Here is a 71,653-nt window from a genome sequence, read left to right as displayed (position 1 = left end):
ATATATATATATATATATATATATTGAGGGCTTCACAAATTTGTTTAGAAAAAAATTCGATGATGGTTATCAGATTGCTTTCTAATTCATTTGTGTTAATGAAATCTTCATCCACTTTTGCAGGTTTGCTGGCGAATAAGATTTTCGTCGCTATCTTTTGAAATTTCATATATTTACAGAGTAGATCTTTCTTTTCAGGTCTTAAATATTTTATTTTTTTATTTCTATCGATGTATTCATTCTCAATTAAATTAAACTATTCGTTTTAACCAAAGAGAGAAAAAAAAAAGGCATGAGCTACATATTTTCAAGTCCTAGTATTGAACGATATCCATTCTATCCCAACTGGCTTATTTCGACACTTATGTCGCTGAGTCGGCTTCCAAGTCTTTGTTCTAGTTCCTTATTCTGATGAAATATTGGGTGGATCATGACCTTTCCATCAAAAGATATTCACTTGTCTACATAGAAGCTTTTGTCATGGTTCCTCCATTAACAGGAAGCTGGTTCATCCGGATCTTCCTGAGTTATGTTATAGATGCACTGATATCAGGATTAACATGTGATATTGATTGCTTAATTCCAAACCATAACCCCACTAGACTTTTGCAGTAGTGCGAGAAGAACTCTGACTTGCTATGATCCGTTGATCACCAACTGCCAGTTTGCAGCAAAATTCAAAATGTTTTTCATTGCCTTCAACATAAGACTTTTCAGCTTCGACCACACCCTGCAAAAGCTCCATCTCTCATACAAAGTTGAAATGTCCATCTAGTATAAAGACACTTATACATAAGTTCAACCAAGATAGAAATCCCATGCATCAAGAATTACAATCCCAGCCTCCTTGTCCAAAACTTCGTTGTATTCACTTCATGCTAGCATCTACAATGCGAGACCTTGATGAGCATTGTTGCTGCCAAAACTCGATCTTATGATCTAGAGACTAGGAGGGCATGGATCAATCTGCTACCGTGGAGGACGAATCATCGATCTGCATACCAAAAAAAGAAGAAGAAAAGGTCGATGGAGCTCATCTAATTGAGGGACCTCCGATGCTTAAATCAAACAGAGCTTTGAAGAGCAGGATATTTAATAGGATGAAGAGGAAAAAGAAATAGAGCGCTCGTAACATCGTGGTCATACCTGGGGCCTTAGCTCTTTTTATAGATGACGAATTCATGGTCCATTGGAGTTGAGCTCTAGAGTTGAGTCCAATGAGGAGCTGATTGGCTGGTCTGATTTTGGGCACCATATAATTATTTTATTTTATCTTATCTTATTGTTTTTTTTTTTTTTTGTAGAAGAGAAGGGGCTTGGATGAAGAGGATTGAGCCTTATTTGTGCACAATTTGGACAACAAGAAATACTCATGCAATTGCATGTTGACGCCAGTTCTAAGACTGCTGTTAGGAAAGGCTAGTCCAACCTGTTACAAAACTTCCATGGATGAGTTTGTGGGTATGCGAGCTACAAAAGGGGCTGAAGCTCATTGCAGATCAAATAACTTCGAAGCTGAACCAATTTGTGCCCATTTCCGTCGAACTATCCCCAAATAAGGCTTCGGCTGAGTCCACCCATATTAAACTGTCTTGGAATCTGACATGGGTCATGCGTCTTAGTCCTGGATCAAGTCTCTTGTACAATCTTAGTCACATCTACACAGTTTAAACATCTACCCGGTTCTAGTCAGCAAATTTGCTAGGATTAACTAATACAAATAGCTAGGAGAAGAAATACAAGTAGCGAGAACAATAAGAAGGAAGAAAAGTAGCAATCTTTTCTTAGCAAAGCAAATATGAGATTACAAAGGCCTCTTTCTAATCTCTGAAAAATCTATAAACAAACATAAAACTATATCTCCACATCTTTATCCTAAAGAAAGATCTCTCGGAGGGAACTATATGAGGTGCCATGTTGTGAGATCTCTCGCCTGTTTTTTGAGTGTTAACGGTGAAAGTGCCACCTATTAGAATTACTTAAATAATTTTTTTGGAAAATAATACTGGACAAAATCTTGCCAACTAGTTTAGCCCAACTTGCTGAGTCCCTCTCTAATAGGCTCTGAATCTTGATGAGTATGTGTGCGTGTGTGTGTGTGTGTGTGTGTGTGTGTGTGTGTGTGTGTGTGAGAGAGAGAGAGAGAGAGAGAGAGAGAGAGAGAGAGAGAGAGAAGAGGGATTAATTTAACAAATTCAAAGAAAATCATCCAAGAGAAGGATGCTATCAATGAGCTATGATCCCATCACAACCTAGGACCTTATCCAAAATGGCTAATCGAAATGTATTTTTTTGAGTTCCTTAGTCCTGTATAAGTACTCAAATCTCCTCGGCGAATAATCGATTTGGGACTAAACACACGCCCACATGGATCCTCACATGCTTTCCTGTTCAACTCCTGACGTCCTCGTGAGGCTAAAGGTTCAAATCCATTCAAATATAATCACAAGTATCATGATAGGCTCCTAGTCAGCCTCCATGAATCCATGCTGCAATGTCTCCACCACAATAGGCCCATGGTCAGCCTCCATGAACCTGTGCTGCAGTGTTCCGCAGTCCACATAAATTATGGAACGAGTTTATTTTAATACCATTTATCATAATTCAGGACTTCTAATACCATTTGTCCTCACAGATCCAATTCATAACCTCTTTCACTTGAATAGGATGGATTTGTTGATGGTCGTGGTGGATAGGAATTTGACGCATTGAAGAGAGATGAGTTAGATGGAAGGTTAAGGAGGGGATTTGTGATGAAAGGAAACAGAGATAAGGAAGTGGCTTGAATGGTCATGGTTGAACACTCTATGTGAGATATCTAAAAGGTTTTCAAATATATCTGTAGAGTTTAATTGATTTAGAAGGATCATTAAACTCGATGTAGACTACTTTGGTTACTATGGATAGGACTGAATATAATCCAAAAGCGAGTTCCGCCCTATTGGAAAGCCAAATGACGTGTCAAACATTTGGAGATAATAACTTGATTATACGGCATCCAATTGAGATGATTTTTTTTCCAAATCGAATAACTTTTTGAGATCTAGAATGTAGCATCCTCTATGAGAGGTCGCACCTCTAATGACCAGGCCTAAATTCTATCATTTGGGCTCTGAAACAAATCAATCAAACTTAAAATTTTATTTTTGAAAAAGATTATGATCGGATGTATCTTCCAATCTAGAAAAATTCGGTAGAGCGATAGAAGGCAAAATTGATGTTGGAGTCAAAATCTACGTTCTATATAATTTTAGTTTTTTCATATATTTATACTAGTTGTATGTATTTTAAAAAAATGGTCTTATTCAAACTGTTAGAGGAATCCAAATCGAATTATGCAAGGACAAACCTCACCAGCTATGTACCTTAGTTTTGTGATCATCAACAAAAACAAAGGTGGTGCAATTCTACTTTTACTAATTTTTTATATATTTCTAAATATTTTTTCAAAGTTTCGAGTTGAGTTGATTGAATAAATTTTTTCTTTTCTCCAATCTGATCATTAATTAATCTAATTGGATGGTTAAATAGAAAAGCTTGCTTGCGAGTGTCTATTATATATGTGTGTACACACACACACACAAGATATTTATGGATAAGGGAAAGGTATCATCTTGCAAAGCATCCTTTCGTATTAGGGGTTTTTCATCTAGTTCCTTACGATGATCATGATCGTGATCATGGTCCATTTCTTATGATCGAGAGAAAGAAGTTGAGATTCGTGAGGCGTCAAAAGGGGGAAGAGAGTGATAATACGGGCAGGGTCAAATAATACAGTGTAATGTGGAAAGACAAATAGTAAAAAAGTAGCTCTAATAAAGTGTAATATATATTTATATATTAGCTGTCTTTACTTTTGGAGCTGGGCACAAAGATTAAGTGGCTGAAGACCCCGGTGCATGTTCCGCTTCTCCAGCCACCTATCCTTGTCCCCAGCTTCAAGAGAAACGACAGCTAATATATATAAAATATATATACAGAGGCATCAACCTTCTCATTCTTTTAGATAAGCCCCGCAGCTAACGTCATACCATCTGTCTCTACTCTCTCTTTTTTTTTTTGGTGAAGTCTCTTCTCCTCAAACCCCTTGCAAACCGTATCCACGGGAAAGAGCGAGAGCGAGCGAGAGAGAGAGAGAGGGATCTGAGTAGTACAGCTTCCTCCTTCCCCTCATGGCCAGTGATCCATCTCAATCCAGTGGCTCCCTATCGTCACATTCTTCAGAAGAGAGGGCAAAGGATCCAACTCCAAAGCTTGTACAAGAGTATAATGACCTCATCTCTACCCTTCCACCAGAGCAAGGCTGGCAACCAGTCTCCCTTCGAAAATACAAAGGCTTTTGGATTCCTGATCAGGTCCATCTCCGGGGCCTCTTGGCCATCCAAGACCACTTCAAGCCTCGTCCCACCGATCTCCTCCTGGCCACCTTGCCCAAGTCCGGCACCACCTGGCTCAAAGCACTCATCTTCGCCACCATGACTCGAAGCCAATACTCCTTCGCTCACCACCCTCTCCTCAGCCTCAACCCCCACAACTGCGTCCACCTCTTGGAGGAGCTCTTCGCCATCGGCCAAGCTTCCAAGGTCGAAGCCCTCCCTTCCCCTCGGCTCCTTAACACCCACATGCCCTACTCTGTGCTACCGGACTCGATCGGAGCATCCGACTGCCGAATTATATATGTTTGCCGGGACCCCAAAGACAGGGTGGTCTCCGCGTGGCACTTCACCTCGTCGTGGCATCGCAGCAAGAAGACGACGTGGGAGATGATGCCGACGACTGAATCCCTGTCGTTCGCCACGGCCTGCGAAATGGTTTGCTGAGGGAACTCTCCCTGGGGGCCGAACTGGGACCATGCTCTGGAGTACTGGAGGGAGAGCCTGAGAAGGCCTGAGAAGGTGTTGTTCTTGAAGTATGAGGAGGTGATGGAGGAGCCGGTGGCGAACGCGAAAAGGTTGGCGGAGTTTATGGGATGTCCCTTCTCCTCAGAGGAGGAGAAAGAAGGGGTGGCGGAGGAGATTATAAGGCTGTGTAGCTTTGACAAGCTGAGCAAACTAGAGGTGAACAAGAGTGGTGACCAAGCCTCGTTCTTCAGGATACCGAACTCCTGTTACTTTAGGAAGGGGAAGGTGGGGGATTGGAGGAATCAGTTGAGCCCGGAGATGGCCCTGAGATTGGACAGGGTCATGGACGAAAAGCTTCAGGGATCCGGTCTGACCCTCAGTGGTGTCGCCATCCAAACCACCACCATCACATGAGAAAAGAGAGATCGCTGATGGTGCACCAGAAGTTCGATCCCGATGGAAACTGGTTTATAAATGTATTGCTGGAATCTCTGTTTGGATGGAGGTCAAGCTGATAGTAATTAATATGAATTTGGTTATGTTTCTGCTCAGGTTATCTACGTCCAGCTGTGTTCTCATTACATTTTCTTAATGAAATATGAGGTGGGTTTTTTATTGCTGTTTAGAGTTTGATGGCTTTTGATTTCCAGTTTGGAGGTGTTTGGAGGCCTCTAGTTTGGTGAAGCTACCTGAAGCTGTAGAGGAACCTATACTGCCTTATTCTTTGAAGTTTTCTTAGTTTTTATCTTGATTTCTGATGGCTGGATGGTAATCCCCTGCCTCAGATATTTATCTTCATCAAATAGGAGAACTGGGAGTGTTGGTGAGGGGCATAATATCGCGTGGAGTATAGATAAGAATTTTGTTCTATTACAAGCTGGTGGTTCTGTTGAAGTTTTGTATTGGGTTCCTCTGCTCTGTATTGGAAAGGAAACTTGTTTTGCTACGTTGCAACAAACGTCAAACGAGGAGATTAAATCGGCCAAACAAATTGGGTCCAACTTCCCCCCCTACTCCATGATCAGTTGCTGATCACAACACTCGGAACAGGGGAACCAACACTGCTGGCCCTTTTCTAAAATAGATTATATGCCCTCCTCGCTTCTTGGCAATGTGAGTACAAGAGGGAGCCTGTCAAAAAAATTCATAGCCATCTGAGTTAAGGCCTGTTTGGCTTTCTGTAGATATATATCTGAGCTTAGTTCGGTTCAGGAGAACCCACTTTAAAGATTTAGTTTGACCCGCAACTTAATTTTAGAATAAAAAGCCTAAAATGGCTTGATCCAGGTGAGTCGAAGCCACTTCAGCGAAGCGAGTTCTTTCTCAGCCAACTTGTACCAATTCAAACATTATCAATTGAATCAGTCAAGAATACAAAAAATCGATAGATCGCTCCTAGCTTGCCTTCGAGGCAAGCCTGCACTCTCGCTTGCTTCTTACTCGCCTATGAAAACAATACTACACTTGATGCCTAAGCTTCGTCCACTTTTGTCTAGATGATATAACCATCTCTAGAGAAGTGATTAGAGCTGCTAAATCACTTGAGAATTCCTTGCTTAATATATCTGCCACGACAATTCTCTAGTTAGATCATAATCTTTTAACAGCTCCAACTATTTTTCTGTTTTAAATTATACATTTGAGTGAAGACATATTTTAGATTCTTGTGATTTGTAAAAATCTCACACAATTTCTTATAGAGATAATGTCTCCGAATTTTTAGAGCAAAAACCACCATGATTGGTTCCAGATTATTATGGAATAGTTCTTCTCATATAACTTTAACCACCTATAAGCATAAGCTATACCTTCCCATTCTATATCAAAACATAACCTAAACCATTACAGGATATACTACATGGAAAATGCAAGAGGCTCCCATTATACCAGTATAGCATAACCTCAGGAAAACCTCTATTAACCATATAATGATTATAGCACAATACCAGTAATTTGTATCAAAGATAGCATTTCAAATTTTTAATATGAATATAACAGCTGCTGCAATGGTTGTTATAATTAATGGTGTTATACCAGACAATAAACAGTGGTGTTATTTTTCATTCACTTTTTATTGGATAAAAGTATTTTTTTTAACCATATATTGTTTTTAGGAGAGAGATTAATAAAATTGATTTTTAAGAAACAACTAGTACTTTATGCAGGAAAAGGTACTAAGTTAAAATAAAAGTCAACATTCCACTATAATACTAAAAAAATATATTATAACAGCCCTTGCAATGATTCAAATTTACCCTTCCCCGAGTCAGTCCAGTCAGAAAGGGGAGAGCCCGCAGTCTAGACTGCATCTCTAACTTTCGACGATTGAACAGCACTTTTATATCCAGATTGGAACTGGACGTCGAACCTTATAATATTATTATTTAAAATAATGGAAATATTTCTTGTGCCTTCTCTTACTATCTTTAAAATTATGCATGATCATCCATCATGGATTGGGGCGGTGGATTGCGCTTGCATGGCATAAACGCCATTTTATTATGGTCATGGATCAATGTGGATTACAAGAGAAGTTGTGATGGCCGGATTGAATCTCTTCCGTCAACGAAATGAAGAATTATTAATTAAATTAGATCCATTATTAATTATTAATAAAAGTACTATTATTATTATTATATATAAAAATTATTATTATATATGTTGTTTTCTGGTTGGATGGGCAGATTTTTAAGTAATAATTTCTCCAACCAGAAAGAGCTGGGCTCCTTTGAAACGGTTGTACGATTTGTTTGGAACTCTGAAGTCAAAGTCGGCAATTCGGTTCTAAAAATATGAGATATCCGGGCGCATCACGGTATGAGCTGGATTTACAACACTTCTCAGTGGCCGGTAACCTGTCAAATATTACACCTCGTAAAGGTCATGTTTCGTCACACCCAAAGCTAGATCTAAGATATATAGTTATAAAATCTAAACTCAAGCATAAATCCAATTGAAACCCTATCAAATGTTACACCTCGTAAAGGTCACGTTTCGTCGCACACAAAGCTAGATCTAAGATATATAGTTATAAATCTAAACTCAAACATAAATCCAATTGAAACCTTATCAAATATTACACCTTGTAAAGGTCAGATATCATATCTGCGTAGAAATTAGATATTTTGTGTGTGCGTGTTTTTGTGTGTTAGTGTTAGGTTGGATTTTAAATTTTCGGGTTTGGATCAGTCTAAATCCAAAACCAAACCAGTAAAACTTCTGGCCTAGTTTTGAAATTCAAATCTAATGAAATAATTTGTTTATTTATTTATTTTTTATATGGCGGATAGATCATATACTTTTGGTATTGACACATCCAATAACATCAGTAAGATGTGGCCTAAGAGTGGAGGAATGGTCCCATAGCTCTTCCAAAAAATGCTGCCAGAATGCTGCGCAACAAAGAATGCAACCCAATCGGCTGCCTTATTTACTCCCTGTACACATGGACTACTTGGAATGCTGAACGCTGTGCAATCCCTCATCAGCCTAAGGATGTCCTACAGTAGTGGATAACCATAGTCCTTCCTGCCTCGACTCTATATCCATCCAATAACAGTGGCAGAGTCTCCTTCCAAATAAACGCATTCCGCCCCCAAGGTGTGCCTAGCATAGGTGATATCTTTCCATTCAGCCCTCAGCTCCGCATCGGTCATGGATATATCAAAAAGCAGGAACCTTCGGTCGCCACTAATCTAGAGTCGGGTCCTCTGATCACAAAGTTGGCTCTGCCTCTACTTTCGCCACTCGATACAGTACCATCGAAGTTAACTTTAATAAAGCTCGGGAGTGGGTACTCTCAGTAGATGAAAATCATCTGGAATGTTGCAAGAGCTGAATGGGAGTCCCAGATGTTCCTCGCCTTCATGATATCTTCGGCGGCAATATATTGTAAGATCTCAGTAGCCTGAAGTAGAGCCCTCTCAATAATAACCCTCGACTGCTGCCTTCTATTCTCAAATACTCGAGCATTTCTCTCAAGCCAGATTTGGTATGCAAGATAGACAGTTCTGACTCCCAAGGATAGTAGAGCTCTCATCATGATTCCTTTCAAATAATTGAGGAAAGCCTCAATGGAACTTGTGTTCTACATGAAGCTCCAGGTAACTCCCAACATTCCCCAGACCTCCCTCGCACTTGGGCAGTCAAATAAAATATGTTCCACCATCTCCACCTCTCCGAACATGTATCATAGGCTAAAGGAATCCTCAAACCTCTGCCGCCCAAAACACCCTTGGTTGGGAGATACTTCCGTGCTACCTTCCAGAGGAATAAGGCCATTCGGGGATGAATGCGAAGCATCAAGATTCAATCATCTTCCATCCTCTGCGAGGACTCCACTCTGTATAAATTACAGAGATCACTGGCTCTGACCTTTGATCTACAAGTCAATCTCCAAATCCTCCCATCAGGGACTCCTCACCTGGGAATTGACACGCAAGGATTCTCTTCGCCAGCTGGCCCCCAAAGATTTGCTGGATAGTCCCAACATCCCATCTTCTCTCCCCAAGGAGAAGCAGATCACAGACCTTAAGCCCTTTGCATGCTGTGGATCAACCATAGTAGGTCAGACTAGCATCAGCCATTCTGACATCCAAACATCATCCATCACATCTATGGATCTCCCATCTCTAAGCGACCATCTGATGTTGGAGAGTACCCATGGTGCTTGAGCACACATCTCCCTCCAAATGGAAAAACAATGTCAACCGGCTTGGAACTCTACCATTGTAGTTTGCAAGCCATACTTGGCCCTCATCATGGAGCTCTGCAATCCCTTCGGTTCGAGTAAGTACCTCACCATATGTCTGGCTGCTAAGGCCTCCCTTCTCATCAAGAGCAATTGGATACCCAATCTCCCACTATATAGAGGCTGACAAACGATCTCCCATACCACCAAGTGCACACCTCCCCCGCCCCCATGCCTCCCCCAGAGAAAATTTTTGAAATCCAATCTCATCAATAGGGCCTGAGGAATGATAGCATTGGGCATCATGCAAATCAGTATGGAAATTAAGACAACTCTCACTAGGGTGACTCCATCCATCATCGATAGTACTTTCGACTGCCAACCCTCAAGCTTCTGCTGGATGTTCTACTCTATACTACTGCATCTGCCCTCTACAGTCGTCTCCTTGATATAGGTACCCCGAGATATCTCCAGCCATCCTCCTGCTCACCCACTCCCTAGGACTCCTTAATGTACAGTCTGAGTTGGGACTTCGTCCTAGGGCTAAAGCATACCACAAATTTGGTGAGGTTGAATTTCTACCCCGACGCTACATAATAGTCCTCCATAATCCTCCGAATAATGTGGGTGTTCCATTTAGTGGCATGGGCAAGTAGCATACAGTTGTCTGGACTAGGGGCAAGCCTATAGGCCTCAAGAACCAGCGCTAGGGAGGCAGCCCATAGGGCACTGGACATGGTGTCAATACAAATAATAAACATGTAGGGCAAAAGGGGACAACTTTGTCATATACCCACAGTGGATTCAAAAAAAGCCGTCGACTTACCATTCACCAGAATAGCAAAGGATGTAACTCGTGCACAACTCATGATCCACTTAATCCAAGTTCAGCTCCATGTCCAGCTTGATTGCCATTAAGCTGCGCCGACATAATGCCCATTGAAGATCATACATAAAATCTTAAGTAGTCAGAACATTGTCCGAGATACTCCGGCCTCCCACAAAGGCTCCTTGCTCTAGATAGTAAGGCAAGGTATAATATTCCTTAATCTGATCGCCAAAATCTTCTCAATAATCCTGTATAAAGTGGTGCATAAGCTAATTGGTCCATAATGGCCCAGCTCCGAAGCATCTTGTCTCTTCAGGATGAGGGTAACAAAAGTCCTCCTCTAGGATTTGGGCATCAAACAGGTATTGAAGAACTGATGGATGACTGCTACAATCTCGTACCATAGAATAGTCTAGTACCTCCTAGAAAAGAAGGGGAAAATCCATCCGGCCAGGTGTCTTGTCATCTACTAGTGACCATAAGGCCTCCTGGATCTCCTGGCTTCAACCAGACTGGTGAGGGTAGTGCTCTCCAAAGTAGAGACCCTCCTTGGAGGTGATGGCCCAAACGACTGCTCACTAGATCCATACTGTGTCGTCCACCTCGACTTGAAGAACTGCATAAGCTCTCGGCTAAAGGCATCATCATCCTCTAGCATCCGACCGTTACTTTTCCTCAACCTCCTGATTAGGTTCCTCTATCTCCGATGATAATAGATTGGTGAAAAAAATTCTGGTGTTTCGATCGCTGCCCATGATCCACTGTACTCTAGACTTCTGCTATCAGAGGGTCTCCTATTGGTGTAGGAGAGAATAGTGTATTGCCAACTTTGACCTAAGCTCATGCAACTCCACCTAGGAAAGACCTCCATTCTATTTCTCTACAAATTGAAGGTGTGCAATAGAGGTCTCTATCTCCTCCAATCTCCTAAAGATGTTCTCCACCTCCTCCCTATTCCACATTCGCAGGCAACGTTTAGTTAACTTTAGCTTTTGGGTAATGCGGTACATCATGTCACCTTGGACCGTCGTGCGTTAGATACCTCACACAATGTCCAAGACTGAGGATAAGAGAGCCATATATTCTCAAAGCGGAAGGGGGGCAATAAGAAGAGGAAGACTCAGTGCTAACCAAAACTAGTCAGTGATCCGAAGCAATGCAAGACAGATGACGCACCTGATAATCCAGAAACCACTGGATTCACCTAGCTATAGAGAAGGCCCGATCAATCCTCTCCCATACTCAAGTCTGGCCCTGGCGTTGTTGCACCAAGTTTATCTTGGACCAATGAATCCCAAATCAGTCAGACCGTTGGTGGCTATAAAATCTTGAAACTCCCTGACCTCGGTCTTAGTAGTGAAAATTCGCCTTTCCCTCCTCTTCCCCTGGGCCCCATCGACACAATTAAAGTCGCCCGCCACCATGGTAGGGATGCCCTGTTGGATCAGGCTGGTCACCTCACTCCACAATCCTTGGCGCTCTCTATATCAGTGCTAGCATAGACAATCGATAAAAGCCACGAATCTCCATTGCATTCAGAAATCATCATAATAATTTGTTGATTGCAATTATGAAATACATTTATAATTTGCAAATCCTATTCTCCACATTACAAGGATACCATCCAACAAACCTCTGAACTCAAATGCATAGAATCTCCAAGAAGGTGAAAAGCGACGCTTAGCCCTGAGGAGGCTCCTTTTGGACAGCTGCGTTTCAAGGAGCACATATACATCCAAACTATAAAGCAACACTAGCCTTCTAAGGAAGCATGAGAATGATGATTTTCTGGCCCCTATAATTTTAAAATAAAAGTTTCATGATGCCGCGGATAAGTTCGTGCTCGACAAGACTCTCAATCTCAGTCTTCCGTGGCATAGAATAATTTATCAGATATTTTGTTGTGCTCGAGACCACCCTGAACCTCAGCCTTCCGTGGCAGGGAATAATTTATTAGATATTTCGTTCTCAAAACCCAATATTTTGGATAGGTTTCGCATCAGCAAGATAAGAGAGTTTCTTTAGAATCACTCATACACGCGTGAAAATTTATTGAGCCACTTTCCTCCTCACAAACACAGAATTGATAACGTAGTCCTTTTTTTTTTTTACTATAATAACGTGGTCCTTTTCCAATCATTCACACACAAGAGACAATAAATCGAGCCACTTGGAATTGAAACGCTTGCAGCCGAACCCTGCACAGGGGCGTGCGTTGGCAGCTATCACAGTGACAAAGTAGTGTACACAGAAATCGAAAAATGCAATAAAAAGCTGGCAAACTAAACTAGACTTTTCCTCCCAGATAAACCCATCCAAATTAATTTGGTTATATAATATTCTTGCTCTCGCACATATGTATACCCATACATGTTGGGAATTCAAGTTGATCCACAAGCTTAAATCATTAAATTTTGTACCCAACTAATATATCAATCCCTGAACATTTTCTTACTATCTAATATGGGATTATCTGTCTGTACATGGATTTCCAACAACACACACACACACACACAATATCTCACCAGATTATAAGCCATTTGATTAATTTTTATCTATATTATAAATAAAAAAACTAGGAAGCGGAAAAAAAAGTAGGGCTTCATCTCATAGCGTTTACAATAAACACGATATCTGCAAGAGTTGCTCCTCGAAATGATTCAAGCTACAGTGGTGTTTATATTTGTGCTGCCTTCTCTGTGCGATGTACATACATATATCATTGGACTAAATTTTTATTACTTAAAAACAACTCATGGGACAATAAAAGTTTGTAAAGAGAGTTAAATCACACTTTTTTTTTTGTTTGACGCAAGCAGAGGAAACAATAGCTTCCCCCAAATTTATTTAGAAAAGGAAATAAGAAGGTAAATCACACTCTGAAAGCACATTTAATTCACGATATCATTCTCAGGAAAGAATGTTACACCTGATGAACCGGATTCTCGTCCATTAATGTAGCAGCTTCCAAGCAGGTTCTCCCAAGGGTCAGACCGGATCCCTTCAGCCTCTCTTGGGTGATCTCGTCCAGCCTCTGTGCCATCTTCGGACTCAGAAGGTTCCTCCAATCCCCTATCTTTCCTTTCCTGAAGAAAGACGCAAATGTTGGAGGGGCTGTCGGGGCTTTTGCGTTAATTACGCCAGTAGCATTTATCTCCAGGTTGCTGAGGTTCTCAAAGCTACACAGCCTTACGAGCTCCTCCACCACCCCTTGCTTCTCTTCCTCCGGGGAGAATGGGCACCCGATGAACTCCGCCATTCTTTTCACATTTGCCACCGGCTTTTCCATCAGCTCCTCATACTTCAAGAACAGCACCTTGTCGGGCCTTCCCAAGCTCTCCTTCCAGTACCCGAGAGCGTGCTCCCATATCAGCCCAAACGGGCAAACGCCCTCGCAGAACATCTCGAAGGCCCTTGCCAATGGAATCGGCTCCTTGTCCGTCTTTGAGCCTAACTTCGCATTGAAATGCCACCGGGAGACGAACACGTCCTTGGGGTCCCGGCAAACGTATATGATCCGGCAGCCGGAGCCCTTGATCGACTCCGACAGCAGAGAGTAAGGCGCGTGGGAGCTGAAAATCCGAGGAGAGGGCTGGGGTTCCACTGAGGAAAGTTTACCCAAAAAGAAGAGTCTGTCCAGTGACTCCACGCACTGATGGGGATTGAGGCTAAGGAGAGGGTGGCGAGCCAAAGAGTGCTGCGTCCGAGTCCGGATGGCGAAGGCCAGGGCTTTTAGCCAGGTGGTGCCGGACTTGGGGTAGCTCAGGAGGAGGAGGTCATCAGGGCGGGCCGTGAAGCGCTGCCGGACGGCGATGATGCCCCTGAGGAAGTGCTCAGGGATCCAGACGCCTTGGTATTGGCGGAGGCGCATGGGAACCAATCCTTCATCTAGTGGGAGGGTGGAGATGAGATCGTCGAATTCTTGGGAAGGTTTTGCAGTTTGCTCCTCTCCATCCTCTTTTCGTTTCGAGTCTAGTTGGACCGAGTTAATGGAGCTGGAGAGAGACGGAAGGGTGGCCATGGGAGCAGGGTTGGAATTGCTTGGCTCCTTTCAGACCAGCGAGTCCAGAGTCGAGGACCAGGGAAAGCCAGTAAATATCTACTTTCATTGACGGCCGCCAAAACCAAGCCTTTCTGAGCTCCCCTGCTGGAATCCACCGACGCTGGTACGATATCTACCTTCCAAATGAATTGGGACAAGGGTTGTATCTATTGTGCGATAGAAGGATTCATATTCCTTAGCACGAATCCACCGTTCGATCGCGCAAATCTTCGTCGTGGACGAAGGATTTGAGTGCTTTGCAATCTGTGCTGGGTGCGATCTAATGGTTCATGTCCCTCGAAAGTCAATCATACTTCGGCGAAAAGGATACAACCCGCGACCGGTACAAGACACGAATCCGAGTTTAGCTCAAGCTCAACCGTGCTTAAAAACGTGTTGCCCCACAAGCACATCGGGAAGGAGAAAAAAATCCAATGGGGCGGGGACCAGAAAAGAAAATATGAAGTGGATATATTTTACCATATTTCTTCTCATGCTCTTCTCATAGCGGTAGTTCGAGCTGTCTTTTTGTTCGTTTGTTCCTAAAGTTTTTTTCCTACTTTAAGTCCCTTTCTTCTCCTATAAATATATTTTTTACAAAATTATTATATCTAAAAATTTATTAAATTTATAAAATAATATATATGTAATTTATTAGACAGAGTTAGAAAGCTATGTACTGTGTACCGATACTAATGAATACCATATTTTAGAAACTACTTATTGATTTATCTTGAGATATGTATTGGACTTAATTTACTTTGTGTGTATCATCTAGTCATATAATTTATACTGATAAAATGTATGTTCTGAAAATTATGTATTGATTTGCTTAAAGGTGTGTATTAGATTACTTTTGTGTATATTATCTAATCATATAGTGTGTATTGGTGAACATGATGTTTTGAAAACTGCATATTAATTTGCTCGAAGGTTTGTATTGGGTTGCTAATTTGCTATATAACTAATTTTCTACGTATCTATCATCTAATTGTGTGTTGTGTATCGGTGAACGTTATGTTCTGAAAATTACGTATCGATTTACGTAAAAGTATGCATTGAGTTGCTAGATAACTAATTTACTTAATGTGTATCATCTGTCTATTTTAGATATATCATAAAAAATATATTTTAAAATTTTAAAAAAGAAATGTCGCTGCGATTAATTTTTTTTAATTATGGCACTCACAACTCTATTAGTAAGAAATTTTCAATTTCTGAACTTCTATTTTTAAGATTAATGTTAAAAAAAAGTATGATAAAATAGTAAACCTGCTAGAAACATTTACCATGCCGCTTCATAATTACCTTGTCCCTCTCACCTGCCGACAGGGATCGCGACTTTATTTGTCCCTTTCACCTGCCGGCAGGACCCTCTGCAATGCCATCCAAATTGTGGGCTCTCACATCCATTATAAATCCCATAACGTTGTCCCCACAACCCCGTCAACGTACCTTAGGGGCGCATTTGGTAACCCTAACAGGATCATCATGATGATCTAAGATCTCCGGTGATCCAAATGCTGGGATGATTTGATTCTCAGTGATCTAAGATCAATGTGTTTGGTAGACCATGGTCCAATGATTAAAAATTTTTGGATATCCATGAGTAACTTGTTTGGTATAGTATGGGGATCCAAGATCACCGACCACATAATACCATAAATACCCCAGAAATTGTTAGTCTTTATTATTGATAAATGCTTATTAAACTTATATTTGTTTAATTGAATCTTTCTTTTATGATCTTGTTTTTATTATTGGTTTCTATCATTGAATTTTGCTCAAATTTGATTAATATCTCAAAAAGTATCCGATTTATATCTATATTCGGATAAAAAAATATGGATATGTTTAATATCCGATTAGTATCCATATCCATTTTGAACAAATATAGATATGCTTAATATCCGATTCGTATCCATATCTGTTTAGAATAAATGTGGATATTAATTTGATATCCATTTAATATCTATATTTGTATCCATATTGGTTACAAAACATGAATACAAATATGGATATATCAATATCTAATTCATATCCGATCTGTTTTTAGCCTTAGACCCAACCCATATATATGTATATATACATATGTATTTTAATTTTTTTAATTTTTCAATATGTTTAGACGCAGTCTAGCCTATCGGACATCAACTCTATATAAAATAAACTTTTTATATTTAAATCTAGCCCCTGCTCATGTGGTCCAACTCATCGAACATCAACCCTATAAACCGAATTAAATAGAGCTGAATTTTTCTGGTCGGTTTGAATCAATTTTTTTAGCAGGCCGGTTTGGTCTCAATTTTGGTTTTAGAAAACTGATTTAATTTGCTTCAGTTCCAGGAATTACCTTAAACCCATCCGAATTGAAATGTGCGCACCCTTAGCCATTGCCGATCCTCTCCACTGTACCAGCTGCTTTCCAACGGTGCTGCAATGGGAGATACAAGCTTATATAAGAGTGATAGTGTTCGGCAAAAGATATCATATTTCCTACCAAGTTTTCAGATGAATCATTTTTCCCTCATAAAAGCAGCAACATCATCGAACCCAGAAAGCTAATTTAAACATTGACCCTACATTATTTGTTATCATACTTCAATTCATATAACCAATGGTAATCCTCCATGTTCCGAGTACTACTAAAAGGTCTAAACAAAGAGTAAAAACTGTGAGATTTGATATGAACAACATTCATCTTCAATGCACAAGAAATAGTCAGTCAGATAAAATAGAATACAATCTCCATTGTAGAAAGGTTCTGAATTTTATAATTTTTAAGCGAAAACTTTGCTGCTATTCATAATTGAAGAGGTGATCACTTACTTAAATTTTAATTTAGAACTCGTAGTTTTTATATCTGACATCATCAGCATGCATCTTATCACCCCAGCATTTTTTTGCTCTACAACCGCGTCCACCATGCATGAACGCCAGATGCATGGGCCAATAACCAAAAATAAATCCATTAACCAGCAATATAAACCAACAATACTCATCAGCTGATAATATAAAAAAAATGAAGCTCTTTGATGAAATAGTAACAAATAGTATATTTTTACCTCTTAAAGCTTAGACAAGGTTGTTCTTGACCCTTGGAGCTATAAAATCAGACCGCGTATGCTTGACCCTGACCCTACCCGACTACATTTTCTGGTTTTTGATTTTAGATCCGGATCCAACATATTGCCTAATCCAGTCAGGTCAGATCGATGTATTGCCTTCGTCTGGTGTTACAAGCTCAGTCCTCTTTTTAATCGTAATGGGCAAGAAGTTATGTCAATTAAGGGAGCCCTGTTAATGGCCCAAGGTAGGCTTATTATTATTATTTTTTTGGGTAGAAAACAACATTCATATAGCTCTTACATGGGTACAACCTGTCAAGCCAGAAACAATAATTAGCCTAGAACTGCACAACTTTCAACGTGCTAATAATTGCCTTCCTATAAAATTTTCACAAGATTTTAATTTAGTTTTTTAGACACCACATTTATAGTTCATGGCAGATTAATTAGCCCAGAAATGAACTTTTTAAAATTTCATCAACACTTAGCTTCAAGGACATGTACATCTGTCATAGATCAAATCTAAGGAGACTTTCTTCTTCCTTCTTGCTACTACCAGTAATTATGATCCAATGAAGAGATTATATTGCAATTTTCTTCTTCTTTTCCCTTTTACGAGCAATTGAGAAGGGAACTCCTGAGACAATTAGATTGCAATATTTCAATAGCATCATGACCTTTCTACTAATCGTTATTCCATTAGTTTATGGGTAGAATTTTTTCCTAAGAAGTTTATTGTAAGGGCCAACAGAACTTGGTCCTGATGATTGGGAACTCTCTCCCCTCAGCAATGTGCTGGGTTGTCTTCGTATCTCCCAGAGAAATTAAAAAAAAAATAGTTGGTGGAAACATGAAAATCGCAACAATAGAATCTGACATTAGATTGGAACCATATGAAAGGGACCATCATGTTGAAGAGGTATGCTTTGTTTTGACCTCAGGTTTTAGTCAATAGTTGAATGTGAGATTTTTGTGTATCGGTTAAATCTAGAGTTCTAGCCCAATTCTTTTAAGAGGTTGGAAAGAAAAGATTGGCCTTGGACTCTACGTTTGTTATGACCAAAAGTGGAGGAAAAAGAGTTAATTAGAAAAGACATGATGAGAACCGGATACGAGACCTACTGGCACCTCTTAAAGGCTTTCCTTTGGAGGAGTTTTAGGGTTCAAATCCTGGGTATTCCTCAAAAAAGAAGAAAAAGAAGTAGAATAAGAATCCATCATCCCTAAGAAGCATTAAATTTCCTGTACCAGAAAAAAAGCAAGCTTAAAACTTTATCTATATTGCAAGAAATGCATGCTTCATCTCTTTGGGTTCATTTCATTATCTTGTGATTAATGAGGTCCAACATGTGAGAAAAAAATGTGGAAGACACAATAAAATTGTGATGATAAGTAATTTAGAAAACTATTTCAACAATAAAGGCACCCTTTAGTGGATTACAAACAACATGCCTCATGATGCAGGAGAGATAAAAATAAACAAATATAAAATATTAAAAAAATATAGCTTACATTTTATATAAAATATAATATATCTTACCAAATATGTGACATATAGAATAATTTTTAATGCTTGTAAGGAAAAAATAATTCTTGGCTTAGTTTAGAAATAATAAAATCTTTGAAATAATAGAAGAAAATACAGAATTATGAAGACTTAAATAAAGTACATTAACTTTATTTTTAATAAATCCAAAAGTCTCTCCAATCAACAACTACCAAAAAAAAAAACTCTAGTAGCAATAAAATTTATACCTAGTTGTTAATCTTAAAAGATTGGGTGCACTTCCGATCGAGGATTGTCATCATGATGGCCTCCTCGATCTCCATGCATTGTACTTATTTCATCTTCCTGAAGTTCCCATCCTCAATCATCCTTCTGATCATGTGCTTCTTGAGACATAGAAAAAAGAAAAATACTTTGATCCTTTCCTTTCTTTTTGTTTTTTTTCTTGTCCTACACCAATTGTTAAATCCTAAAAATAAGAAATAGCAAATAAAATCTTCCCATATTATGAATGAACACTCCCCCTTGTAGGCTTCCTTGTTGAATAAGATGCCATACTTGATAATAAATCAATAATAATCAGAAATATATACATCTCTGAAATAAAAAACGAAAAAAAAAGAAAAAGTAAGAGTAGCAAGATAGCACTCCAAAATTAGAAAGTTTAAATAAAAATCCATCTAGTCATGCAGCTAGATCAATTTCAATTGGCTTATCAATTTGTTGGGTTTGTTCTTATACTACTAAACATTTTGTTTAGAAACTACTAAGTAATTGAGGTCGTGTGCATATGATCTTACATAGAATCAAATTATTTGTCATCTCAATGCAATAGGATTGGTACAACTTGGCAAGCATCGAGTCATTGCTTTGATTAAGTGTAGACCCAAGCAAGTGCAATACTTTGACCAAGTGATCTAAGTATGGGCTCAACAAAACCAACCAGGCCAAAATGCATAAAACGAAGCCCCTTAAGCCCAAAACAAACCAGCCCAAAATGGCCCGCTCAGAATCTATCTTTTAGTATATAATCCTAAAGAAAAAGCCCCTTACTGAGAAGAGAGGGGCGTGGTGACTTGTGCTTATTTGCTTACCAACCAACGTTATGATTTGAAGTTACAATGAAAAAAAGCTTTGCCAGAAAACAGAAAAAGAAAAAGAAAGTTGCAGTAAAAGTTTGCGCCTCAACATTCTTCAGGGTTTTCATTACAATTGTAAAAACATTCTTAGGAACCAGAATTTTAATTTCTTTAAGCCAGTCCATTTGCTATTCGAATAGCAAACTCACATTTACGTTATCACTTGTGCTCATCTAAAAAGCAAATGCCTGTACGTAGAAAACTCAACAGCTACATAACAACTTCAGCAGATGATATAGTGTCATTAACCCAGCACAACTTCGGATAAGGATACAGTCTCATTCATGGGGAGGTCTCCTTTGATGGCACAGCTGGTGGTGGAAGCGATGGTGGTGGCTGCGGCACAGCTGGTGGTGGAAGCGATAATGGTGGCTGTGGCACAAGTGGTGGTGGCTGCGGCACAGCTGGTGGTGGAAGCGATGGTGGTGGCTGCGGCACAGCTGGTGGTGGAAGCGATGGTGGTGGCTGTGGCACAGGTGGTGGCAGAAATGGGTTGGGTGGCAGCGGAAGTCCACCACCAAAAGGTGGCAATGGAAGAAATGGGTTGGGTGGCAGCGGAAAAGGTGGAAAGAAGATTAATGCTTCGTGACCGAGCTTCTGATCTCCAACAATTGTCTTCTGATCGCAGAGCTCCGGTTGCTTCGAAGGCCGGAAGGTGAAGAACCCAGCTGAGAAGACATGGACCCCGTTCCTTATAGACTTGAGACGGAGGCCGGCGGAAATGGCAGAGGAAGCTACCGAACAGAATGGCAGGTTGCTTCTAATTAGCTCCACCGAGCAAGACTCGATCAGTTTTACGTCCTCGCTGATCTCAAGCGGCAAACGAACTCTAAACACCCCGCGCCCGTTGGTCTTCACCTCCTTGCGGAAGCTGGGCTTGGTCGCCGCATTCCCGCATTCAACTGCCACCGAAGCACCTGTGGTGAAAGTAGAACAAAGAGTTTGTCGGATGTTTGAAAGATTGGATCTTGTTCAAGTGAGATAGATGTGAAAGGATTGACCTGCTATGAAGTGGCTTGGCTTCGAGAACTCCTTTTGAAAACAGGTGTCGCAGTAAACAGTTCCCACCACCACTGCAGATGGGAGACGGTTTTCTGCAAGGTTGGCAGCTAAAGAACAATGGAACAAGCAACAGAATGATAGGATTAACAAGCAGGAGACTCTAGAACACGTATCCATTGTCTCAAGGCAGTGAACTATCATCGCATGTCGGCTAAACGCAGGCTGTTTAAGAATTTATAATATTTTCCTTTTCCTTTTCTCTTCATCTTACCTTCCTCTCTCTCCTTAATTTCTTTCCTTCCTTCTTCTTCTCTTTTCCTTTCCCTTTTTTTTTCCTTTCTCTCTTCTTTCCTTTCTTCCTTCTTTTCTTTCGTTGCATGTGAGCCAAACGCAGGCTGTTTAAGAATTTATATATTTTCCTTTCCCTTTTCTCTTCATCTTACCTTCCTCTTTCTCCTTTATTTCCTTCCTTCCTTCTTCTCTCTTTCTCTTTCCTTTTTTTTTTTTCTTTTCTTTCCTTTCTTCCTTTTCTTTCTTGGTCTCCCTCTATTTTCTTTTTCTTTTCTTCATTTCTTTGTTCTTTCTTTTTTTTCTTCTTCTTTCTTTCCTCCAATGGATGGGAATGTTAAAAGTGCACTACAGTGCTTCAAGCATTCATAACCTTCCATAAACGAAATCATAACTTTGAAAAATAATTAAAAACAAAAAGATTAAAAAATTTAAAATAAAGCTAAAAATACTATACTAGTACCTAATTGGTATGCACTTAATTATCTTGCATTGGTATGGTATAACTCCATACCATACTACTCAAGTATGGATATTGTACATAGTACCGAGAGTATGGACCTTATATTAATTCCTCCAAGGAATCAAATGGTAAGAGCTACTTGGCATCCCCTTTTCATTTGAAATCTATTTCAGCTTAGAATCATGCATAATCTCGCCTATTATAGTATATACAATATTGAATATCATAGCTATGGAGCTACCACATATTACACACATAATCTTAGTATTATATCTCGGATCAATTTTTAAAATTATGGGATCTGATTGTCATATTCAAAATTAGTATTTCTATCAAATCATAAGATTTTGCTATTGTATTATACTATATTTGATCCCTAGTATCTTTTTTATAATCATGAAATTTTATTGTTGTATTCTATTATATTTGAGGGCTCAACTTGTATATAAAGCATAGCAATGCCATGAACAGAATAAGGCAATTCAAACCATACGTCCAATACAAATTGTTCATGGTATCAGAGCGGGTTTTTTCTTGATTAGTTAACCCCTTTTTTTTGTCCTCCTATAATCCTCTCGGTGTTTGTTTTTCTTGGCCCTCTATTCTCATTTGATAATCATGGCCTCTTCTACTGTTATTTTTAATCCTAGTATTAATATAACGTCACCATTCTTTCTCCATCATTCAGATAACCCAAGCATGGTTCTGGTCTCTCAAGTTCTCACTAGTGATAATTATCCTCTATGGAGGTGTGCCATGAAGATTGCTTTCTTAGCCAAAAATAAAATTGGCTTTACTTATGGCTCACTTGAGAAGTTTGACGAAAGTTCAGCAATACTTGATGCAAGGCAACGTTGCAACACAATGGTGTTTTTCTAAATTTGGAACACAATCCAAAAAGATCTTGTGAGTAGCATAGTCTATTTTGAAAATGCAAAAGAGGCACGAAAAGATCTGGAGGAGTGCTTTTCTCATAATAAGACTGCCCAAATTTATTGTATCAAGCGAGATATCTCGATGCATATTCAAGATCAATCTTTTGTTGCTTCTTATTTTACCATACTCAAAGCATATTGGGATGAAATCAATGATCTATGTTCACTTCCTACTTGTACTTACGGTGCAATGAAAAAGTTGAACCGAATCTCTCAAGATAAAAAAAAAATTTCTATTCCTTAAGGGGCTCAATGCCTCCTTTTCAACCATTCGGAGCCAAATACTTGTCATGGAGCCACTACCTACGGTAAGTTAGACATTTTTCCTGATTTTGCAAGAGGAGAAACAGAAGGCACTGCAAGTCAAATCGATGCAGTCTTTTGAAGGCGCTATTATGGCTACTTTAAGTTTTGACAAGCACGATTCTATCACTCCGATAACCAACGTGGAGAATATGGCTGTGGAGGTCGTGGCGATCGAGGACGACCACACTATGATTACTACAATAATCTTGGTCGCACATGTGACACTTGTTACAAATTACACAGCTATCTGAACCACCGTGGAGAAACTAAAACTTCTACTCCTACAAATCACATTGCCAATAGTGAAAATCTTCTTAGCCCATCTATTGTGCCCTAGCTCACGCCAAAGCAATATGTCCAATTGCTATCCATATTAAACATCGACAAAACCACCACTTCCATCAACATGACAGGTATTCCTTCCAACTCACCACCTGTGACATGGATAATTGACACAGGTGCTTCTGACCAAATGGTCTCCAACTCTAATCTTTTTTTTATCACATGAAGTTTTACCAACTCGTCAATTCATTAAACTACCTACTGAAGATGCAGTTTAAATAACCCAAAAAGGGACAATTAAAATATCCCCTTCTCTTGAGTTAAAGATTCTTTACGTACCCACTTTTAATTTAAATTTACTATCCATTAATAAGTTTACTAAAACACATAATTGTGTTTCCATCTTTTTTTTCTAACTTCTGTATTTTTTATGACATATCAACGAGAAAGCTAATTGGTCTGGGTAAGGAAAAGGATGATCTTTACTACTACAAGGATAAAGTTTCTCCTACTTTTACAACTTATTGCACCCATTTGAGTCTTTGGCATAATTGTTTGGGTCATCCGTTAACTCCAAGATTAAAAATTTTAGCCTAAGATATTTCTGTTTCTCTTTCTACTTTTTAAAATAAAATAGATTCTTCTACTATTTGTCCTCTAGTCAAACAAACTAGAATTTCTTTTTCTACAAGTACTTCTGTTACTTTCTCCATTTTTGAACTTATTCATATTGATATTTGGGGAGGTTATTCTATTCCATCTCATACTGAGGCACATTATTTTTTAACAATTGTGGATTACTTTTCATGTTGCATATAGATTTCTCTTGCGATTCAAACATTAAACATTTTATTTTCTTAAGAATTTATTGCTCTTATAGACAATCAATTTTCTCGTAAAATTAAAATGGTTAGAAGTGATAATGGGATGGAATTCATGGATCATCAATTGCAGTTTTATCTTGATTCTTTAGAAATTATTCATCAAACATCTTGTGTTGGCACCCCGCAGCAAAAGAGTGTAGTTGAGTGCAAACATAGACACCTCCTTAAAGTAGCCCGAGCATTACGTTTTCAAGCCATCCTACCAATCCAATTTTGAGGTGAGTGTGTTTTAACTTCCGTTTATCTTATTAAGAGATTTTTTTTCTCCTATTTTAGGTAGTAAATCTTCTCATGAAATATTTTTTGATAAAAAATTTTCTTACCACCATTTACGTACCTTTGGATCTCTTTGTTTTGCTCATATCCAAGCCAAAAATAAATTTGGACCTCGTGCACGTAAGTGCATTTTTATAAGATATCCCTATAGCCAAAAAGCCTACCATGTGTATAACCTACTTGACAAAAAAATATTCACTAGTGGGGATGTGGTTTTCCATGAATCAATTTTTTCATTTGCCAACACATCTATATTTTCTTTTCTTCCCAATCACCATTTCTTCCTCACATTACTAATAATGATGGGGAACCCATCCTCTCTACTTCTTCCACTTCTAATCAAGATTCCATCGAACTAGTTGATCTTTCTGAATCATTCGTCAATCCACCTCCAAGATGCTCCACAAGGATCCGACGTCCTCCCTAATGGCTTCAAGATTTTTAGTGCTCTCATGTTTCATTTTTTTCTTGCCTATACCAAAACAACCTCATGACAGATACTAAGTATCTAATCTAAAATTATATTTTCTTTGATAAATTCTCTAGCTTTCACCGTGCTTTTCTAGCTTCTATTTTTTCTTCTCAGAAACCCAATTCCTTTTTCTCATTAATGAAACATGCTCACTGGCGTGATGCTATGGCCGATGAAATTAAGCCCTTAGAGTTTAATCACATTTGGACTATGATGCCGCTTCCACCAAGCAAACATACCATCTGATGCAAATGGGTATATAAGATCAAATACAAGCCCGATGGTAGTATTGAACAGTATAAAGCAAGGCTTGTTGTTAAAGCTTATACTCAAGCTAAAGGCCTAGAATACCATAAAACATTTGCTCTTATTGCTAAATTGCTCCCAGATCATTGTCTTATTGCAATTGCAGCCGCCAAATAATGACATTTGTACTAGTTTGAGGCCAATAATGCCTTCCTCCATAGTGATTTACATAAAGAAGTTTACATGCAACTGCCACCAAATTTTTCTCGAAAGGGAGAGAAAGAAGAATAGTTAGTCTGTCGCCTCAACAAATCCTTATATAATCTTAAACAAGCCTTCCATAACTGGTTATCTAAATTTTCCACTTCACTACTTCAGGCTGGTTTCACTCAATCAGTTATCGATTATTTACTCTTTACCATCAAATCAAAGGGCAAGATCACCATTGTGCTTGTTTATATTGATGATATATTTATTACTGGCAGTGATCCTTCTTCCAAAATCAATTTCAAATTAAAGACCTTGACACACTTAAATACTTCCTCGGCATTGAAGTTGTACGCTCCAGTAAAGATATTTTTCTTTTCTTTTTTTTTTTTTTTTTTTTTTTGCTAAACCGGGCGATCTATACAACACGTGTACGGATACACCCAATAAAATCGGAAAACAAAACATCCCGGAGCTCCCGAGGCAGCTCCCCGTCCCCAGCCCATAAGGTGCTCCCGGCATGGTTAGCCACATACGTGGCCACCCAATCCGCGGCCCCGTTGGCTTCTCGAAACACATGCTTCGCCTGGACCTCCCCTCCGTCCCTCATCATCAACCCGATATCGCGGACCAAGGGATGGTCGGCAACACCGGCTCTCAGACCCCCCTGGATCCAACTAATGACCGTAGCCGAGTCACCCTCCAAGATGACTGATCTAGCTGAGAGCACGTAAAGATATTTTTCTTTCTCGACAGAAATATGACATAAATATTCTTGAAGATGCAACTGTTCTTGGTGCTAAACTAGCACACACCCCGATGGAGCAAAATTTAAAGCTATCACATGATGTTGGCGAACCTTTGCATGATCCTGGACCATACAGATGCTTGATAGGTCCTTTGATCTATCTCACAATCACTTGTCCAAATATTACCTTTGCTATCAATTTTCTTAATTAGTTTATGTAGGCACCACGCCAACCCCATATGGATGCTGCTATTTGAGTCTTAAGATATCTCAAATCATGCCTATCCTCATGCCTGCTTCGAACAGCTTTCATCTCAACTTATTATGATACTGATTGGGCAATTTGTTCCACTACTCGCCATTCTGTTACAGGTTATTGTTTTTTTCTTGGTGATAGTCCTATCTCATGGCGCACATAGAAACAAAGTACTGTCTCTCGCTCCACCGTTGAAGTTAAGTATTGATCAATGGCTTCTATCACTTGTGAATTAGTCTGGCTCAAAGTTCTACTCTCTGACTTGACTATTCACCACCCTCAACCTATGTCTTTCTATTGTGATAATCAAGCAGCACTTCATATTACTGCCAACTCTATATTTCATGAGCAGACAAAACATATCGAAATAGATTATCATGTCGTTCAAAAAAAACTACAAGTAGGCACAATCCAGACCAAGTTCCTTCGAAGTAACAATCAGCGTGCCGATATTTTTATCAAGGCTTTGGGCCGTGATTATTTTTTTATCTGCAACGTAGTTGGGTATTACGAATCTACTTATACCAACTTGAGAGAGAGTATTACAACTTAGAATCATGCACAATCTCGCCTATTCTTGTATATACGATATTGGATATCATAGCTGCCATATATTGTATGCACAATCTTGGTATGATACCTCAGATCAATTTCCAAAAATTATAGAATCTGATTATCATATTCAAAATTAGTATTTGTATCAAATCTTAGAATTTTGCTATTGTATTATACTATATCTAATCCCTAATATCTTTTCCATAATCATGAAATTTTATTATATTCTACTGTACTGGAGGCTCAACTTGTATATAGAGCACATCAGTGCTATGAATAGAATAAGGTAATTCAAATCATATGTCCGATATAAATTTTTCAGAATCCATAAAATCTTGAAGCATCATTTTGTCAATGGTACACAAACCAGCTAACTGTCAATAAACAATGAGCAGTGAGTGAAAGGCATACCGAGAATGTTTTTACGTACATCTAATGTTTGGGTCTCACGCGGGCTGTTGGCTCCCTTGTGGTTCATAAGGTGACCACAATATTTAAGGCCTTTGCAAAAAGATTGGTGGGGACAGGTTTTAGCACATTTGTCAAGTTTGAATTAGTTGCAGTCACAACGCACCGTATATCCTTGTCTTTTGATCAGCCACACTGAACTGGATGACTTGAAGCATTGAATTGACACAATTATCTAACATAGCCATGGCTTTATCGAAAGGGATCTAGTTAGAGGTGGCAAAATATGACCCGACCCGCCAACCCGACCCGTGTTCGACCCGTCATAAACAGGTTTGGGTTTGGCCTAAACAGGTTCGGGTCGTAAACAGGTCGACCCGTTTAACCTGTTTATTAATTGGGTCGGATACGGATTTTAGATGTCTGATCCGTCTAAACCGTTTAACCCGTTTAACTGTTGGGCAGGTTAAACAGGTCTAAACAGGTTAAACGGGTTAAACAGGTTAAACGGGTCTAAACAGGTCTAAATAGGTCGGGTTGGGCAGGTTAAACAGGTTGGGTTGGACAGATTAAACAGGCCTAAACAGGTTAAACGGGTCAAGTTGGGCAAACAGGTTAAACAGGTCGGGTCGGGTTAGGTAAACAGGTTACCTGTTTATTAAACAGGTTAAACGGGTCGGGTCGGGTTACCTGTTTAATAAACAGGTCAGGTTCAGGTTTGTAATTCCTGACCCGTTTAATAAACAGGTCGGGTTCAGATTTATAGTTTTCTGACCCGACCTGTTTATGCCTGACCCGACCCGATTGCCACCCCTAGATCTAGTGTGCTCCCCAAAGAATAGATCCAATGGGATGAAAACAAGATTTTTGCCATCAAGTCGTCTGAGTTTGGATTTAAGCACATCATCTTCTATAATTTTTCCTAGAAGTTTGATAGCGGCATGCTCGTCTTTTCCATTTTCTATGTCAACATGAAAAAAAAAAAAAAAGTTCATTGTTGAGGTCATCTTCAATAGATTTTTGTCTGAAGGTGTATGTTCACAGGTTCTTTGAAGCATCGTGCCGACTTCACAAGACAAGTCCGGCGACGGCGAGCCAATTGGATTATTTCTTCCATACACCTATGATGAAAGAAGCTTAACAATGGTTATGCCCCCAGCCCCTGGATCAAGAAAGGGAGGGGGCAGAAAAGAAAAACAAAAGAGTGCATAATTAGATGAATCCTATCTATATGCAGCATGAACTAGACCCTCTTCATCTCAAACATAGAGAGCATGCAACAACATGGAATGGCATGGTTCACAATGTGTAGATGGGCATTGCTGCAGCATTCTACTTTGGATGTGTACTGAAAGAAGAGGCTTCATTCCTCTCAGATCAAGCATCGATCCTGACTCATGCGGTGGTGGCAAGCCAGGAGATTCGAAGCAACTTTTGTAATCCAATGTATGGTTGGAAAAATTGGGGCTTTATGGACTGGTTCCATTTAGCCAAGTCCACATTGATGTCAAGGATCAAATCTATCATCACAGTGCAAGCATAGATGTCTTTGATCTAACAGAATGATGATTTTGAGGGCATGTTTTTACTATTTATTGCTTAAGAAAAGCATTTGTGATCTTAAAGCACCAAAAAAAAAAAAGATTAGTGTTTGCTAAGATCCTCTCAGAAGTGCTCCTACAAGAAGTCAAAAAAAAATCAAAAAAGCATTTTCAGAAGCAGCTAGAAAACCTAGATTCTAGCTTCTCCATCTCTCCTTACAAAATAGAAGCAACACCGAGCACGCCCAGGTGATAAAAAAAAACAAACAGATGGATAAGTTGGGTTATCTGCTGCTCAGTCTCACATGCTTCAAGTAATCAACATCAAAACTAATAAATTTTCCTGGGACTGCAAACCTTATTTTCCATATGGAGGCAAATCTGCAGGCATTCATCCATGCATGCCCACATTTTAATCATCACTACAACTCCCATAAGTGCAATCATTTTGACATTCAAACAATGTGCAACAGTCATCAATCCATCTTAACAGTATATAAAATCACAGACACTGAAATATATAAACATACATGCCCCATAAAGACAGAACAATGAACCGCTCTATTAATAAGCTCTCGAGAAATGATTTACAAGTCTAGTCCTGAGTAACTTTAACCTTCAGAAAAATAAAGCTACCATTTTGATAAGGCATGATATTGAGTTGGTGTTACCAAACACGCTAATAGAAACTGCACTCCTATATAAACAAAGCAGTCCTCAAATTAATATGAAGGACCTTGTTACACTTTCAATTTCAAAAGAGCTAAGAACTGATCCGAGTGAATCTCTGTTTTACAATTGGTGTCCAATTATCTGGTTGAATTACCAGAATTAGAGGTCCAAAGAAATGTAAGACCTCAGTGACAACCAACTTGAGTATGACCTTTTCTCTTCAAGAAGTAAATAAGACTTCAAAAATGACAACCATCAAACTGAAAGTTTTAACTTGACTATAATAAATTGAGAGAACGTCAAGGAAGAATAGAGTGAAACTGCAATGCTTCAATGGGTGTTACATTCTTTAATATATGGATGTGTGGAATTCACGTACCGATTCCATAAATGTTGATATCTGCTGATGGCCAACTTTAGCCATGGCTTCAAATTCCCACTATAGTGCACAACAGCTGCGCTCTCTATCAACCTATCATCAATGTCCAAGTCATACCCCAATCCCAGAACATGCCATCTCCTGTCAAGTGGCTCCATCAGCCCATAAAAAGCAAGAAGGCCAGGAGGAAGCGTGCCTGTCTTCCAGAGCATCCGGTCAGCATTCTGCTCCTGCCAGTAGTGATATAGTGCAGTCACATTTGCTTTCTTCCATGCGATCAGATCAAAGATATTCATTCCAAATGCCCACCCACATGCTTGAGGATCAAATTTTGAGCTCATCAGTGGATTGGAGAAATTGAGGTACTTGTAGAACCGATGGAACGCCTCAAGGCAAGTCTCAACAGCTCCAATTACATTCCCATGCAATTCGACTGAAAATAGAGGCGTTAGATCCTTCTGCACCACAACATCATCATCAAGAAGCACCACCTTCTCCAAAAGTGGGTATATTTGCGGGATATAGAATCGCAAGTGGTTCAACAATGAAGCAAATTTTGCGTTCCTGAAGTTTGTTTCCCCATTCTGATCTACTGAACCATCTGTGAAGTAATAAGCCTGGGCTCTTCCCTCCAACAACTGTTTCACCAATGGGGAGTATGAAGCATTCAACCAAGAGAACTCTTCTATTCTCCGAACTTCTATCGTACACCCTTTGAAGTCATTCCTGAGAAACCACGTCAACATGGACCGGTAGTTGACCTCATCAGTGACCACATGAAAGACAAGCTGTTGAGGGTGCTCAGCATTGGAGACAGTGGAATTCACAACCACTGAGGTTGCCAGCACATTGTCAGAGAATATACAGAAATGGTACAAGTTGTTGTCCACAAGCCGAGGTGAGTTCCTATGCTCATCTCCGAGTTTTCTGAGTATTGGATCTCCAAACCACTCTTCTGTCAGTTTTATGTTCAAACAGTGGAGACTTTTTGGCATGGCTTCAGCAGCCAATTGACCAAAAGCCGCACTCTGCGCTGTCGCTGCATTTGCACGATCTTCAAGGGCAACGGCATGGTTCTTCAATGTTGTTATCGCAGTGCTGATGTCATAATGGGAGTCTTGGGCATTGTATATCAGCTGTGCTAGGCGACTGACTATGGAATGCGCTTCTTCCTGGGTGACAGGTTTTCCTCTCACAGCTGCTTGAGAGAGCAACCGTTGGCAATTTCTGATCTGTGAGCTAAGCTCCCAAGCAAGCTGAAGGTTACTATGCTCTTTCGCAATCACTACATAAGCCTTCGCAAGTGTCATTTGATCAGCCAACTGTCTGGCAAAAGATGTACTGCTTAAAAGCTCTAGTGTGACATTTAAACTTCCATGAGGAGTATCTTCTGTCACTGGACCCTTGTCCTGAAAATTGTAGGAAAAGGCATGAGGTGAGGCAGACTGCAAAAGGAAGCAAATTATACAAATCACAATATAGCACATCATAAGGTCCTTTACAACTTATTGGATATATGCAAGACAAACCAAGGAGGAATATAACTTATACTACTAAGAAACCAGTATGCACTGTCAGTTTTGGCAAAGTCTAGCAGATCATTGTAGCAGAGCATTTCAAAAGATTCAATAGGAGATGACATACTGAATAATCACTGCAAACAGCCAAAAAAATGCTTAAGCGCTGCAAAGGTGAACTAAGCCACTCCACAGAATAGAAGGCCTGACAGATGGGAAATACTCATTTTATTTCCTCGATGCCGTGTTTTACAAAGAGGTCAAAAACCTGAGGTCTGCCACTGAAATTAATAGTAAGTAATCAAGGCAAGCAACAGGGTACCTTATGTCATCGTAATTGCATCACATCTGGAATTTAATGCAAGCAAAAGACTATTTAACTCTCAACAGCAACCAGATCAAAATTGAGCCTTCCAATTCAGGAGATGCCTCCACATTCACAAAGACAATCTAATCAATAGACTCGGACTGTTTCAGTGTCTCTGCCCAATTATAAAGTTTATAAAACTATTATAGTGACGCTTATGCTGACAGATAAAGCAGTGAGGTCTTTGCTCCTTTCTCCTTTTGTTTTACCTTTTCTTTTCCTGAATAAGTTGTCAAAATTTATAAAAGTCCAAAAACGAGTTGCAAACAGTGTTACAAAGTTAAACCAGGAACTGCAGTATTTTCGCATGTAAGTTATGCACCACTTCTTCGAAGGAGGAGAGCAAATAGTTGGCTGATCCAAGCACAAGATGAAAATGCTTCTGATAGTCCCACGGACGATTAACAATTACTCTCCAAAGAACCATAGGTTAAGTTATCCCAACACCTCCTATGCATCAGTTGGGTCTCCTATTTCTTCCCATTCTTGTCCTATTTTCTCCTGTCTTTTTCCTCCCGCTACCTGCTTTCCTTCTCTTATCTTTGCTCACTACTCTCATTCATTTCCCATATTTCTCCTTTCACGGTAGAACTTTCAAAATACCCTAGAGCATTGTCAACGCCCCACCCACCTAGAACAATGATTACGACTCTGTCTCTTTCTCTTTTGACAAAAGAACCCAATAAGTGTCTCTGAACCACACCATTAGTCCTCTTTGTGCAGAAACAAATATTAACAATGGTAAAAAATTATAAAATTACTAAACTATCACAATGCTTCATCCCAAGACTCAAATAATTATAAAATAAGTTAACTCACCTCTACTGCATGGTTTTCATCTCCAGATAGTGAAATAAAACCTATTTTCTCATAGGACCATTAATCTCCAACATTTAATTGTGGTGGCCCATGCAGAGCTTTCTTGCAATTAGGCCATTAGGCCAATGTTCTGCTGGCAAAGAGAGAACGAGCAAGAGAGACCTCAAAGGCTCTTGAACCATCAAAGTGATCAAACCAGGTGGCGGGGTTTTATAGAGGAACTGACCCGCGTTGCCGAATTGTCCCGACTTGGTGTTGGTTAGGTTTGGTATGGGCCGAACCGCCTGGTTCGGGTTAGTTCGGCGATCATTGATCTTGGTCTTATATATAGCAAAAGTTACAATTAGAACATCAGTTTGCTTTATTCATGAAATATCTTGCATTAAATAGACTCATCAATAAAACTGAATTCCCCATCTCCAGGCCCATAACGAAGATTTTGGTATTCAAGTACCCCAACTTATACAATAATCTGATATGTTGATACATCAAATATTTTGAGCTTCAATGGGACAAATTGAATATGACAGTCACAAACCAAAGGTTTCATATCTCTTCCATCTCAGTGCATAACAAATACAAGATAAATTCAGTTGCATCTGATTATAGAATATATTTGGAAGGTATAGATCTATTCCATGGAATAGGGGCTTTTTGGTGTCTGGTTAGAGGGATAAGGCAGGGGAAAAGTGAAGGCATCGGAATTTAAGATATTTTGGATTTCATCATGAAAAGAAAATTGCCTTCCTATTTTTTTATGCATTTATAGTGTATAAGGGGGAGAAGGTATTTGGAGGGGATTTTTTATTATGTGGGCCCACTTATAAACCCACATGGTATAAGCCTTTATGCTGCCCCCTTTTTTGGCAGTTGGCATTTGGCAGGATATCCCCCCATTTTGGAGTGATATGCGCCCCCCCCCCCCTCCGTTTCCCTCTTTCCCCCTTCCCCTTTTTCCTTCGGGGCATAACCAAATGGGCCTGGAACTGAGTTATGCCAAGAATGACCAAAATACTGAAATATCAACCAGTCGAGTAAACACTAACAATTGCTTTAATCCTTGATTCTGTTGGGTGGTGATTAAAACACCAATTTAGAGTAGTAACACACTAATGTCTCAGTTGATAACATTGATATATTGGAGGATATATAAATTTACAATAGCAAATATACCACAGACCGCTGTTTTATATATATTGAAACAGTGTATGCCTGAAAACAATACAAACAGATAGACTGGGAAGATCTCTGCCAGGATGAAAACCTTGGCCAGAATGGCTTATGCAAATAATAACCGAAAGGAAGCTTCATTTCAATCATAATGGAGCTTTCAAATTTAACCATTTAGGATGATGGAGATAATACTCCTAGTAAGAAAATGAATATTCGAAGTTCCAGATCTGTATTGCGGTGAAATCATGATCATGCATGCAATTAGGTATACATGTTTTTATGTATTATATGTGTTTAAAATAATAAATTACACCAAACTGACTTGGACAATTCACGTGTGCTTAACTTCTGAAGAAATTTGTTGCAAAAGTCAATTTGGAATAGGGGTCTGCTGATAACAGTGTTTTAATAAGGGACCAAGCAGTTGGTTGAACATAGTCAGGTATATCGGAGGTGGTAGAAAAGAAAATCCTCTGGCTAACATAAGGTCCCTGAATCATTTAGTCAAAATATTCTCATGGAAGTGAATCTTGCAAGATCTTAGCACTGCAAGAAAAAGATTCACTCGTTTTTAGCACTTAGAATCCTGGAGATGGTTCGTCAACTCATTGCATTAAGGCAAGCTGTTCAGCAATGCCAACTAAATTTATCAATACATGAGACTTTACACAAGTGGCATATGGTTATACTCTGTAATTTTCTTTGAATTCGAATCTATTTAACTGACAGTTATTAATATTTGATTAACAGATTAACCAATAGCATCCCACATCATCCAAAATTTGCCAAATCCTCTCTTCGCCTTTAAATTTGTGTGCATTTTTTGAGGAGCTTTTGATAGTAAGACATAGTTCATTGATAATGCAAAAAACATCACAGAAAACGAAACCAATGTGATACTGAGTCAAATTTCACATCAACTAAAGTAGCATGCTACCTAAATTTTATGATTAAACCCTCACTTTTAACTTCTAACTAGGATTCACCAACGAACTAATTTCAGAAAAATTCGGTTAGCTCCATTGGCAGCTGTTAACATAACAATTAATGGCCAATGAGTTTATGCCATCAAAATTATTTTTTTGGCAATGAGTAATCAGTCATAACATCCAGTTTCCAGATTCTCACACACAATCCATAACTACATAGCACAGTCCACTTCGAATCAAGTCCCCCTCCATTGAACAAATCAGCTAAGAAGCTTCCAACTTCAAGTGTCTCACGGTATAAACAAGACAAGACAAGAGAAATGAAATCAAAATCGAGCCTTTTTTTTCTCAAAACAGGTGATTAATGATCTAGTTGAAATCAAAACCGATACTTTTGTTTCTCAAAACATGTGACTTATGATCTTGTTGAATATAACCGATACTTTTGACTCAAAACATATGACTAATAGAATCAGATCAATCATTCAAACAAAGCACTCACAGAGCATCAAAATTCTCACCCGTATCGGCGGCCCAAACCGTTCCTGTTGGTGATGGTGGACGACAAAGAGCCCCAACCCCGCAACGACAAAGATCCCCAGAAGCCACCAGATCCAATCCGAAAGCCTCCTCCTTGCCGGACGCCGGAACTCGGGCGCCCTCCGCCGCATGTCTCAATCGATGCAAAACCCGCGTCCGCCCCACCAACACCCACCAACCCTTCAGATTCCTTCCACCAGCTCCAAACTCCACATCCCACACCTCCTCCGCATCCCCAAGCTCCCACCTTTCCCACCGATTCCGACTAGTTTCGCATCCAAATCAACAGCCCAAGCCTCGAATCCGACGAACAACACCGAAAGAGCTCCTTTTCTGCTGGTTTGCCACCTTCCTATGAGGCGACGAAGAGGGCAGGAGGCCAAGGAGGCTGCCGCGAATCCAGGGGGCATCAAAAGCTAGAGAAACGGCGATCCATCGAGGACCGAGATTGATTGAGGAAGACCACCGACGGCATCGAAGTTGGAGAGGATTTTGGTGACCACAAGGGGGCAATCCGAAACAGCGGAAGAAAGCCCCTTTACTTGGGCGCCCCGAAAAGCATATATATACAGAAAGCGAACAGAGTCAAGCTTCTGTTCTCCCACGGCACTGTCAGATCAATGATTGTCAGCCGTCTGATCTGTGGAATAATATGAAGAGTCATGCGAAATTGATGGAGAGGATTAGTTATAATTAGTAAACGAGGTTGGTGTGATGTCGGCGGTTTTGGTGGCAACTCAGCATCCACCCAACCCCCCCAGCTCGTGTGCTGGAAAACGTGGTAGAAAAAGAAGACAGCAGTTGAGGACACAGTTGATTTGCTACTAGCCTACACATTTGGATTTTGGAGGCAAAGGAGTTAGTTCTTGGGCTTAGGCTAGTACTTTTGAAAGGTTGTTAACATTAGTTGGTCCTACTTTGATTGACCTGAATTAAAGGGCCTTCTATTTTGTGTGCTCCAATGGATGGAACAGTGGATGCTTTCTTTCTTACTGGCACTTTGAAACATAAATTTAGGATGGCTCGAGCCTAGAACTTATTGATTGGTCTGCTAGTGCTAGCACACAGTGCGAGGCGAGCGATGCCGACCCAAGAACCCAAATTCTGTTGGTCGGATTTTTTGGGATTCAATAAAACTATGTTGATGTGGAGTAGCACATATTAGAGATGTTTGAGGTGCTATGTCCTAACTTCTCTTCTTTCTTTTCTTTTTTTGGTTAATCGGATGATTCATACAGACCTAGTATGAATGCATTCAACAAAATCAAAAAACAATAAATCGCGAAGTGCCATAGGCAACTTTCTTTCCTCGTTCTATAGGGTACTCTCAGAGCGGTCGGCTACATACGAGGTCATCCAGTCCGTGGCCCCATTCACCTCTCTGAAGACATGCCTAGCCTTCCAAAGTTGACATTTCTTAGGTTTTTTTTTCTATTGTTATTCATTGGTTATCTTAAAACAAATTAAACATTTTCTACTTTAAATATGAAAGAACTTGAAGATGGGAACATTCAAAAGACCACATGCAAATCTTCTGGATTCTTCGAGTCACTTTTGCATCTGCTGCAATTGCACATAAAATTTTGGTGAATTAAGATATTTAACAATATCATATCCATTTATTGCAGCAACAGCAAAAACCTAGGCGGAAGATTTAAATTTCCAACATTATGCTCTTCTTCTAACTCTCTAAACAATACCAAGTGTGGCTGACAACCAGACTCTTTATAGATCAGGGAAATCTAGGGTAATTATATATAGTATAAGTTTATGAAAATTATCTCTTAATTGATCCAGATCAGAAACCTCAGTTGAAATAACAATGGATCCGTCTACAGAGTGCTACTTTCATGCAAAGCCTGCAATCTACTTGTTATAGCAAACTTGCTTGATACTGATTCCAGAGAAGTTCACTGTCAACAGGTACTGACTGATTTTAGTTAAACTAATTATGTCATTTACTTGAATTGAAAACAAAAAACAAAAAAAAGTAACAAGATCTATGTGAATCCAAATCTTCCCATCTAAGAGGCACGTTTGGTTTGCAACCAAAAACGGAATCAAAATCATAAAGGGATTTGAATACTAAGAAATGGTAGGGATTGGATTATTCTCATTTCCTTCGAAATTGGAATGGCCAGAATAGGAGTCACTCATACCCATTCCTACTCCAGAGTCCAACTCTCCCTAGCCAAACATGACCTAAGTTCTTGAATCAGTTTGTAATCCATTTACCAAATTATGAAAGACAAATTGAAATCTATGCTGTGGGCAAATATTGTAAGATGTTGGACATACTAGTGGACCTTCTATAGGTGATAGAGTGAAGGAGAATTGCTGCAGGATCATCAATAGAGCTAACTCAGATTCAGTTGCTGCAAACCTTTGGCCCACACGTATCCAAGGACCCATGCCGGAAGGCAGAAAAGCCATTGTATTGTTCGTAGCTTTTGCCACTCCCTTGGTGAACCTCTCTGGCTTGAAGAGATAAGCATAATTCCCCAACATCTTGAGGTCATGGTGACGATCCAGTGGTGAAACAGCCACCTCTATTCCTGCTGGAAGAGAGAGCCTTCCAAGCCTCACCTTCTTTGCTACTTCGTAGTAATCAAGGCCACTGGGTGTAGTCTTTACAAATTATAGACTCACTGATGATTATGATCATCTGCAAGCAACTAGGACTGAAAGTTACAAAAAGAACAAATTTTGCAAGCAAAGGACAGTTCACATTCCATAATTGGATATTGTTTATCAATGAATCATCATTGGTTATCATTAGTTTGGACTAAGTATGATGAAGTATAATTGGAGAGATTAAAGGAATGAACCAAATTAAGTTCTTGTCAAGGGTAAAGCGTGAGGTTTGGCCCCACATGGAATAAATTGATATAGATAACTAATTCCGTGGCTTAATCTGTCAGATTGAATTGGGCTCCATCATGTATATCAAAGCCTTATCTTAGTTGCTCTGGAATAAAATCAACGAATTAATGATTCATAATGATAATGTCAATACTCTTAATACAAAATGCATGTATTAGTTGTTAGAATAAATGTTTAATTGTTGATAATGATAATGACCTCAATGCTCATGAATACAAAACCAACGTATTGATTGTATAATAATAACAACATCCATGCTCTTCGTACTTAAAAATTGCCATTGGCCATAAGAATTTAATTTTAAAAGGTTATGACATTAGGCTATAATTTATTGAAAATATTATATTTGCTTTCATCTTTAATTTGGTAATACGGGCTCGATAACCTACTTTGTTGCCTTCTCTTGCCCATCTGCATTGATAGCTAGGAGAAGGCCAATCAGTGATAACATACTAGCTCTTGTCCTGCGCCCTCCAATATTGAATGTCTTGCATTCATCTATGATGTCTTCCATTATCTGTTTGGTCTCCGATAGGGTGAGATGGATTTATTTATATATTTTATATTTTCGTACACTCCTTCTCATATGGTTCAGACTTTTCTTTTAATAGGTGAGCCCAATATGTGAAATTTTTAATAATTAGATTAAAAAGTGCGGAAAGACGATTCGAACTCAGAATCTTTTTTTTGATACAATATTAAAATCACCACTTATTCCACAGCTTAAGCTGATAGAATGAGGTAGATTTATTATATATTTTATATTTTCTTACACCAAATCTCATTATTCCTTTCCTCCCTAATCTTTATACACCTCATGATGGATTGCCTTATACCTTGCTCGACCTGTCTGACTTGATGCCAACTTGGTTTTGTATAAATGTTCTTCATGGATATATAGATAAATAGCAAGGATTAGAAAGAGATAATGTAGTTCAGGATGGAAAGAAACAAAAGCAAAATTAAATTATTGAGCAATGGATTAATAGTTTGCATTCATGCCATTTGCTCTTGAAAACAGCTTCAAATTTGCAGCTTACATGCCCGAACAAAAAAAAAAAAGCAAAACAAATTAATTAAAGAGCTAGGCAGCTCACCTGAAAAAGGAAATTCAAATGGTTTGTGAATTCTTTACAGCGATTACACCCAGCTCTACTAACTTGTTAGAAGATGATATGCCCTTCGATGTAACGACTTCCGAAGACCGTTCTAGAAATGACATCAAAAGCCGAAGCAGTGAATTCTCTAAACAAGCCCACCTCCTCGCCTTATAGCCTAGCTAGTAGTTTCACCTTTCTTTTGTGGAGAGGAGGTTCAATGCTTGAGAGGAGAAGTTTTCACCCAGAATTTTGTCTTGACTACGGATTGGTACCCTATCTATCATTCCTTTAGAGCTCATTTGGTTCGTGGAAAGCATTTTTTCTTCTAAAAATATAATTCCTAGAAAGATGATATCTAAAAAAAGTACTTTTTCGTTTCTCTCGTTTAAAAATTCCAACCAAATAAGAAACATTTCTTTGCTTTTTCGTTAACCACACTTTTTTTTTCTCGGGAACCAAACGAGCCTAAGAAAGGAAGGGAGTTTGTGGAGCAAGTGTTGCCACTTTGAATTCGTTAAAACGAAAATACGAGTAGCGAGTCACCAAGTCGTTGTAGTATAGTGGTGAGTATTCCCGCCTGTCACGCGGGCGACCCGGGTTCGATCCCCGGCAACGGCGATCCTTTTTCCTTTTTGTTTTATTACATTAATCTAACATGTTTTTGTTTTTTTGGTACAATCTAACATGTTTTTTTAACTCCGGTGAAATTGAACAGTGTGACATGGGATAAAAAGCAAAATCAAACCGGTGGATCGACCACATTTTATTTTTCTTTCAAAAAATTTTAGAAATGATCCAACAAACTTGTTTACTTGTACGTTATATTTGGTTGAAAAAAATTGAGTTTCCGAAGAGATAGTTGCTTTCCAACTATTTTCTTAAAGAAAGTTTCATTCGCATTTCGATTCAAAAAGAGAATAAAAATAACTTGATTCTACAAAATTCAATGCCGACTCTTTTTTAGTATTCAAATCAGATTTCGATTCTGATCCTAGTCATGAACTAATTGCATTGGAGAATATTGTCATTCCAATTCATGACGATTCCGATTCCAATTACGAATCAAACATATTTTTTTAATAATATTTTTTTTATTTTTAATAAAAATATATATTCTATACCATATGCACCATGTCAACCGTTATCACAAAGATAAATTGGGATAAGATGAATTGAGCAGGCAACAATCTAAAAACGAGATGAAATAATTGGTGGGGCGCACGACTTTATGGTGCACATGGTGTGTACAGTATAATTTCTCTCAATAAAGAAGGCTCAGTAAATGCCCGCATGGTCGTAGTAACATCTTTTTATTTGAAGAACTTGTTCCATTAATACGACAAACCACATTATTTTTCACTCAGCAAGCACCACTGAGTCAACGCATGCTCCTCTGACCAACGAAGTAAATCTATCACACAGTAACAATAAAGATTAACAAACCTACGGATTCCATCTTTCCTTCTATTATTTACAGTCATCACACTCAAACCACACATCTTCCATTGCAACAACCATTTACTTCCAGCCATTTTTAAGCTAAAAGCCAGAAGTCTTTATGTCGCTTGGTGGTGATCAAATATCCACCACCTCTTCTACTCTTTCTCCTCACTGCGAGAGCCATGCAGCTCGCATTCTGTACGCAGTACTCCACGATACTGCTTCCGATCTTATTCCCAGCCCACATCATTAGTAGCCGCCATGTGATCGATCGCTTCTTCTGCCCCATGATAAGGAGGGAGGCTCCCTGCTTTCTGGCCTCTTCGACGATGGCCGGACCTCGCTCTTTCCCTTCCACTAGAGAAAGTTCAACCTGGACCTGACAAAAATTGCCACAGGAGATTAACGAGTTTAAACCTCTTTTAACTAATTGATAGCCTTAAGGAAAAGAAGAAGAAGAAGAAAAAAAGTAATGGTGCATTACTGCATTATGTATAGAGTCCATAGGTGGTTACCATGGAGGAGAGGTCAGTTGGAGTAGGGCCTAAAGATTAGTTGGTGGACAAGGATATATACCCAACAAAAGGTTGAAATCATTGTCTTCACCTTTTGTTAGGTTGTTGCCTAGTCTTGGTCATCAGATGATGACTTCCGAAACCATGAAAAATTGCTCAGTTTTGATTAAGTTTGCTCTTACTATTTTACTTGTGAACTTTGCCTAGGTTATTGATCAGAATGATTTCATATATAAGAAATGTCCTAGAATTTCATTTCATTGCTTCTGTAAGATGACTGATTCTTTCACTGTTTTCTTAGAAAAACAAAAACTAAATGAAAGTAACAATTTTTATACTTCCCTGATTTCCTAGCATGCATCAAGTGTCATTATTACATGCAAATGGTTTGACCAGGCTCATGATTTGAATATATTCGGGCAAATTGATTTTGATCTGCCCTTCTTTTTTGAAAAAAAAAATAAAAGACTTTGATTTGTAATACATCTTAAACTTGATAAACATATACATCAAATTAGATTGGTGAGATAAAACTATGCATCGAATTATGATGATCAATGCTATGAATTTTTCCAAGTAGATGGCTCAACACGCATTTTGGCTTAAAATTTTGCCACTTTATCTCGTACTGTATCACTAGGTCACCGGCTGCAGATATGGAAATTTGTTAAGAGGCTGATTCAGTCTTCCACCTATGAGAATTGCTAACTTCCAAAGCTTTAGGGAACTCCTAAGTCCCAACTCATCAAATTACATACTGTAACATTAATACATTTCGGCAATTTCCTTCGTCGAAACAAGAATTCTATCAACTTATTTGGCCTAGCCGCTTAACTTGCTAAATTGAACAATATATAGAAGAACATAACATCTTTACCTCTGCTCTTTTTGCTTGGCAGATATTCTTCATAGCATAGAGGAGCTCAGAACCCTTGGGATCTCTCTCCCCTTGAGGTTGATCACCTGACAAGAATTCAGAACCTTCCACACTTAGCCAACTCCTAAACTACGTAACCATCCAAACAAAATCTAAATCTCACCATGCTTAGATGGCTTCACAATATCCAGAAGAACAATTGTGTCATTGCATTGGACCGAATGCGAGAGCGTCCATTGCAAGGCAGTCTTAGCTTCCGGGCTCGAGTCCACAACAACCATGATCCTCCTGCCAACCTCCACCTCCTTCTTTGTTGCACCACCGGGCTCCTCCACATTGGCAGAAGGCTCAGGGGGCTGATCAGCCTCAGAAGTAGCAGAATTGGGCTTCGAGTCGGTCGGCGGAGACCGAACCCGAACACGAGTTGCCACACGGTTTAAGCAGAAGCTTGGAAGCCTTGTGCTGGTTCTGCCCATGATCCAAGAATGAAGCTTTGATGAACTCCCAAGTCCCGGGCTGATAAGAAGAAGAAGAAGAAGAAGAAGAAGACGAATAGAAGAGGAAAGGGGAAAGGAGAAGCACAACTGGCTTGTGGCTCCACCTTGAGCTCATCCTGGTTGTGGTGGTCATTTCCGAAGGCCATGCTCCCTCCTTTTTGCTTAGGAGTCCTCCATTTCTTTTTAGCCGTGGGCTCCATCTGCAACGTGATGGGCATGAAGGTGTTGGCTATATTGATACAAACCACGCCTGTCCTGGAATCATGAGGACCATGGTTAAGAAATAAGAAGTCTTAAAGCCAAGCATTGTGGCATAGTGCATGATAGTTCGGGCACATGCCATGGAAAAAAAAATTCCATGCATGGTTGAGGTTGCCACAATGGCAACCTGGGCTTCAGCCAAGCGGTTGCATCTCTCCTCTACTTAGTTGGGTGGAGCTTTGAGGTTTGAATTGATGGATATTTCCAATGCTCTTTCAAAAGAAGAAAATATACTCTAAAATCAATGTAAAGCTTGTACTAATCATCTATACATGCATATATAGATGATTAATACAAGCGAACGTGGGATAAATTTGAGGTTGAGAAATAACATCAAATGCAGATCTCATGAATTCAAGCCCTCCACATACATAGATGTGGGAAATATCATGCATGAAGGGCAATGATCGATTAAGAGATTTTGTGTTACTTTCAACTATCATCTGATGTAGGCTTAGTGTGGTTGGTTTAGTTGGGCGAGGAGCAGATCGAAATCATAAACCTAGTTATAAATTATAATGAGGATTGTTACGTACGTGCAATGCGGTGGTAACTCCAAAAAGTCACTCAGCTGTCTTGCACTGTTCACTTTATAATGCTGTACATCTCGTGATACCAATTCAGAGGGAGCAATAAGAATACCAAACGCCAACTGCGGGACTTCTGAGTGATATTTTTCAGTTAACAAAACGTTTTTGGTAACACATATACGCAAATGATCCAAGTGTGAAGTTTTGGTCCAATGATCTACTGACAGGCGAGGCTTTCAAGAAGGCAAGATTTTCCTGGACCAACTTAGTGAAATCTAAGCAAAGTCTATGATTGGTTTGGACTTTTTTTTTTTTCCCAGCAGACACATGCAAGACCGCTTCCTAGTTGACAGAGTAGACTATTTAGTACATTGTGTGGTGGTCTAGCTTTAACATTTAATTTAGGGAGATGGAAGCCGCTTGAAAAAGCTACTCGGTCCAATTTACACAAAGGAACTTTGAAGAGGCAAATTAAGATGCAGTTCTCCCATCCTTCGAGGAACAATTAGGTGAGTTTTTTTTTCTTTCTTTTTTTTAACATACTATTCTTCTCATCTTCGAATTCACTGACATATAAACATAACCAACATCAATTTACTAGTTATTACTTTCGTTGTCATTTACTTATTCTTCCAAGCCTTGTCTATTTATAAATATTTTCTCATACTTATTATATTGAACTTTGCTACTTTTTTAATGATGCAAGTGGAGTTGATTTGGATTGGATCAAGTCGATTTAGATCAACTTTCACAAGACATCTAAACATGCCCGTGAAATTCAAGAACCAATCTTATATATATTTTGTCAAGCCATGTTAGTCGTTTCTCTGGCAGAATTGGATCCTAACCTGATTAATCTAGCTATACTTGAGGGAAACTAGCTCAAAGTATATAGCATTGGGAATTGACACATATCCAAATCCGTGGGTATACCAGTTTTAAATAACTCAAAACTAAATGTGAAAATGAATCACAAGTCTCCTGCATCTTTTTTTGTAACTCCAGTCTCTTTGCCAATGTAATCCAACTAATTTGATCCAAGAAGAATCTGATTTCCAACTGGACTGATATCTTAATTATTGCATAATCCATTTTAAATGTCATCATCCCATCCTCAATTACAAACAGATTAGGTTTTGGGGGACTTGGCTTGAGCACTGTTCAAGGGAAGGGAGGGTGTTCAAGCTACTCTCGATTTGAACTCGGTTCAGCTATACATGTTCTAGTATTATCTTTCAAGATGCCAGGAAAAGCCAATTTGAAAGCTAAGCATTAGACCATAATTGATCTCGGGAGATGATCATGTTGAAGCTAAAGCTATTTATATGCCTTATATCTAGTGGCTTGCTAAAAAAGCTTGAATAAACTGGCTATTAGTCATGGAAACTGTCACACTAAATATGTATATATGACAATAAACGTTGATATGTTAATGTTTGACAGGTCATCCATTTTCTGAATGGCCCAAATAGATCTTGTGTGCTGCCAATCACTTAGTATCACAACAACACATAAATCTATGCGTGCATAACATTATATTTTTAAGCTAAAAGCTTAAGTTGTTCACAAATCAATTAGGAAAGGGGTTGGAGCAACACAAAGTTGCTTTAATCTCTAATTTCTAATTTAGCTTATATTAGACAAGATGAAAGATTCAGAGATGCACAGTCCATGGTTCAAGGGTTTTGCATTGATGTATAAGTACCATTAGGTCATTTGATAGATACATACTAAATTGGAACCTCTGTTGTTTGCGCAGAGCTCTCCTCTTGCAACATGGACAACAGATTAATTACAGTAATAATGTGGAAACCAAATTAATACTAGGTTCTCCCATTCAAAGTGAATTATTAATAGCAAGAAGTATATCCGTCTCACCATTTTCAAAAATTAATACCAGGTTCTCGCATTCAAAGCAAAATATTAACAAAAGTACAATATATTTAATAAAATCTATTAGTAAAATATGATATGTATATGATAATTAATAGTATAATATATCATCTATTATATATTATATTATTTATCATATATCAATTATATTTATAATTAGTAAATTTTGATTTTATATAATATAAATATAATAAATATAAAAATTATTGTACTAATAGTATAATACATAATTACATTGATTGGATATAGTAAAATTTACAGCCATATTATGTTATTCAGTCATTTATTTATTATTGTTCATTTACACTATATAAAATCTTCTTTAAAAATATTCAAAATACTTGAATGTCTATATATTTATAATTATTCACCGTAGATCTCACCTTTGTATTGGATAATTCATCTAGTACAAATATAATACAATTAAACAATGGTTAAAGCATATATTACAATCCTGAAATCATAAAATATACTTTGATGAGGCAAAACAAATAGTAAGAAAAAAACTATGCACCAAATCAAACAATAGAATAATGTAATAGTTATAAACAAAGATTAAAATCAAAGGAATGACTTAAGGGAGAGGAGAAAAAAATCAAACATAAGATGTTGAACAAATAAATCAATGGGCATATTAATTTGGATTATACTTAATAAATTTAAAGATGAAACACTACACAAATTAAAAAAGGACCAAAAATAAGAAATAATAGAAACAAGAGACCAAAAAATAGAATAATTAAATTCATATAGTTTGATTTAGGAGAATTTTAATTCTAACTAAGCAAAATCAAGAGGAAGCAAATGTTTGTTCAGCAAAAGATTCGCTAGATAATATAAGTTACAACAAATACCAAAACAATACTTAAAGATACAAATCCAAAAGAGAAATATCCTATAAGTATTATTATATCTCTTAATCATATGTAATTTTTTCTCGGTTCTTCTCTTAATCTCAAAAATGTAAACTAATTTTGTGAAAACTAGTTAAATTATTTTTAAATATATAAAATATATCTAAAATATTTTTATTTTTTGATAGGTACACATCAAGTGTATTATATACTCTAAAACTATTTTTAAAAAAATCCTATAGAGATTCTAATCATATTTTTTAATTATGATTAAGGTTCAAATTTGAGCTCAAATTTGATTAATTTTTAAACCAAATTGATTCCATCTAGAGCATTATTTTATTTTTGGGTTAAATTCTAGCTCTAGCTCTAGAGTCCACAGCCCCATGCCTGTCCTTTTGTTCATCCTCAAAAGGCACTTTGGAGTACAAGAAAGGGGTGGCAATCGGGTCAGGTCGGACATAAACGGGTCGGATCGGACATAAACGGGTCAGCAAAGCATAAACCTGAACCGGCCATAAATAGGTCATAAATTATAATATAAACCCGACCTGTTTAATAAACAGGTAATCCGATCCGGCCTGTTTAACCTGTTTAATAAACAGGTCAGTCGGGTTTAGGTTTATGCTTTCTGCACCGTTAACCTAAATATTACTGTAAATAAGTACATACTAAATAACCGAAAGAAAAAGAGGCCGACTTTTTGTCGTTTTGCGGAAGGGGCGTTGTCGCTGTGAGCCTGTGCTTCCCTCGTCCTCCCCACCGGGGAGCTTATCGGCGCTCCTTGCCCCGCTATCGCCGACTTCTTTCTTGATCTTGTTCCCAACCAACCCTCCGACCTCGCCTCCATCCTCCAAAAACTTGATCTCCTCCCTCGACTCGGCGGACGAGGAAGAGAAGAAATCTGGAGAGACTCTCGACTTTGTTCCTCAGCGCCCTCCTCCTCCTGGCGGTGGTCGGCCTCTCGACTTGGACTATCGGGTTTGCCTACAGTCGCCCTTTCTGCACTCCGCTACGGAGCTCTGGCATCCTTCATCCATCCAACCATATGCTGGAAAAATCCTATATTTTTCAGATTCTCCAAACCTTATCTCGCCGATGAGAAAGAGAAGAAATCCGGAGAGACTCGAGCGACAGCGATGAGAGAGCCGCTCGGGCGCCGCGATGGGTTCTGATCGAAGATTCATCGCCTCTTGGGAAGGATCAGGGGGCTAGGATTCCCGTGCAGGGGAGAGACTAGTTTGCAGGTGACGATGAACAGAGGAAAGGCCAAAAGGGGGAAACTGTGGCCGTGATTCGTAAATCGTAGCTGGTAAGGGAATAAGGGATATCGGATATGGATTAGGAAATTATTTAATATTTATAGGTTGAACAAGTTAAACGGGTTAAACAGGTCCAACAACTAAAATTTGTATCCGATCCAATTAATAAATAGGTTAAATGGGTCAATCTGTTTACGAACTTGTTTAAGCCAAATTCAAATCTATTTATAGCGGGTCGAACACGGGTCGGATTGGCAAGTTGAATCATATTTTGCCACTCTAGTGCGTCCTAAATGGCAAATGGAGAAAAATATAGCTTCAGCTCGTTTTCGTTAAAAAGAGAAAATAGGTGGCATCTAAAGTAATACCCAGAACGTAATAATACCCAGCTCAAATACGAACAAACCTATCCATGGGTCCCACCTACCCATGGGTCCCACCGAAACTTGAGGTCAGTTTCCTTTCAAGTCAAAGTCAGCCGTGTTATTAAAAGAGAAGGAAAGGATAAAATCACTGTTGGATCTTTGCCCTTCAATGCGCGCACCAAATCCTCCTGATCACCGCGCTTTCTATTCCGTCTTTATTTATTTCTTTCTCCTCCCGGCTCTCGCCGGCTAAAAAATCCAGCGGAATCTAGAAATCAAGAGTCCGCATTTAGGGTGATTTAATTCGGTTTGTCCGCTGGCCGCTGCGATCGGTTTCCATTCTTCTCTCAGGTTGCATCTCCAGGTGCCAAACTGCTGATTTGTCGTTTCACTCGTTGAATCGTTTTAAAATGATCGTTTTTGGAATAAAAGAGTTCTCGGACGACCGTTAATCAATATTCGGTGGTAGTTTGAATAGATTCTATCTGTAATTTTGGTATATTTGATTCCACTTTTGGTCAGATTTTGTTGGGATTTTGGCAGCTAAGAATCTGTTCTAAAAATAGAAAATACAACGAAGAAAAAGGGGGAATTATGGCACGAGATTATCTTTCCCTTTGATTTCGATTCATCATCATCATCTTCTTCTTCTAAATATCTTTTCTTTGCTTTGGGGTTTTTGTTCTCCTAATTGGGTATGACTTTTTTAAACACTTTTTTTTTTGTAATATCTTATGTAAATTTGTTCCTTTTTTTGAACTTTATAACTGCATTGGTTCAGAAAAACGGTGATTAAGAAGAATATGTTTTCTTCCTTTGTTGACAGGTATCGGCGGAACGGGCAATTCTCGTTCAGCAAAAAAAATTTGAGCTTGGAGCTTTTGTTTGTGATTAATCTGTCTTCTTCCACAAATTGATGGACTTTGAAGGGGGAGAGAGGGTTCAGGCTCGCCGGAATCTGTGATTTCTGTGAGCAGAACATCCTTTCTTCTTATTCGAAGTTTTGCATTAACTTCTTACTTTATTGTGAAAAAGAAAGAAAACAGAAGATATTCATAACCAATTTGTAGAGTCGGGATTGGAGAATTGGTCCTGAAGAGCTTGATTGAGAGTTTGGGGTTATGGGATCTGTTTGTTCCTGCTTTCACATAGGGGATTTCGAAGATTATGCACATGCCAATGCTTCAATTTGTACACACTGCATCTGTTTCAGTTGCTTGACTCAGCAGTTGATACATGTGGTATGTTTTGATATCATCTTTTAAGTTTCCTCCAAGAGTTTGATTTTTGAGTAATATTGGGAACTTAGAAACTTTCTTGTCATATTCAAGGTAAAAAAATTACCCTTGCTATTAAAGTTAGCTTGTGCGCCTGTTCTTTTGCCCTGAAAAATACCAATTGTTTCCAGGACTTCTGGCTGAGGTTGACAGGATGCAGTGACTTGTTGAAACTTTCAGATATTTAAGTTGAAATTAGTGTACAATTCTAACAAGAATAAACTGTATAGAAGATCATGTTTTTTGGGTTCTGATGAACTTAAGATAAAGCAAATTGGCATTGCACTACCCTTGTTTGAAGGTCAGATACAAGACATGAACAACAAAGAATTTAATTATGTACCAACGAGTCATGAGTAGTGGAGACACCCTCTATTTTGTAATTAATGTATGTATGGATATATATATATACACACACACACACACACATATATATATGTGTGTGTGTGTGTGTGTATTATTTAAAGTTGCTTATGGAAATATCGTTATAATGGTAATATAATAAACTTGCAAGAGCTATAATTACAACATCCAAAACTTCTTGCTAAGCACTTATTAAATGGTCTTTATTATGAAAAAGTGTGAGAACAGTCCATCATTAGTTATATACTTCTTGTTGTGAATCCAGAATCAGGTACTGGAAGATTAATGTACATAAAGAGTTTTTAAATGACTTGATATTTTAGAGTGTCTTTAGTAACTGGAAGAAGCCATTAGAAACTTAGAGGTTTTCATTTTTTTTAATAGTTCTAAACTTTGAGATTAGTTATTTTAACCATGCTGTCAGCTTTGTCCTATTAGAGATCTCTTGTCCCCATTAACTTTATGATATTTCAGTTATAACATGCCATGAGTTGCCTTCATTGTTTTTTCCTAAAATTTTCAATATGAAGATTTGCCTTTACTGGGATATTAATATGTTCTGTTTTACCAGAATATTAAGGTTTCCTTTTGCTTTCTGCCATTAACTTTTGCACTTGTTATAAGTACACGATTGTTATCACAAGGAGGCTGGTGCTGCTTACTATTTTGCAAATGATAGAATGTGTGTTGTTTGGACAGTGAAATGAGTGAATTGTAGATCAGGACTCTAGCAGTTTAAGGGAATGATGTTCAGAATTTGAGCTACTAAAACACTGCATGGTTTGCACCACTGGTTGGGACATGGGTGGAGTTGAGGATTCCTTGTTCCACTAATGTTATCACTGTCTGCATTCATTTTAGAATGATGAATAAGAATGCCTGAGCTAGGAAATACATGCAGAATGTTAGTGTTAACTGTTCATGAGTTATTCTTGAAACTTCAGGCGGTATCTAATAAACCATTTTTATTGCACTTACTAGATTGTTGAGCTATTGAAAGGGATGACTAACATATACGTTGCAAAAATGAGGATGCTATGTTTTTCAGTAAAAACTGAAAATTAAAAAATGATAGAATTCCTGCAGAGGTGCTAGGGTTACCATTGGAAGGAAATGAAGTGAATGAAATTATTACAAGTTTAGTGAGTGTTAGCTGGTTGCAAATTTAACTTGAAGGTTTTGAAAATTGGAGACTAAAGAAGACATGGATGAAAGTAGTGAGAAAATGATATTTTATGCTTCTCCAGAGGAGTTGGCCTTTGATAGGATGCAATATCTATGTACAATCTGCAAAGCTGGTTGAAAACATTGAGATCTAAGACATATAAAAGAGACCTACATGTTATTTTGCATGGGATGAAGTGTGTTTCAATGCAACTAGTTTGAACAAAGGAAATATATATGTGATGAGGTGGATAGCTGTTGAGGCAAAGATCCATGATGGCTGAGAAACACTAGAGATGGACCATCTCATGAGGTCCTGTTGAACCTATTAAATCTGCTACCTGCTTCATGAGCTAAGTCTGCTATTTTATAGATGACTGGTCCGTATGGTACAGTCTTTGAAATAGGGGACAGCACTGGGTGCAAAACATCTTGATATGCATCGGTACAAATGAACAAAAAAGGAGAAAGCATATCAAGCATTACTTGGTTTTGATACTTCTGATAAGATATAGCATAATACTGTCCCGATTTGGCTAATATCGGTGTATAGGCCCTGTTATAATGGATCATAGGTGGCATAGAGCCAGAATGCACTAGTTTTGAACTCTTTGTTCACAAGTCAAAACTATGAAGGAAGCCACTGTACCAGTGGAGTACTGAAAGCAAGAAGCATCAAAATTTCGTATTTGAAGTAGGAAGAAGCTGCTAAATGCCTAGGTATAAAGATGGGTATCCCCATCCTCTTGCTTGCCAATATCAGATTCAAGATGAGGCAAAGGGTCTCATGAATTTGGAACCGAAGCCAAAGCTGCGGAACTGCATTCAGTACTGTTATGACTTGGAGTAACTAGTAATTCCTCACTTTATATGCTTTTCCGCTTTCTGATTACTATAAACCATGTCAATATCTGCAGAATGCAAATGCCTATAACCTATGATGTTCACTCCTTTACTTCAACTAACACTTGTATATAGATCTTATGAGAATTGATGATATAATAGTGGCCCTTAATTTCTGAGATACCCATAAAATTTATGTAATGGGATGAAAGATGCCCATTGAATATGTTTAAGTTGGTCTTTAATGCTCAGCAGAAAATTCTGCAATATACAAGGTATACTTTTTCTTTTTTCTAGTATAACTTATCCAATTTTCAGTTATCTCTTCAAATTTTCCTTTTGTCATAATTTTGTCTTGGTTGACATGCAGTGCTTCTTTTTTGCTTCCATTTTTGTGTTTTTCTTTTTGCCACATCATGGTTGACAAAGGAACTTGTACTCTTTGCTTGGAGTTTTGTTCTTCTAACTATGTTTAGAGTCTGGCATGTGCAGTTATCTTTTTATTGATAGAGCCTAGGCTAGGAGAGTAGTGGGGGTTTATGATTAGATTTTCCTCCCACACTATATTTTTGGTGCTTTATTAAGGTGAGGCCTGGCATCAGGCTTTGAGGCTGGCTGTATGAAGCTGGCCTCAAAGCCTCTCTCATGTATATATTAGTAGATGTTAGATATACTGTATTCTGTTAAAATAAATAGATATTTTCAGATTCTGGCATTTGCAGGCCAAACAAGGGCTAGTTTTATCACTGCCACCTAGTGAATTTGGATGGATGCAAAGAAATAATTGCTGACATCTATTAAAAATCTTTACAGGACTGGTAATGCTTAATTGCTGGGTAGCCAGCATGCATGACAAGAACAATTTTGGTTTTATGTTGACAAGAGTAATCTTTTTATTAGACAATTTGTTCTTATTCTAGTCAATCCTTGATTACTGTAGTTATGCAGCATTTGTGCAAATATATATTATGCTTAGCTGTTACAACACTTGTGAAGTATCTATCATTGTCCACTACAACCTACTTGTGATAACTGGTGCATTTATCTTTTTTATTTTTTAAGAGAAGTAATATGCTCATCGACGTTTGTCAAAGTTAACCTTGCCTGGAGGGAACATGGGTGTTGTATCTATCGACTAGTGTTGAATCCTATGTTTGGCAGAATCTTGTATCATGCCTGGCTGCTGTAACATCATTAGCTACACTTCCCATGACATCAGATTGGAACAACACAATCAATAACTGTCTATTTAAAGTAATTTACCTCATGTTTCTAAGTTTATTGAAATCATCATGTTTTATCATATGATATGATGCCCTTTCTCCTTTTAAACCTTACGAATAGTTGTATAGTTGAAGAATGGTTTTTCCCTATGTTCATTCACATGAAGGTAAGATACACCATCAAATTTCCACAATTAGCTTAAAAATGTATTGCAATTTCATTTATATCTTTTTGAGAATGAGCACACTTTGTTTATTTCAAGGGTGCCCGTCTTATATCTAAATTTATATACCTTTTCATCCCCTTATATTGGTACCAGTAGATAACAAATTGTATCCTTGACATGGACAAATTTATATCCATTTGTGATTTTGACAATCAGTTCACGGTAGTGAACAAGTTGGGTGGTGATATTAGGCAGTCTGATGTTGAATTTGGTGTCACTGATTTTTGATATTTACAAGATCATGAAGAAATTCCTTACCTGAAATTTATGATATGCATGTGGGAAGCTATCGTTGTCTTTCATCTTTGCAGTACACGGCATTATTTCAAAGAGGGGAGGTGCGTGCTATCCCTTCATCTGTGGAGGGAACTGCTCCTTTAGCTTCAGCTGCACTAGTCACAGATGATTTTATACCTGATACCTACCGCCCTCCTCCAAGGCCTTTACCTTATGATGATCCTAGGTGCTCACGGCTGCAACGTGACGGACTTGTCTCAAGGCGTGATAAGTCCTTGAGCCATTTCCATGAGGAATCTGAACCACTTAGAAGAAATAGTAGTTATACTGAAATGGAAACGATGAGCAGAGTAGACAAGTGTGGATCTGACTATGATAGAGGTTCCAAGTTATGCGATTCTGAGTCCTTGCTGAAACACCCCTTGACAGAAGACACAAAAGGGGCAACTTATTTTTTTCCTTCATCCGAAGATGAAGATGTGTGCCCAACATGTCTTGAAGGTAGATAGCAGCAACCCTGTATTATACGTTCTCTTTATGAGTTAACCTAAAGTTTGCTTATCTATTATCTCATTTATCAACTCTATCTGCTAAGTCCAAATGAACAAATTTGATTTTCTCTACCTGCCAACCGTGTATTTGAGCAAATTTGATCAACCAGGAAAAGAACAAATGTCTCCAGAAAGGATGCTCAGGTGGCATATCTTTCCGCAGTCACTTATGTTTCCAATGACATATGTTTAAAATTTTCTGTAACCAACCTCTTATTGCTCTACACATGTTCTTATACCAAAAATGTGATTGCTCATCTGCTGTTCATATATTCCCCCTTTAGATTTCTTCTTCATATACTATTTGAAGGAAGTACTTCTATATTGATGCAGATAGTCCAAAGATCATGATTGTCAAGTATTATTCCATTGCACATTTTATGTTTGCTGAGAGGATGTTTAATATTACTTTGTGGCACTTAGCAGACGGTATCGGAATATTTATTGACTTTTTGGGTCCTTTATGCAAAACATTTATTTAAATAGTTTGACAATGTCCGTTATACTTGTTATAACATGTCATGACGGCTTTCTGGTCAACCTGTTGTAATTATAACAAGAAAGCTTGTATTATTTATAATTTTCTCTAAAGTTTTTCCTAAATTTCAGTATTCTCCAGTTTTAATAATTAAAATGTAAGCATCCAAGAAACATTGTTTACAAGTATATAACATAATTACTCTTTTGAGAGATGATATGAGGCTGTTTTACAAACCTTCTTTGGTGGCCCATGAATGTTTCCCCTCTCTTGGATAGATAATATTCTTGGCATCCCATGTACTTACTGATAAAATATAAGGCCACTTCTATGAATTGGTTATTTTGATGATTTTGCTATCTTATTCACTTGATGTTGTCTTTGGTAAATGTCATAATTTCTTTCAGTTCCATGTGGATTGCCTGCACATGATGCAGTATTACCTCCAATTCTTGTGAAGCATACCCTCATCCATTTTGATTTCTAATGCATATGCAATCATGAAAATTGTTCATCTCTCATAATTTCTGTATCCATGCATGAGAATCAGGTTGGAAATGAATCTGCCTTATACTTGTTTAGGATTGATATACCTTAACTGAGCTGTCACAGGATGTTTTTCCAGAAGTCCCATGTGGCAGGTTAACCTCATGGACTGTATTTGACCCTCCTAACCTAGAACATTATAAAGTGGCATCTCTTCACGTTTAGACACTACAAATTGGCATCTCTTCACGTTTAAAAAATATACAAAGCTTTGTTTGGTTCTTTCTTGCAATGGTGTCTAATATTTGTTAGGTTTTTGCAAGTTGATGGACTTCAGAGCATAATGCAGCATTTTCTTTTCCTTTTACCAATGCCATGTGTAATAGATCGGGCCTGCTGATATATGTATATTCGTGATACAACATGCCATATGATATATGTATATTCGTGATACAACGTGCCATATGTTTCCCCTAGACCCAATCATTTGATTACTTTTGTTTAGAGCTTCAATAATCCAAATTCTATAAGCTCTTAACTCAAGCCCCCACCTTGTACTGTGTTGGTTTGCATTTGCAAGAGTTATTAATACTAATAGTATTAATCTGAGTTTTGTAGTGATGTATATAGTACTTGTTTTTAATTTTGTGAAAGTCAAACCAAAACCTAATGGTACTGTGAACCTCTTTTCCCATCATTTTGCATTTCTTTCCTATGATCCTCATAAATAATGTATTTTACAGTGCATATTGCAATTGAAATTTCGGCGTTCCTTTTAAAAAACCTTTACTCAGCTTTGTCTTTTTAAATAATGAAAATCTGTTTTTCTCATGAATGCTAATCAGGGTTCGCCAAGAAATGGGGTTTAATTTCAATTGCTGAAAATTTATGTGCTTTTACAAATAGAATAGTTTGTTTTGGAGGATAAAAAAATGTTACCTTCTTTAGCATGCACTTGTGATATTGAAAGTATGCTCATTTGCATCTTTGTCATAATCATTTATTTGCAGAATATACTTCAGAAAATCCAAGGATTATAATGCAGTGCACTCATCATTTCCACCTTAGTTGTATATATGAGTGGATGGAGAGAAGTGATGCCTGTCCAATCTGTGGCAAGGTAACTGCTTTCTTCCTAGTGGTAATAATAACTATCAATTCCGTCATTTACTTTAGTGGTAAAGTTGTTTGTCTACTGCATTTAAAATTCTTACAGTCAATCAGTATTTTGTAAGTTGAAGGCATAGTTATAACCAAGGTACGTTGAACCGGTACCAGTAGGCGAACCGGTTGCCTACCAGTCCGGTTCGAGATGGTTTGTACCGGAACCGGTCTGGTACGAACCGTTTTTTTTTTCCTCCTTCGGTTCTCGTCCGCGTGTCCGCATGCGGCCGCGGGTTAAAAAAAAAGGCCACAGAGTGGCATTTAGTGGCATTTATGACCTGTGCAGGCGGGAAAAATGCACGCTCTGGTTTAAAATCCACAGCGCACGCGCGCTGTGGTTAAAAAAAAAAATCCGGTACTGGTGCGAACCGGCCAGTTCGCACAGGTACGGGCCGGTACACAGTTGGAACGTATGCGTACCGGTCGGTATCAGTCCGAAACTAGCTGGAACCGGTATCCACGCTGTCCGGGTACCGATTTCAGGCTGGATTGGTTTGTACCGGGCCGAACCGGCCGGTATGGACCGGTTCGGTAGACCATATGATACAGGTGGACGTCATACAACTTGCATGCCATTTTCAGAGTATTAAATAGCCGAATTTAGAAAAGTTATTAAGATAAAAGTTTCCAGTCTCTTTCTTCCATATTAAGGTGACTCATGACCTTTCATTTTCTTTTGTCTTTTCATGTTACCCATGATTTGCCTATAAATAGTCATGAATAGTAATGAGGAGGCATCCAAGTTTTTGAATGAAAGTTATCTTCCTCCTTGCATCAGAAATTTTTCTTGTCTTTTCTCCCACTTCTATTGGATGGCAAATTGATCCAAGCGGTATCAATGGTCATAACCAATGTAGCATAAAATAGAGCCATTATAGTGGAAGAAAGGCAGGCATAAAGAGAGTGGGTAATAACTCAACTCATTTTGTCATATATCTATTCTTTTTTTTTTTAATCTCTATGGGACCTGTAGAATACAATGTGACCAATTTTATGCTTTGTCATGGCAAACAGGCAGTATTTGTCAACATAATTTTTATTCCTTATAGTACTACTTGCCTATTCCGGTATGTACACCAATAGATCTTTTAACAATGTGCATTGAAATTTTAAGTCCTGTTCTTTTCTGCATCCAAAGCACGTATAGATTGATGAAACAGTATCTTTCTACTAGCACTCATAGTAATCATATTTTTATATCCAACAATTTTTCTGATTAAATAAATTTCCTGGCTTAGCAAAGTTTAAGTTTAAATAGAAAATGTGGCACATTATTATAGTCAGGATGGTTGCATTATAAATTTTATACATGTCTACTCTTCAACATATTTGTCACCGCATAAGATCCCGGTTGTATCTATATGTAGTTGGCTTTATGGGTCTCAGAAGCTCCATCAATGTACAGCTCCATTTGGAGTTGGGTATCTGCCTTAATTTTTGTAAGGCTCTATGAATCATATATGTGGGTATATGTGCATGCATTCATGAATTTTTGAGTACCCATTTTCTCGTAACTGGATAATTTATTAATGGTACATAAACATTTTTCAATATTTTACTTCTTGCTGCTGTATGACTATGCAGACAGATACCTTATTGGCTTTACCATTGTACTCTCTAGTGGGTGATTCCCATCAACATTCTTGGTCAGATTAGCTCAAGTTATCCAACATGCCAATAAGATTAAATGTGCTTTCAGAATTGGCATTCATTAGATTTATGAAGGTTGAGTTTCATTAATAGGAAGTTTTGTGTTCTTTAAAACTTTAGATTGATCATGTTGATTCTTTGATTTAAGATCCTCAATCTGTGATAGATGTCATTTTCCCACTGGCACCATGTAGCATAGAACCCCAACTGACAGAAACCTTAAATTTGTGACATTCTATACTATATTCAAATGATCGATGCTTGAGGAAATAATATTATTCCATTGTCTCTTAAAGATCTAATGTAATGACATGGTCATGCTCACTGTCAATGACAATCATATGTGGATTACTATAGCAGGGTTGGTTGGAAGACCCTTAAACTGCTGCTCTTTATTCATGACCCCAAAAAAGAGAAGAAAAAAAACTTTTAATCATCTTCCACATTATTATCTTTATCCTCAAATTAAATAATGAAAATGGTGATAAATTCTACTAAAGTGACTGTGAGTTCATTAGATGTTGAGTTCTTCTATATGGAAAGAAAATGAATCTAGATATAGAACAGAGTCGTTGGTGCCATGTTGTTGAGTGGAGATTGAATTCGGGTAGAAAGAAGCCTCAAAAGTTAGGACCTAACTTTTTGATGGGTTAATTGTTGAAGTCTGAGCTCTAATACCAAATAACACAGCTGTCATGATAGACAAGTGGAAAATTTCTTCTTTCTCCTGTATGAGATATCCTGGAAAGAACCTGAGCTTCCCCTGAATCTGCAGGAGACTAATCATAGAAACTTTTGAGATTACATAATGCACCATCCATTTATTCAAGTATTCTTTTATTGTCTATATTCCATTGCAGAGACAAATGTCTTGACTCAAAGAGTTAAAAGATCACTGGGAACATGTTCTTAGATTTTTCTAAACATTGGTTAAACAATTTATACTAAAAGATGTTTGCCTAGTTGGTTGACCATAATTGATGATGGGCTATATAAGTTGGCAATTTATGATTAGTTCCTTCTAAAAAGCAGTGATGTCGCGGTCTCATGTTGGCTAGAACTCAAAAAAATGATGCTCTGTAACTAGAGAAATTAGGCCCAAAGAAAGGAGAGGAGATCCTGGATATATGGTTAATAAATTGGAAATCTTTAGAAGTGGTTAGCCTCAAATTTATTGATTCATGTTCAATATGGTTTTGAGTTGACGGTGAATATGAAAACTGAAAAGAATTCAGTAATCCAGCATCTAACAACGAGGCTTTCGAATAACTGATATGATATGTCTCAAAATTAATTTTTTTTGTTAACGAGTGACAGCGCATATTGTTGTTTCATACAATTTCATTCTGGCATACTGTTTTGTTGGTGGTTGCTCATTTTACTATATTTGTTCACTGGTGTCTTTTGACAGATGATGGTGTTTAATGAAACAGCGTGATCTCATGGTCAGTATCCATTTCTTCAGCAGATGATTCAGAGTATAAGCTTGTATTTGAGTCTGTAGGACTCCAAAGGTTGTGTATATATCTATTGCAAGTCTGCTCTTCACCATTTCATCAAAAAAAAAAAAAGTCTGCTCTTCACCATACTTTTAGTAGATTCAAAGGGCAGATGGGAGTCATCATGTGGTGTTCAGTGATTTGCGATGCTTTTTTTTCTTTGAATTCACCAATATATATACATGCACTTATAAGCATGTTTAGCATGTACATTTTCATCAAAGAAGTTTGGGTGGGGTGTCAATTTGAACTAGCATTATGGGCGATATGTTTAATATCTGCACCTCCATGAAAGATAATATCATTAATTATTTAAAATGAGTATTTTACGAATAGGTTGCATATTGTGAAAATGAGTAAGGTTTTGAATATTTAATGAATTTCTGAACAATCTAATTACTTAGTATAGCTTGGATAATCATTTAGGCCCGAGTCATACATCGAACCTAAGTTTTACTTAAAAGTCTTAAACCACAGCCAAGCAGCAAATGAGACCTCAGGATGATGTTATTCGACATGGTCCTTTTTTTTTTCCTTCTGTTGTTGGTAAAAGGGAACACCATCTTTGAATAATATTAACAAAAGCGTAGATGACTAAGATTTATACTATCAAATTGAAGCAGCAAATCCAACTTCGGGTGAACAGTAGCACTTCCAGGGATATCACAATTAAATTCTCTCCTTGCTAAACAGTCTGTAGGGAAATTGGCCTCTCATGATTTGAAGCCAAGGGATCCAACTTCAAAGGTATGAAGAATCTCAAGAAGAAGTATATTTGGTGGCTCACCTTCAAGCAATAGTTTTCTGTACTTCAAATAGAAAATTGCAACCATAAAACCTTCATAAAGGAGAAGGCCATAGTGGTCTCTAATGAGGAACCTAAGAGCACCTTGATTACCTCTAAGTAAGTTATCAAAGTTAATCTTCAAAGTCCTGAGAGAGGGGGTGCCCAATGAACCTGTAAAGGTGAGGAAGGGGAGCTATTAGAGCTGCAAGGAAATCCAATACCCTGAACGACCGAAGAAAGGTATGAATATTGTCCCCACAAACTAAGGGCTAGACGAATGGATTGATGAGTAATAAGTCTTGGGTTTGAGATAGTCAACAGGAACACTCTGTCGTTGTGGTGGCTCCATAGCATTCAACCACAATAAGCAACAATGCTCTTTAGAGGGATTGAATTCCTTTCTAAAAGATAGTTCAATATCAGATTAGAGGAATCGAAATGGATTGAAGCCGAAATCATGGCAAAAATATGATCCCAGGTTTCTCTAGCAATGCGGAACACAATGACAGAACATGATCCATATCCTCATCAAAGTCACAAACATCACAGGTGGTTGCATTAGGGTCAAGAATGCCCATGCACGATAAGAGAGACTTTCATAGGAATTAATGCCGTGCGACTTTTCACTAAATAACTTAGCCCTTGGGGCAACCCACAATCTCCAAATAGAAGAGAAGACCTTTGAATCAACACTATCAATTCGTGATAAACCTCTTGAGCCTTCAATTTGTGGGAACCGGTTTTATGCCAAGTCAACCAATCTTCACATCTGAATCTCAGAATAGCAAGAGAAGAAATTTCAGCAACCATCTCCATGCTAGATATCTCATGAAGCAGAGGAACATCCCAAGAGCTACAATTTGTAAGCAGGTTGGAGACATCTTTACCCTTCGGGCAGAAATATATATTGACAGGAATTGACCTTCTGATCAAAGGAACATTTAGATAACCAAGCATCATTTAGAATGTCAATAATGTTTCCATCTCCTATGTATCACTGATATGCAAATTGAATGGTCGAGGCAGAACAAGAAATAGCTTTCTAAATGGCTGAACATTTTCATCTACATCTGTAGGTCCCCCAAGAGCCATTGAAACCATACTTAGAAACAACCAAGTTGAACCACGGGGAGTCCGGCTTTAGAATAGTATTAGCTACAGCTCTAGCTAGGGAAGCTCTATGCCCGACCACCAAGTCATGAATGCCAAGACTTCCTTGACTGTTTGGAGTACATAGTGTCTCCCAGGAAGCCAAATGAATTCCCCTCCGATCAATCTCATGTCCCCACAAAAAAGGATCTGAAAATATGCTGAATTCTGTCAATAACAATGGATGACATAGCACAATTAGCATTCAAATATAGAGGGGAATAGATTGAGGCACAAGCGAGCCACCTGAGGTAAGATCCTCTATTTCCATCCATCTAGCTTACCATTCAGCTTTTCCATAAGGGGTTGAAAGTTGGTTACTTTCGAGTGTTCATCTGAAACTCGAATGCTGAGGTAATTAAGAGTCCCTGAGTTAATATTGACCTACAACATATCTGAAATGTCTCACCATTCATCTTAGGGATGAAAAAAAAAGTTGAAATTTTTTCAATATTCACAAGTTGACCAGACTGATAGCAATGAGAAGACATAATTTGCTTCAGAGTAATTACATTTGATCTCCTCATCCTCGCAATCAATAGTAGGTCATCCGCAAACATCAATTGCGAGATCAGAGGACCATCTGACTTCGACTGAAAGGCTTGCAAAGATTCACTTTCTGCAGCTACCTGTAGAGTTCTAGACAGCATATCAGAGCATAAAACAAATATAAGGGGGGATAGATGGCTACCATGGTGAAGACACAATATAGACTAGAACCAATTTGATGGAGAGCCATTAATCAACACAGCGAACATCAGGTTGCGCACACATGCAGTAATCCACTCGACAAGTTTGTAGCGGAAGCCAAAATGCTTAAGATCGGTAAGTAGATATCTTTATTTCATCCGATCATAAGTTCTCTCCATGTCTACCTTGATGATCATAAGAGCACTCCTACATGAGGCCGTTTCCATTAAATGAAAAATTTCTTGGTCCATAAGCATGTTATCAGATATTTGCCTACTAGGAATGAAAGCACCCTGCTCTTTTCACACTAGTTTAGACATAAATACCTTCATTCGATTCACCAAAATCTTGGCCACTGGTTTATACAAAGAATTATACAAGCTAATTGGCCTAAAGTCCTTAAATTCAATGGGATTGATTTTCTCGGGAATTAGGGTGATATATGTTAGTTTCCAAGAGTCTAGGGTCATACCTGAAGCAAGGACATCCTGAACTCCAGCAATCTCCAAAGCTGTAATAGGGGCTATCAATCTATCATTGTCCTCCTCCATTACTTCATACAAAGTAGGTGGCAGAACAAATGAACCATCTGACAATTCCATGGACCACTAGATCAGAAGTAATTCTGAAATGATCTACGAATATCATCAACATTTCCATCAGCGTGCCATCTTACTAACAATTTTAACAATTCTGTTCTCTCGCATCGTAGAATTGTTGCCTTCTGAAAGAAATTAGTGTTCAAATCACCCTCTTTTAGCAACCTGATATGGTCCTTGTTTGAGGCGGCAGCTGGCAGCCTATATTGCCTCATAGGTAATAAAAAAGATACTTCTGCCGAGTTTAGAGACTTCGTTCCATGTTAAGGTGCACTCAATATCATTGGGAAGAGGTTTAGGCCGCCAACCACAAAGGTTGGATTTATGATGGTGGGTTTTCGGATGATATACTGATGCCATTCTGACCTTTCTTCTCCCATGTGAATTGGGGAACAAGCACGCTACATAGGAGTGTGAGATTTCTTCCATGTCCACTCTGTTGACGAATTATTAGTCATTGGCCACTAGATTGGTGACCCTAATCTTAATATCGAAAGCTTGCTTTGGGGGTGCCGAGCTAGGCCACATGGGTTACAAGTTAATGTAGACCAGCTCTTTCACGAACTCACAATTCAGGTTTGGGAGACCTGCTTCCGGTGGTGCTCCAATCTGGGATGCCTGTCTCGACCTTCTTGGAGCTCTTACAGGCAGCACCACTAGGGCATCTTGGGCTCAAGGCATTAGAGCCGCCTATGTTGTCTATCAGGTTTGGTTGGCCATAAATGCTTACATCTTTGAGGTCACCCAGTGATCAACGAGGTTCATTTTGGAAAGCGCTTTGATGCAGTTTGCTGAGGTCGCCCACCCTTCTATTGCTGGAGAGACTGCAACAGCTCGGGACACTTGGGGCTTCCTTTCTGCTTCTGCAGCGACCCAGATGGTGTTCTTTATCTGGAAGTTTCTACTCTCAAGCTTCCTCAAGTTCAACTTTGATAGCAGTGTGGTGGATGGTAGGTATGGGCAAATCTAGTTTCGTTATCCGAGGCCCGAATTCGAGCTTGGTTGCGGTAAGCGGTACATCAATCTTTGAGACCTCCATACCTAGGGGGAGCTAAGGATGGCCTGGATTGGTATCACTGTTGCCCAAGGTGACAAGCCAAGAGGGGGGGGGGGGGTGAATTGGTTTCTTCTAAATTTTGGTGCTTTAAACGTTTTCTTAATTAAGTGCGGTGGATGCTTCCTTAAACTATTTGAATGATTTAAACTAGTGCAAAGATAGAAGATGATGCAAGAATAAACGTAAGCACAAGCACAACACAAACACAACAATATATAGTGGTTCGGTGCTCTCCTTAGTACCTACGTCCACTCCCCAAGCGTCCCCTTGGGAATTCACTATAATCCCGCGGATTACAGTTGGATTGTTTTCCGGGCTCACAATCCAAAAATCTTTGTTGGTTTTACGGGCTCACCAACGAACCTATACACTTGGTTTTCCGGGTTCACCAAAAACCTTTGTTGATTTTGCGGGATCACCAACGAACCTATACACTTGGTTTTCCGGGTTCACCAAAAACCTTTGTTGGTTTTGCGGGCTCACCAACGAACCTTTACAAAGTGTTTAACAAATAAAAAGAAAAGATTCAAACTCCTAAATGAGCATATAAAACAATATGAACTACAAAGAAGAGTTAGAAAGTATTTATCGCTTTGAAGTCGCTTTGCTCTTCTTTGTCAAAGATGCTTCACTCTTCAAGGGAGGATGGAGCTCTTGATGACTCTTTGAATCTGCTCAACCCCTTTCTTTTGACTCTTGAATGAAGCACTTGGATGAAGCTTGCCTTGCTAGGGTTCTCTCTTGAATGCACTTGATGTATTTTCCCAAAAGCTTGCTTCCTCTGATGAATACTCCCTCTTAAATACTTCTCCAACCTCCAAATAGTCCTTTCTGACCGTTGGATTGAAGAAACTAGCCGTTTATAGCCGTTGGGAGTCCAAAAAGCATTTCTGCACAACTAGCCGTTATGTTCAGCCCGTGTTTGGGTCGGCTCAACCTGTCCTTGGGTCGACCCAACCTTCACTTGGGTCGACTCAAACATTCCTTGGGTCGACCCTCTCAGAAACCACAGAAACCTCAATTTCAGCCTTCCTTCCCATGGGTCGACCCAACCATTCTTTGGGTCGACTCAAAGTTCACTTGGGTCGACTCAACTTCTTCTTGGGTCGACCCTCTCAGTAATTCCAGAGAACCATTTTCTGTCTGTCTTTCTGTCTTGCCTTTGGGTCGACCCTCTCAGGGTTTGGGTCGACTCAAGATTGGGTCGACTCAACCACTGTGTGGGTCGACCCTCTCAGTAAATCCAGAGAGCATTCTTCTGTTGTGTTTTGAGGTTCTTTGGAGGTTGGGTCGACTCATGCTTACCTTGGGTCGACCCAACTCACTGTTCATTTGTGCCATTTTTGCAGGAGTGTGCCAGATGACTTCTTGATGTGCCGGGGTCGACCCAATCAACCTATGGGTCGACTCAAACCACACTTTGCTGCATTCTCAAGGTTAGATTCATCCAAATGAACAAGGCCATTTATCCATTTTCAATTAAACAAATATACTGAGAGTAATGAACTTATAAATGAAGTATCAATTTAACTTATAGCATGCTCTAGATAATTGCTTGTTAATCATCAAAATAACACTATCATCCTCAATCTCCCCCTTTTTGATGATTACAAAATAAAGAGTATAAGCCTATTGATACTTGTCTTTAAAATCAGTTTATAAAAGGGATTAAACTGCTGAATTTCAGCTTTTCATATATACTTGTGAAATCTCTCCCTATATCATTTAAATGTTGCCAATTTGACTCTTTGAATTGCTCCCCCTTTCATTTATAATTCATTAGCGATGAAACTTCAAAAATTTGAGATAATATGAGTTTCAGGCTATGTATCGGGGTGCGAGAGGTGCGTGCCAAATTCTGAATTTATGTGTGCCAAATTCTGAAATTTGATATAAATTTTTGAGTTGATCATTTTCATTGTTGCAAATTGCTCCCCCTTGGATGTATATGCTTTCCTATATGATTTTCAATTTGTTTTACAAATTATTTCTCTTTCTTTCTTTACTTCTCCTCTTATTACTCTTTCTTTACTTCTCCCCCTTTTTGTTACTCTATTTACTCTAAAGATATCTTTACTTCTCTCTTTACTTCTCCTAAGATACTCTTTCTTTACTTCTCCGCCAAGATGATCTTTGCTTCTCCTAAAGTACTCTTTCTTTACTTCTCCCCCTTTTTGTTATCATCAAAAAGATACATGGGAAAAAATGCAATAAATGATAAACTTCAAACTTCATTGATCAAAATAGGAATCATTTTCATACATTCAGACCAAAAACAAAAGCAGATACAATGTTCCTTAATCAAAGTTTAAAGATGCATGATAAACACAAAATACATATGAGAACTAGATACATATCCTAGGCTCTAAACAAGATCATGAGACTCTCCCGGATCGCTTGGCTACGACTCTCTTGGGTCCCATTTCTCCAAGATCTTGAAGTAATCTACTGTTTGGAGATGATTGGAGAAGATTTGAGAGTGGGGAATAGGGTTTTCAGAAGAGGACAAGGGCAAACAGTGCCCTAGATAGCTCACGGGTCCCCCTTTTAACAGTGGGATTCCGACGTTGGGTCGACTCAAGAAACTTCTTGGGTCGACTCAACGTTGGGTCGACCCTATTCTGGGTTGGGTTGACCCAAGTGCAGTATTTTTCTTTTCTCTTCCTTTTTGCTTCTAAAAATTTTCCTGGCTTCCAATCCTTATAAATTCTTTCTGGGACAATGATACATGAGTAAGGAATCTATAGATAACAAGTTTGACTCATATTTCATGGATTTTTAGAAATTGGAGGAATGTATCATGAGACTACTGGCTCCCTTTTATATTTCTTCAATAAAAAGGATCACATATACCCAATTCTCTCCTTAGCGTGCAGAATCTATCTTCACTCAAGGGTTTTGTGAATATGTCGGCTAATTGTTTTTCAGTACATATATGCTCAATACATATGTTTCCATTTTGCACATGATCCCTAATAAAATGATATCTTATTTCTATGTGTTTGGCTTTAGGAATGAGATATTAAGGATGTAAGCCAGAAGTGATCTCTAAATGTAGATTCCAAAGATATTTTTCAAATCAAGTGTAGATGGAATCTTTTTCAAGTTATTTCAAGGAGTATCAAGAATAATATTCAAAGAAGGTACGAATGAAAACTCAACATCTTTATATATATATATATATTAAGTATATAACAAGATGAGAGCAATCTAATTAATTTTCAGAGTATAGTATAAGAGCAAATAAAGATCAAAACTTATATACTCGAAAAACATAAGATTATGTTGAATCCTTAATTCTTAATGACTTCAAAATTCTTTCATGATATAAAAGTATTGGAGCATAGATACCAAAATATGAATTTATGCAATGTAGGATATAAAATTCAAGGCTTTGAAAGTTCTTTTAGAGTTCTCTTAAAAACTTTCTTTTACTCCTTTAAAGATCATAGCATCAAAATCAATTAAAATGAATTGGCTCAGGATTGAAACACCAAAGTGCAAGCCAATAAGAACTCATAGGTAGATTCCAAGATAAATTTTCAAAACTAAGACAGATGGAATCCTTTTCAATTAAATTTTTAGAAATAAATGATTTACCGATGAATACAGATGGAAATCCCACTTTCAAAAGATATTCAATGAAGCACAAAGTTTAATACCACTTTACATTTAGTATTCTTTGTCTCATCTTTAGATTCGAATTTATACGATTAAGTTCTATATGATCTCTCCCTCTGAAATTTTCTTTCTCCCCCTTAATTAATCATTCCATTTGAGAGTTTTAGAATTTGTTCAATAATATTGTCAATCTCGAAAATATATTTTATTTTCATATGACTCAAGGTTTGAGATAAGACAACCTTTATAGAACTCATCTCAAGGTATAAACTTATTATATAATTAAAGCAAGTCTTGCAATATAAGGAGGTTCATCAAAATCAATCCATAAAATTCAAAGTATGCATCAAATTAAAGTAACTTTAGGATAAGATAAAAAATGATATGTTTCATATGCGTATCGGAGCAACCAACCAAGGTATCCAAAGTAATTCTATTTTTCTTAAACCGTAGATTTCATCTAGAAATCATATTGAGTTATTCCCCAAAATGATGCAATCATTGAAGTATATAATGAAAGTTACAAAAACGCAACGATAGAAGCATTTTTAAATTAAATTTAAGCTTTTATCCTTAAGGTGTGTTTTCAAGTGATCGAAACTTCATTTGGCTTTTCACAAGCTTTTTATATACTTTCATTTATCTTGTCATTCATTTCCTCATTTTTGAATTTCTTCCTTTAACCACTCAGTGAATATTCTAATCTTCATTTCTTTTGATTTTACTTTTCTATGCTCTATACTCTATTTGCTCCCTATCCGGTGGAGTTGGAAGGGGCACGAGGTACTACCACTAGCCTCCCTCTTGTGCCGTCCCTAATATGCCCTACACCGAATAGTTGGGTCAAATAGTGCCGGGTACTACCACTAGCCTCTCCATTAGCACCATCCCTATGATGAGCAATATAGAAGGGTTAAAATGTTCACTTCAAATTTTTTATGTAATTAATTACAGATTTTATCTCTTCCAAAAGGAATGTTCATATTAGTCTCACAAATGTGCCAAATATATTATGCTTGTTTTGCTTTTCCTAAAGATTGGAGTATTCCCTTGAATAATTGTTCATTTTCTTTTCTTTATCTCTCTTTCTTTTTATTATTTCAAGTAATTACATGAAAGAGCAGAATAAAAAATTAATCTAATATGCTGCATATAAATATATACCATGCAAACAGCATTTTCATTATGTCCAATGATTCATAGCTTATCACAAGTTATTTTGAATTAGAGGTTTGAGGCATAAGCTTGTGTATTTCATGGTTATGCATTATATAGAAAAAGGTAGTTTAATCACGCCATGAAACAATTATTACTAGTATGAGAATGAAGCATGATATCAAGATGATCAACAATTAAAGGTTTAATCATGCAACCATATAATTTCACACTATTGATTTTGCTCAACTAACTCGCAAGAGAAGAGTTTAGATTACCAGTGCATTTAGCATTCTTCAAGCCAAATACCTTTTAGATTCTTTACACCCTTGGCTGAAGAAAATCTCTCTCTTTTTTTGTTTGCAAGGGAATGTTTATTGTATCTTTCATCGATGTGTCCTTCAAGTTGAAATTTCTTGCTCATAAATTCTGTATCATTAGCAAAATCTTTTTCTTTTCTTGAAGGCAATTCATTAGGTTCTCTAGGATACAAAAACATTCATACAACATATTTCTTAACTAGATGACTCAACATGAGACATGACAATAATTGAATTTGAGTCACTTTACTCAAGAGATTGCCTAAGTATAAGCAAGCACAAGTCACTAGAACTAAAGAGATAACTTCATTAAGTAAAATGGTTCAAGGACAAGCATGTGAGGCAATAGAAAGATTTATTAAAGTTAAATCAAATTTTTTTTTTTTGTTTTCAGAATCAATTTAACTTAGATTCTATTTGCATAAGATAATTATCAATAAGACGTGCTAGCTAAGTTTTAATCAAATTATCTTAAACAGTTGTTTCTATCAAAATTCAGATTGTTACATAGAATCAAAATAATAAACTATATTCTCAATAAAGGATCTAGTTTTAATAAGAATAGTATGAATTGATATTTCTACAACTAGTATCTTTTCATTGAATTTTCAATATACATTGCTTGAAGAGTGATATCCAAAGAAATATTTGTTTTATCAGATTTGACATTATTTTCATAAGAACATATCAAGCATGACATGTATGACTGAAAAATATAAAAGATATACAATATATCATTTTCTATTTTTCAGAAGATCAAAAGGAGTTTTCTAATAGAAACCATATGTATGACAAGCAATGATGATAGCCTTTAACAGAAATCATTTAAGTAGATGACTATCATACAACATTGTCTTTTTCATTTCTTCAAGGATTCTATCAACCCTATTTTATTTATGGTGTTCTTGGTGTAGAAACAATTGTATTCAATATTATTTTCTGTGCACAACTTAATAAGAAATTGGTTTTCAAAACTATGCCATGATACAATTTTATTTTCATAGTTTGCAAACCTTTTTCATTTGAAACCTTTTGTAAGTTTGTGCCAAAGCAGAAAATATTTCAATTTAAGTGCCAAGAATAAAACCAACATTAGCTTTGAGAAATCATCCATAATTACAAAATTAGAGAGCTTATCTCCTAGGTTCACAATCCTAGAGATCCAAATAAGTTCTTATGGAGAATTTCCAACGGCTAAAAGGTGGAAACAATATTTTCAAATTTAGAAATGATTCTAGTTTATTTTTCTAGATGACATACATAGCAAACTTTGACCTTGCAAAAATTAATCTAAGTGAACCAATGACAAGGTCTTTTGAGATTAAGTCCATACTAGTATGAGTTGATTTTATATGCCAAAAGTGGTTTCTTTAATCTTGGTATTCATAGTGCATATATTTAAAGGCATACCAAGTATACATTCTCATGTCTATGATCAATAAGATAATACCATTGATAAAAACTCTCAATCAAGTAGATAGAGAATTCATAGAGTTATTCTTAATAAATTGATTAATCATTTAGCAACTTATCCAGCAGTAAGTAAGGCATACTATAAAATGAAGTGATTTGATTATATTTTTAAAAATATTACCTATATCACAAAATTGATTAATACCTCCAATTTATGTTTTAATTAGATACTAAGGCAAAGAGAATGATGAGATGCAAGGATTACTAATTTCATTATTCTTTTCATTTCAATTATTTTTCTAAAGTATATTTTAAGTTTCATTTTTTAATATATGTCTAGAGCACCCAATTTCTAAATAGCATCTTTTGTTGGAGCCTTGAGTGCTAGACACACCTACAGAAAATATTCAGATTTTCAACTTAGGAACCCAAGCTCTTTTGGGTCCTTGTAGGTTAGCTATTATTGTTCCTTTTGGAACCCATATTTTCTTAATGGCTATTTTGTCCATAGGCTTGCAAAATTTAGGATTATAAGGAATGTATTTCTGCATACTCTTATTAAATTTAACAAACATTGATTTAATATAAGTGGATGATGGATTTTTAATTTTCTGTTTTTGTTCATTAGGTTCATTAGATAAATTAGAATCCGTTTTAGGATAGATAGTGGAGGATTTAACACATATATCATTAAGGGATTTTTGTGTGTACCAAGATTGATATCCTAATCCAGCCTTTTCAAATTCAGCTCTTTGATTATTTATCATTAAGTTCAGTTTTTCAGAGCTGATAGTAAATTTTTCAACTATAGGCTTAAATTTGTTAACTTCTTTAGTTAGCCTTTCATTGTCTTCTGAAAGTAATTTATTATTTTTCTGAGTTATATTATAGCTTTCAGCAAGAGATAGATTTTTCTGATTTAGCTTTTTATTCTTTAAACTAAGTTTCTTATATTCTAAGTATAAATCAGAAAAAGCATCATGAAGTTCATCAAATGTAAAATCAGATTGAGCTTCAGTATGTACTTGATTTTTGAATGAGAAATCACTTTGTGTTCGAGTACATACCTCATCTTCATGTGCTCCAAAGCATAGATTTTCAGTTTCAGTTTGATGCTCTTCTTCTTCGGAACTAGTTTCAAATTCACTAGAAACGTTAGTGCATTCATATTTAACTTCAAGCATATTCCATATTTCCTTAGCAGTTATGCAAAAAGATATGCTATTAAGTTCACTATCATCCAATGCACAATATAGAATATTCATGGCTTTTGCATTTTGCTGAGCCCTTTCTTTATCATGATTAGTGTTTGTGTGTAGCCCATTGACTATGATACTCCATAAATCGTAGTCATGTGCTTGAATGAAAATGCGCATGCGTGCTTTCCAATATGTGTAGTTTATACCATCAAATAGTGGAGGTCTATCAATTAATTGTCCCTCACTCATAGAATATCCCACTTGGGTTGTCATGATCTTTAACTCTTGATTGTGAGATCAATGAGTACTATTAGAGCACCTTGCTCTGATACCACTTGTTGCCCAAGGTGACAAGCTAAGAGGGGGGGGGGTGAATTGGTTTCTTCTAAATTTTGGTGCTTTAAACGTTTTCTTAATTAAGTGCGGTGGATGCTTCCTTAAACTATTTGAATGATTTAAACTAGTACAAAGATAGAAGATGATGCAAGAATAAACGTAAGCACAAGCACAACACAAACACAACAATATATAGTGGTTCGGTGCTCTCCTTAGCACCTACGTCCACTCCCCAAGCGTCCCCTTGGGAATTCACTATAATCCCGCGGATTACAGTTGGATTGTTTTCCGGGCTCACAATCCAAAA

General features: G+C 37.9%; 5 protein-coding genes, 1 non-coding gene and 2 pseudogenes across 10 annotated transcripts; 4 read left to right on the top strand and 4 right to left on the bottom strand.

Annotated features, from left to right (window-relative positions):
- Nucleotides 1-4,172: 4,172 nt before the first annotated feature.
- LOC103704217 (cytosolic sulfotransferase 12 pseudogene) lies at nucleotides 4,173-4,820 on the top strand (annotated as a pseudogene).
- Nucleotides 4,821-4,922: 102 nt separating this feature from the next.
- LOC148699899 (flavonol 4'-sulfotransferase-like) lies at nucleotides 4,923-5,255 on the top strand. Its single transcript, XM_088711423.1, has one exon. It carries the CDS (start codon nucleotides 4,923-4,925, stop codon nucleotides 5,253-5,255), a length of 333 nt encoding a protein of 110 aa, XP_088567549.1.
- Nucleotides 5,256-13,082: 7,827 nt separating this feature from the next.
- LOC103704216 (cytosolic sulfotransferase 8 pseudogene) lies at nucleotides 13,083-14,539 on the bottom strand (annotated as a pseudogene). The gene has a single exon (XR_015973676.1). The product of XR_015973676.1 is annotated as a cytosolic sulfotransferase 8 pseudogene (transcript).
- Nucleotides 14,540-19,426: 4,887 nt separating this feature from the next.
- Nucleotides 19,427-29,379, bottom strand: LOC103704293 (uncharacterized). Its single transcript, XM_008787523.4, has 2 exons — nucleotides 21,118-29,379; nucleotides 19,427-21,033 (listed from the first exon to the last, which is right to left on the bottom strand). The coding sequence occupies exons 1-2, from the start codon at nucleotides 21,317-21,319 to the stop codon at nucleotides 20,399-20,401; spliced, it is 837 nt and encodes a 278-aa protein (XP_008785745.3). The 5' UTR covers nucleotides 21,320-29,379; the 3' UTR covers nucleotides 19,427-20,398.
- Nucleotides 29,380-29,523: 144 nt separating this feature from the next.
- Nucleotides 29,524-37,984, bottom strand: LOC103704215 (hexosyltransferase GAUT11-like). 2 transcript variants are annotated; one of them, XM_008787415.5, is made up of 3 exons: nucleotides 37,765-37,984; nucleotides 35,363-36,021; nucleotides 29,524-31,445 (listed from the first exon to the last, which is right to left on the bottom strand). In XM_008787415.5, the coding sequence occupies exons 2-3, from the start codon at nucleotides 35,510-35,512 to the stop codon at nucleotides 29,988-29,990; spliced, it is 1,608 nt and encodes a 535-aa protein (XP_008785637.1). In that variant the 5' UTR covers nucleotides 35,513-36,021; nucleotides 37,765-37,984; the 3' UTR covers nucleotides 29,524-29,987. The 2 variants fall into 2 exon arrangements, with proteins under 2 accessions (XP_008785637.1, XP_088567575.1); XM_088711449.1 differs by lacking the exon at nucleotides 37,765-37,984 and having other exon boundaries at nucleotides 29,524-31,481; nucleotides 35,363-35,931.
- Nucleotides 37,985-39,910: 1,926 nt separating this feature from the next.
- TRNAD-GUC (transfer RNA aspartic acid (anticodon GUC)) lies at nucleotides 39,911-39,982 on the top strand. The gene has a single exon. It is a non-coding gene; the product is annotated as a tRNA-Asp (tRNA).
- Nucleotides 39,983-40,632: 650 nt separating this feature from the next.
- Nucleotides 40,633-42,878, bottom strand: LOC103704214 (uncharacterized). The gene is made up of 3 exons (XM_008787414.6): nucleotides 42,360-42,878; nucleotides 42,197-42,282; nucleotides 40,633-41,183 (listed from the first exon to the last, which is right to left on the bottom strand). Exons 1-3 carry the CDS (start codon nucleotides 42,670-42,672, stop codon nucleotides 40,899-40,901), a joined length of 684 nt encoding a protein of 227 aa, XP_008785636.1. The 5' UTR covers nucleotides 42,673-42,878; the 3' UTR covers nucleotides 40,633-40,898.
- A 5,132-nt stretch (nucleotides 42,879-48,010) lies between these two features.
- Nucleotides 48,011-59,227, top strand: LOC103704213 (E3 ubiquitin-protein ligase At3g02290-like). Of its 3 annotated transcripts, none has more exons than XM_026803493.3 (5): nucleotides 48,011-48,209; nucleotides 48,685-49,099; nucleotides 53,267-53,693; nucleotides 55,718-55,827; nucleotides 58,933-59,227. In XM_026803493.3, exons 2-5 carry the CDS (start codon nucleotides 48,980-48,982, stop codon nucleotides 58,957-58,959), a joined length of 684 nt encoding a protein of 227 aa, XP_026659294.2. In that variant the 5' UTR covers nucleotides 48,011-48,209; nucleotides 48,685-48,979; the 3' UTR covers nucleotides 58,960-59,227. The 3 variants fall into 3 exon arrangements, with proteins under 3 accessions (XP_026659294.2, XP_038990032.1, XP_088567625.1); XM_039134104.2 differs by having other exon boundaries at nucleotides 48,011-48,222; XM_088711499.1 differs by having other exon boundaries at nucleotides 48,011-48,553.
- The last annotated feature ends 12,426 nt before the right edge of the window (nucleotides 59,228-71,653 follow it).

The sequence above is a fragment of the Phoenix dactylifera genome, chromosome 15 (assembly GCF_051530095.1).
Source record: "Phoenix dactylifera cultivar Ajwa chromosome 15, Ajwa_hap1_PhDact_Kaust_v1.1, whole genome shotgun sequence".
Lineage (NCBI taxonomy): Eukaryota > Viridiplantae > Streptophyta > Magnoliopsida > Arecales > Arecaceae > Phoenix > Phoenix dactylifera.
Note: the sequence above shows the minus strand (reverse complement) of the source record. Positions and strands in the feature narration are given on the sequence as shown.

Coding starts and splice junctions, on each gene's coding strand:
- LOC103704215 (XM_088711449.1), bottom strand. CDS start 35,512: ATGCGGCGGAGGGCGCCCGAGTTCCGGCGTCCGGCAAGGAGGAGGCTT. Junction 31,482..35,362: donor GGTTTGGGCCGCCGATACGG/GTGAGAATTTTG, acceptor TTCCTTTTGCAG/TCTGCCTCACCTCATGCCTT.
- LOC103704213 (XM_026803493.3), top strand. CDS start 48,980: ATGGGATCTGTTTGTTCCTGCTTTCACATAGGGGATTTCGAAGATTAT. Junction 53,694..55,717: donor GTGCCCAACATGTCTTGAAG/GTAGATAGCAGC, acceptor ATTTATTTGCAG/AATATACTTCAGAAAATCCA. Junction 55,828..58,932: donor CCTGTCCAATCTGTGGCAAG/GTAACTGCTTTC, acceptor GTCTTTTGACAG/ATGATGGTGTTTAATGAAAC.
- LOC148699899 (XM_088711423.1), top strand. CDS start 4,923: ATGGAGGAGCCGGTGGCGAACGCGAAAAGGTTGGCGGAGTTTATGGGA.
- LOC103704293 (XM_008787523.4), bottom strand. CDS start 21,319: ATGATAGTTCACTGCCTTGAGACAATGGATACGTGTTCTAGAGTCTCC. Junction 21,034..21,117: donor GCCAAGCCACTTCATAGCAG/GTCAATCCTTTC, acceptor CTTTCACCACAG/GTGCTTCGGTGGCAGTTGAA.
- LOC103704214 (XM_008787414.6), bottom strand. CDS start 42,672: ATGGGCAGAACCAGCACAAGGCTTCCAAGCTTCTGCTTAAACCGTGTG. Junction 42,283..42,359: donor TGTGAAGCCATCTAAGCATG/GTGAGATTTAGA, acceptor AATTCTTGTCAG/GTGATCAACCTCAAGGGGAG. Junction 41,184..42,196: donor GCCAAGCAAAAAGAGCAGAG/GTAAAGATGTTA, acceptor AATTTTTGTCAG/GTCCAGGTTGAACTTTCTCT.